The following is a 72089-nucleotide window of genomic DNA, read 5'->3' on the forward strand; positions in this document are numbered from 1 at the left end:
CTCTGGCATGCTGGATATTAGCTTCTGGGCCAAATCCTGACTGGTGGGGATTTGTTCTTGAATTTTTTGTTCTCGCAGTTGATCACAATTTGTGGGCTTCTGCTTGTCCACTCGCCTTTTGAGGACTTTACCACAGGTTCACTGTGGGATTGAGATCAGGGGAGTTGCCTGGCCACGGATCCAAAATTTCAATGTAATGATCTTTGAGCCACTTCTTTAGCACTCTTGCTTTGTGACATGGTGCTGGAAAATGCACGGATCATCACCAAATTGCTCATGGATCATTGTAAGAAGCTGCTCTTGTAGGACGTTTTGATACCATTCTTTATTCATGGCAGTGTTTTTGGGCAGAATTATATGAGAGCCCACTCCCTTGGTTGAAAAGCAACCCCACACATGAATGGTCTCAAGATGCTTCACTGTTGCCACGTCACAGGACTCTCGTTCACCTTTTCTTCTGCGAACAATCAATTTTCCAGATGCCCCAAACAGTAGGAAGGGAGCTGCATCAGAGAAAATAACTTTGCACCAGTCTTCTGCTTTCCAATCCTTGTCCATCCTGCAGAATTTCAGTCTGTCCTTGATGTTTTTCTTGGAGAAAAGTGGCTTCTTTGCTGCCCTTCTTGACACCAGGCCGTTGTCCAAATGTCTTGACCTCACTGTGCATGCAGATGCTCTCACACCAACCTGCTGCCATTCCTGAGCAAGATCTGCACTGCTGGAGACACGATTCTGTAGCTAACGCCTCAGGAAGAGATGGTCCTTGCACTTGCTGCACACTCTGGGACGTCCTGAAGACTTCTTCACTGCAGTCGAACATCTCTCCTTGAAGTTCTTGATGATATGGTAAGTGGTTCTTTCAGGAGCAATATTCTTTGTAGCAATTTCCTTGCATGTGAGGCCATTTTGATACAAAGCAATGATGGCTGCACGTGTTCCTCTGGAGGTAACCATTGCTAACAAGAACACAATGATTGGAAGCACTTCATCCCTCTTTTTATAGCAATCAGTCTGCTCTTACAACCTAATTAGTATGATAGTGATTTTACCTGACTAGTACTCATTTACATTTTCACATGTGCTGCTGATATGATTAGTCAATTAATGTTAGATGGTCATTTTGTGTCATGATCAAAAGACAGTGAAATTTGTTTTGTTTTGTTTTGTTTTTGTGAAAAGTTCATTATTTGGCCAATGAAGCTTTTAGCAATTGTTTAAAATGCATCTGATCACTCTTCAAAATAATCTAGAAACAATGTGAATGAACACCACAACAGCTGAAGCAGCAAACTTTGCAAAACACAAAATGTATGTCACTGCCACAACTTTTGGCCATGACTGTATTTGCATAAAGAATAAAAATAAATAAAATATTGCACAAAAATAAAAAATCTAGATTTTTACTGTACATATTACTGTACAGAAAATAAAAGTGGTATCAAGGAGTTTTTAGCATGTTGCTAATGCTAGGGGATTTATATGCAATTGTTCGGGTGTTCTGGATGGTTGTGGTTCATAACAGCTAATTTGTTTCATATTAATTGTTTTCATTCTTCATATGGCTGCCCATGCCTCTTTGCATTAGATGTTTCCAACTTTTGGTCTGAATCTCAAAGCTCACATTGACATTGTTATCCTGAGGGGTTCAGCATTTTAATGACACACCCTTCAGCCCCCAATGGGCCTCTCTCCCCTACTGCAAAATGCTTAAGTCGTAAGGCAGAGGAGATTGAATGGAACAGGGCAGAATCTGCTAAGAACCAGGACACAATAGATCGCGGAAATCATGAGTTCAGTTGTTTTGACTTGAAGGCTGAAAAGGTCAACCGGATAATATACAACAGGATTTTTCACCTGTGTCCCTTTGAAAAGATTGAAAAGCACTTCTATTATACACCTATATCCTATTTTAAGTCCTTTCTCAATCTTATTACTTTTCCCAAAGATCTGAAATGATAGTGTTGCAGCAGCTCCTTGTAAAATATGACAAAAGAAGAAAAAAAAGATAGAAGTCTAGGAGTGAAATCATGCACATATTTTAAGCTTTCTTGGACAGTGAACACATAAGAGTACTCTAGTAGAGTAAAGCAGGAGTTTTCAAACAGAGGGGTGCAGAGGGTTTACAGAAAATACAGTGAATTCAGAGAGTATTCAGTCTCCATTTGCTTTTCAAAATTTTGTTATGTTGCAACCTGATACTACAATTGTTTAAAAAAAAAAATCCTCATTAACCTACACTCCATACCTCAACAACAAAGTGAAAATTTAGAAATGTCTGTAAATGTATTGAAAAGAAAAAAAAAAATGAAGTATTATATTTACATAAGTATTCAGACCCTTTACTCAGTACTTAGTTGAAGCACCTTTGGCAGCAATTACAGCCTTGAGTGTTTTTGGGTAAAACGCAAAATGCTTTGGACACCTGGATTGAGGGATTTTCTGCAATTCTTCTTTGCAAATCCTCTTCAGCTTGGTCAGGCATGATGGGGATCATCGGTGGACAGCCATTTTCAAGTCAGGGCTCTGGCTGGGCCACTCTAGGACATTCACAGAGTTGTCCCTGAGCCACTCCTGTGTTGCCTTGGCTGTGTGCTTAGGGTCATTGTCATGTTGGAAGGTGAACCTTCAGCCCAGTCTGAGGTCCTGAGCACTATGGAACATGTTTTCATTAAGGACATAAATAGTATTCTTTGCTCCATTCAGCTTTACCTCAACCCTGACCAGTCTCCCTGTCCCTGCTGCTGAAAAACAGCATGATGCTGCTACCAGCACACTTTACTTTTGGGATGCTACTCTGCAGGTGATGAGCAGAGCTGGTTTCCTTCAAACATGATGCTTAGAATTGAGATTAATCAGACCAGATAATCTTGTTTTTTTTTTTTAGTCTGAGGGTCCTTTAGGTGCTGTTTTGCAAATTCCAAGTGCGTTTTCATGTGTCTTCACCAAGGAGAAGACGGAGTTTGGCCACACCACCATAAAGCCCAGATCGGTAAAGTGTTGCAGTGATGTTTGTCCTTCTGTAGGTTTCTCCTATTTGCATATATGATCATGGAGCTCAACTAGAGTGAGTCCCCCTTTTAAGTCTAGATTCATTTAGGAAAAAATGGCATTTAAATTATAATGTTGCTAAAGTTTTTGCTTGGCCATATTAAACACATCTAATCAGTTTGGGTAATACAATTTCATTTTAATTTTGCAACTTATAAAGCATTAAAATATGTTTTTAATTTACATATTAAAACTAGTGTAGGAAATGGCAAATGTAAATTATATAACTGAATTTTCATTTTCATTTTGCACTAAATGTTGCACATACGTGTAGGAAAATGTCAATTTATATACAGAAATACATTGCCATTTTTCATATTGCATCGTAATTTTGCATATTACATTTAAAAAAAGAATTTTGCTACCAATATGCTTCCATAGAATTATTCCACTAACAGCCAAAGTTTAGAATTGAATTGAACTAAACTACAGTTCAAACTTTTGGAGGCAATAAGATTTTTTTAAGTCTTTTATGCTTACCAAAGGCTGCATTTATAAGAAAAAAAACTGTAATATTACTGAAAATAGCTGTTTTCTACTTTTAAATATATTTAAAAATGTAATATAAAAATAATTTATTGTGACAAGTGCTATACAAATATATTTTAATTAATTTGAAAATACATAACTTCGGGTTTATACACCATTAATCCAACAGAGCAAAAATAAAATACACAAAACATATAACAATATAAAAGCTAATTATTTACATGTGTAAAAAACATGTTTTTCTTTATAATATTCTGCTTAATATTGTTTTTTTTGTTTTTTTCACACAGCATAAATGGGTCTTTACACCTAGCTTTTTGACTCATGGAATAGAGTCATACTGATGTTTAAAATTAAAATGTTCCAGTAAATCATTAATCTGTTAATACCTCCACTCTCATGGGTGTTGATGTCTATTAAACAAAGCCGGATCAGTTGCTAGTTACACTCACTGTTTTATTTTCGAAAGGTTCTGTTCAAAATCAACCATAACTAAAATGATTATAGAAAGCTCCATGACACACAAATAGGCTCAAAGCACAATTCTGACACAATGAAATCAATAATTTAAAGTGAAAAGAAAGCTGTGAACGTGTCTGTAATCAGGGGTGCTAGCCTCTGCTAATGAAGTGTGTTGAAGCTTGTGTGCAGTATCATACAGTAAATAAAAAGCAAATATTCAACACAACCCCTTTCTAATTTGGATGTAAATAGCAGCAGGTCTTTGGCCTGCATCTGCCATTGGCCTGTGGTTAGCTGCTCTATGCATTTTCCTGTCCATCCTGTGTCAATACATTTGATGCACACATGCACACACACACACACACACACACAAATCAATAGACTCTTCTCTGCAATGCTTTAAAGCATACTAAGCTGTGATTACATTCAAACATAACATTGCTTGCAGGGCTGTTCAATGATTCATGCATATGCTACAAATGGTTAAACAGATAAACTGTCTCTGAATAAACAAGACAAAAATGCATATGCTATGATTTGCCACATGCAATTTGTAAGAGATGTGCTATACGCCTGGTGAATAATGTGCTGACACACTCTCAGCAGGTTCCTGTTTGTCGGGCACTGCAGGAGACTGACTGTCTCAGACAATGAAACTTCCTTCTGTGTGCTACTCAAGCTACCATATATATCTCCCCTCATATCCAGTCCAAATAAAGCAGGCAGCTGACGTCTTATTCCCACTACATCATCTGCTGCAATAGAAAACAGGATATAACCCTCTCAGCAAATTAGTCTCATCTATTCCTGTGGATCTACCTTTAGACATCATCATCATCATTCTGACTGGATGTTTTCCTTTCCTCCATTCTTTCTTTCCACAAAGAAACAAAATGGAAACAGCAACGTACGTTCCAATATTTTATTCTTGGCACGTAACCTTTAAAGTTGTGTTAATAAGGTTCTGGGTGATTGCTAAAGTTTTCCAGGTTAGTGTCATCAGATCTCTGAATTTGATTGGAGGTGCTTAAAAGTAAACTAGATGAAGTAAGTAAACTAGCTGAATTGTATAATGTGGGTGCAATAATCTGTGCATATTACTTTTGGTAATGACTTTTTCAGCTAATTGCTATTTCAGGTAAAACCACTTTCTAAGCAGCTCATGAAAACAAAACGGTTCTTTTTCATGTTGGTCAAACAGATCTTTCCTGTCTAAGTGGGTGGTTCTTGGCCAGGAAGAGCTGCAAACTGGACCAGACTTTATGCCAAAAGTCTATTTAAAGACTATTCAAAGTTCCAATTCCAAGAGGTTGGAATAATACTGTAACAAAGACTGAGTCAGCAGATCCAAAGAAAAAAATACAGTACACATAAAAATAAACTATTGCACAACCTTCTCAAACAACACACAACTGTTTGCCATTAATGATGGCGACCAGGATAAGAAAATATACTGATGGTCTTTTCACATGTTTAGCTTTGAGTTACTAAGAGACAGTAAAAGAGACCATAAGAGCATGTGACAGGTAATAGACAGGGTAATAGAGATATGGACACTCTCACAGCCTAAGCTTTCATTTTTCACAGAAGGAGCTTTGAGCTTTTATTCCTGCTACAATTCCTGCCACGCTCTTCACAAAAGTACTCCACAAGCTTCTGTCATCTGTCCTAAAATGAAACAAGGAGTACAGTTGTGTACGTAATTCATGGTGATATTTGCTAACATCTGAGAACTGGTGATCTTTGACTAAGGATATAAATATAGTGACTACTACATAAATATATTTTTTTACTACAGATAAAAAAAATCTGATAATTGCAGTTGTCAATATGGTCATTTGTCTTTAACAATCATATGAGATAAAATTCACGTCATGTTAAATATCATGATTAATATGTCTACTTTTTAATTAATAGATCAATATCTCCATTCAACCTAAATGTTAATCATTAAAAAAAATGTTTTGCTACTTAGAAACCACTATTTTGTTTATGTACTAAATGTTTTAGTTAGCAGATTATATAGCAATATTGCTGGCACCAGGCCTTAAGTTGTAAAGCATGGCTTTACAGTTGATTGGGATGGTTGGTGGAAAAAATATATACACTTTTTGTACAATTCCTCTTTCAGGACATCGCTGGCCAGCAGAAGTGGCAAATGCTCTTGCCATACATTGCTTTTTTTCCCGATATACATCTGGAAGTGCAAAATTAGAATTGATCAGAACAATGAAGGGGAAGTAATTACAAAACTGTCTTGAGTCATTTGAATATAAATTAAGTACAAAATCAATGAGTAGTAATTGCAATATACTTTTTTCTGTCTGAGTCATACATGCAATGTTGCAGACTGCTATTAGTAAGTTTGCCAAGCTGCAATCAAACGCTATCTTGGTTCTTTGCATACATTGTATTGTAATTGTTTCATCATATTGTCAGACTGCTGATCTTAATATATTCATTTATATGAATGTGTTAACATATTCCAACAAATCCACTGCACACTCTTTCCAATCAAAAACAGCAGGCTGTATACAAATGGCGGTGCTTAAGAATCAATCTGTAAGGCCCTATTTAGACTGGACCACTTCATGTGTTTTCTTTGATCGGATAGCTATCAGATCCCACAAAAGACCAAGTGTAAATGCCCTCTGAAATGTAATCAAGGCAATCCGATCACAATAAAACACTTCAGGAGGTGGTTTAAGAAACAATTAGATGCCACTATGAATGTACAGCATCTGGTTGTTGAAGTCAAAATGGCAAAAAGAGCGTTCGGCAAAAAAAGGTGCGTGAGCGTGCTATTGTAGCTTTAGGCAAAGTGGTAGCCAGATACCACTGCAGTACTGCGACACACATCTCCACAGATATGGCATGAAGCATCTCTCTTCAGCAAGCCAATATGCAAATTGCCACAAATGAAACTCACTACTCAGCATTGCATCTTTATTCTTTTACAAGTGTTTTGGCATTGCTAATTTTTTTTCACCAGTGCTAATGCTGCTGTCTCTCCTATTGTGGTCTTTGATCTTGAAATCAGCTGAAAATAAATAAAATGCAGTGCATATCAATTTCCATATAGTGGGGAATTGAAAATTGTATTATATTTGTTTTACGGAGAGATTTTTGTGGCCAAGTGTAAATGGAATAGTTTTAACAAATCAAATAAATTAATAAACCGATTAAGTGACAAGTAGGCTCAAAGACATATGTGGCTACCACAAAAAAAAAACAAGAATCAAGAACATTTCATTATGCATTTATTTTTCTGTTTTTATAACCGAGATTGCAGGCATTTGTTGCTAGAGAAAAAAAAAAAGATGAAAATAATACAACACGTACAAGTTGCAGAGGTATATAATTGTGATGATACTATATGATGATATCACTCTAATTGTGACTTACAGACCTTTATAAACTTTGCAAGAGCCAACTTTATATTAGATGCTCTTAGAGTCACAATTTTCTTTGCTTTCTGTGCACAGCTGTGCCCTGGTAAGACCAATGGGTTGGCTGAGGAGATAAGAAAACAAGTGTGCAATCTCTAAGTCCTCCAGCAATGGTCTTTAAATTGTTCTTAAACGGAATCGGGTTATTTTGCTTCTTCCACTTGTTCAGCCAACCCAGACCAATCCTCCGGTTTAATTTTTGGAGTCTATATTGACGTTTTCTTGTAGATGGTATGAGCTAATTTCATGCTTCAATTGTTTCTTCTTCTTAAGATCTGCCTTGAAGCAGTAATAACAAGGAATATATCAGAAACGCATTACTTTATGTTTAAAAGGTACCAAGTAGCCATAGATTGTTTCAGGTCAGAAATTGTTACCAAAAAAGATAATTAAATAAATGAAAAATAGGCTTAGGATTTCAAGATAAGATCTTATGACAACTTTTTTTGTATTCCTTCTCATATAAAAAAAAATCTGTCAACCATGTCAGCATTCATCATCTAAACAGAATAAACACCAAAATTCTTTAGTATCTGAAGTTTTTAAAGAAAAAAAAATCTCATTAACACAAGTTTTTATAACTTATAACCTAATTTCTTGTTTGTTGTCAGACATAAATAGATTTTGTCTGTGTCCACAGAAGCATGTAAAGCCAGACATTTGTTTCATTCAACCTGCCATCTACAGTTATCACAAAAAGATCAGCAAATTTCAGACACAAGACTTACCTCTGTGCCATTTCCAAGGAAACTACTGAAGTGGATGGACAGAATCTGATTTGTGAATGCAGATATTTCTAAACATGCTCTCAGATAATGAATTGTGTGCTTTTTGATATTGGTCTAAGGCTATTATTTTCTGACAAGGTGAATGAATGAGCCTAATCATAAGTTGTCTAGAAGCCAAAAGAAAAGGGGACTCGCATGACACAATAATACGCTAGAATTAATAATGTTTAAGCTAAACTTCAGCTTGAGACCTGGCCCCAATCCCCAGGTAAATCAGTACAAGTGAACACTGCTCTCTCAAAAATCATCCACCCACAACAAACATTAATATACTGTGTACCCATAACACAGCACACATGCTGTATCCATCCAAAGTGGTTGTTAATTAATGGAGAGCAACTCCTGTAGAATGAGGACATTAAAACTAAAGCTAATATTTGGCTATCTATAATTAGCAGAGATAAGTCAGTGAGAGGCAAAGTCATTTGTCTTATTACACATCACAGGACCCCATTAGCTCAGCGTCATCAAACAGTGGCTGTGCTGGTGTCACCTGTTCTGTGAGAGACAAGCTCTTGTCAGAGTTTGGAAACTTGTTAGTTTAAAAAGAGCCTATTACATATAGTGTTTACATGATTATGTGAGAGGTTTGTGAGGATTCTCAACAGATTTTACTACTCCAGACTCCATGAGCCTGTTTTAGAAACACAAAAACACATGCAAACTAGCACATTTCAGAATAACAAATCTCTAATTTATGCAATTTGAGGCCTGCCACCAAAAAAAATTACAAAAAAAGGGCGTGTCCATGGAAATAGTTTCGATTGCTCCCATAACGTGATTTTTCAAGCATGAAAGTCATTTCATATACAGTAACTGTGTCTGCAAATTAAAACAACTGAAATACAAGTATTAATCTGATTCTTGTTGTACAACGTGGCTGCTGTCATAGAGAATGCAAAGATGTATCCAATTCTGCTGGACTGCTGACATGCAATAATGTGCTGTGAAAATGTTTCTCATGAGTATTTAGAAGATGTTGCTCTACTTAATTGGTAAACTATTTATTTAAATCAAAGCAAAGTAAAGCAAAGAAGTCCAGTCACTGTTCTCCATCTACGTTGTCTCTTTCTTGCCAGAAGTAACAGAGCTAAAAACACAGATTGTTATGATTCCCAGTTCAAACAATCAAACTGGCTATTTGAGAAAGAGAAATAAAGGACAAGCATTTGCCTTGATGTTTCAGCAAGCACACTGAATGCTGAGGAGGAAACTTGAACTAAAGCTTTTCATCATCATCACATGGTGACGCTAACTGATGCACATCTGGAAGGGTCTTTGTCTCTATATTTCATTTGGCTGTGCACTTTTCAACCATGTGATCCACATCCTGTGGGCATCATCTCACCTTGAGAAAATCAAAGGATTTATAGATGGATCCTTGAGGCCCATAAAAACAAGACATGTTCATCAAACTCCTTCAAAATAGTATTCAGACAAGATAAAGAAGTTTGCTCTTCTGAGTGAATGCCTGTGCACTCTGTGGTTTCTGTTATACGTATTACTATGACTACAACTTTGAGTAAATGAAAATCTAAATAATAATTCCATCTAACCTCCAGCTCTTCACAGCTCTTTAATGAATCCAAAGAACAGGTAAGCTTTAGTTTTGAATGCAACAGACCAAAGTGGATTACCACAGGCAAAACAAAAGTGAATGGGGGAAAAAGCATTATAAGAGACATCTGAATTGAACATGCACATAATATCCTGGCTTTGGTTCAATATGCTTCAGGGAACACAAGATACGTTTCAAAATCCTATGAAACAAGAATTAAAAAACAGTGGGATAGCGCAAATTGTGTAGGCTGCCCGCAAGGTAAGCGGCAAGAGTGAAGAGGTGCGTAATTCAAATCAATTTCCTGCTATCTGTATATAACAATGAATTTTTCTTTTACAAATGGGAATTGATGACAATATTTTACAGTACATTAAAGCTTCCCATAAAAGTTACAGTAAAAACATTATATACATCTATAGCATGCAATAAAGTATTTTTTTTATTTTATTATTTTTTTTTTATTTAAGTGCATGGTCTAAAGTGCATGGCGCAGTTGCACTCAGGGCGTGTCCGAATCCACTTTTGCTAATTTAATGATGGGAAAACGGTCGGAGCGCACGGGCGCATGGTCTAAACGGCTTGTCCCTATACTCTTAATAAGTAATGGATGTTTTTTGGGCGTAACGTGCAATAAACCAATCAGAGTCTCATCTCCCATCCCCTTTAAAAGCTAGTTGCACTCGCGCCATGGCGGGTTCGCTATTTACATGGTGGAATGCAATTTTTAATTTTTCTAAATGTTTATGTGCTGCTGCACGTCCCTGGGTGAAAGTGTACACACGTTGTGCACACACCTATAGGCGCATATTACAAAACGCGCTCTTTAAATAACAAAGAAAAAATATTGCGCCAGCCAGACTTTAGACCAGGTTTGTGTTGGTCTATGGCGCAGTCTATTTTCAGTTCCTCAAAATAGCAATGCGTCAACAATACGCCTGAACACACCTCTTTTTTAGACCAGCATTTGCTATTTAAACATCGCAGCGAACTAGCAAAAACACGCCACATTGCGCCGGGTGTATGATAGGGCCCCAAGAGTTGAAAAAGTCCCAGGTGTAATTATATTTACATAATTGCATTCTTCAAAAAATAGTGCTCTTAACAGTCACTATCGAGTGCTATCCTTTGAAGTTAGTGCTAGATGATGGCACAAGTCATCTAAAAAATGTCCAATAAAGTGATAAGTAAAAATCAGTAATATCAACCAAAAACCAATATGCAAAAACCACTAACACTGACTGCACCTTGAATGTATGTTTATGTATTTGACTCTGAGAAAACTTTACTGCATCTTTTGCTTACCACTACTCAGGGGAAGGCCATCTTTCAGGCCAGACACAGAGGCACGTCAGAGTGGAGCCTTCGATTGACCGATGTCCTGACAGTGAAACTCATCTAAAATCCTAAGTGCGTTCCCCATTCTCCTTCCCCTGAATCACAGGATCGGCTATAGGATAACAGCAAAGAGAGACATAATGTACAGCGAGTGATGGGAATACTAAGCAGACTGAACTCACAGAGACACAGAGGAGGAAACATCAAAGCTTTTAGGCGAGTACTGATTCCAGTTTTTGCCTACTATTTTTGCGGCTGATTAATTTCTCTTACTTATGATTAAAACAAGTCCTTCCTGGAACGCAATCACCAGACAAAATCCATTGATCAAAGGCTCGTTTACAATCATTTACAACAGAGAAATCTGAGATGAAGTGCCATCTGAGAAGTGCCAAGGGTAGTGAAGCGGCTGCATGTGAAATTTACTGAAAATGATGGAATGCCTCAGACCTATTGAATCCTCAAACATTTTCTCTTCACATTCAAGTCACAACTAGGAGAAGTTACGCAGCGTAATCTTGTAGCTAGTGTTACTTTGTATTCATGATTTGTAGCTGAAGCTGAATGGAGACTGAGAGAAATTCAGTATCTGTATTCAGGATAAGATTACTAATAACATATAGGCAGTGGTTTATATCTCTTTAATGCCTAAATTGTACTAAAGTATTAAACTGTAATTTTTTTTTTTTATTTCTAATGAATAATAAGTAAAAAAATACCCAGACGTGAAACACAGATCACATGGCTGCCCACTAAATAAACAAATGTGATATTAAATATTGATTTGAGTTTATTTTCTAATCTTACCTCTGTATTATGCTAAAGTTTCTGCCAAGAAAAAAACAGTCTATGTTACAATGTAAAATCTGCCTAGCAATAAGACAAACTAAGCAACATAAAAATCATATCCCCTATGGAGAAATTGAATGAGATTTTTACTTCCTAGAATCCCACTTGGCAGAATCAAGTATTCCAGAAAACCGTTAAACGAGTTTCTATAATCCAGTTTTTAAACACGTGGCTACAGTGGTTGCAGCTGTTTTTAATGGTAAATGTTTAGTTTGTGTGATATAGTGTATGTTTCTACAGCTGGAAATTCAATAAAACTCATTATCATGCACCACCACATACTTTCATTATACAGAACTAGCACCATTTTGTGATCTTCATTCATGGGTCCAAGACTGACTAATTATAAATTCTCTTAAACTGAATTATTACATGTTATGGCTGAGCCACATTGCCCGCGGTGACAAGTAGGGGGTCTCTGCCCTCCCAGAGCCTCCACTGCCTCATTTCTGCCTCTAATTATGAAGGTGGGAAGGGAGGTTATACAGACACCCTGCTGCACTACATGCTGATGCTCACATAATAACCTTCTCTCCAAGACGTGCAGGTTTCCACACAGCAACCGTATAAATAAGACGTCCTGTTTGGGAAGCACACTATGGCATTTGTATTAGCTACAGGCGGCTGGTGAGCCAAAATAATTGGAAATCATTTTTAACTTGGATCAACACATTTTTGACATGTTAATCACTGATTTTATCAGCTATCTAGACACAAACAGAGCCAGAATCCATGAATGTCACTAGTTTCAACATAATTCTATTCTGCAGCTCCTTGATATGACATCAAGGTGGAACCAGGTTCTGTAAAACCTTAAAGGGGTCCTTTAGGACTAAATTTTCCTTGATCTTTTGAAGTAGAAAGGCTGATGCACTATGAAATATACTGTAATTCTAATAACTTAAACCGTCTTTCTCTATAAACCATTCAAAAACAGCATTTATTGAAGCTGAACAGCAAAAAATGACTCATTCTGTACTATGTGATACATTTTGTCCTTCGTTTGGTTTCTATTCCTGCACTCTCTTAACCTGTAGCCGCTGTCCACATTGAAAATTCACTGGAGCAAAAGCCTGGTCTTCAAGTATGTTCAACATCAAACACGGACTGGAGAGATTGTGAACAAAAATGGACATGAAGGAAGTTGAAAAATATAGAACATTACATGAAAAGAAAAAAATATAAAAATGGTATAGTCCAGGAAAATATAAATCACAGAATTTAAAAATATGGATAGTGATTTATACGGCTGAGAAAATAGAAGAAATCAAAAAATCTAAAATAATTAAATAAATACATTTAAAAAATAATAATAATATGGGCATCAGTATCAGTATTTTTATCAAAAATAAATAAATCAATAAATTCAAATTACTGTCTTTGTGTTTTATCCACATTAATTTGAAAATTCAGTGTGAAAATCGACTCATGATAATTTTAGCTCCAATCAATTCTGATTAATTAAAAAAAAAAATCACAAAAAACAAGACCAAAAACATAAACATATATTTAAAGCCAAAGTATGATATGACCTCTTTAACATTCAATGCGTAATTCAGCTCTCTCCTCATGGTTATCACTGTTTTGCACACAAGACATCAAAGGCTGTTGATCACAAGACAAAATGAAGGAGGCATGATTTGATTATACAGAAATGAGTTCAAATGGACCACGATTGTTGAATACTGCATGAGATTAAGAGACTGAGTACAAAATACAACCCAGAGCGAGAGAGATCAGATTAAAGGTTGCTAGATAAGTTCATTACAGTCACTTTTCATGTGAGTGGGAGGACACTCAAAATGCACTTCAGCTCAACATGATGCCAGTGCAAGTAATACCGGACCATCATCCCTCATCTACAGACAGAGAGAGAGAGTCAGTGTCCTGAAGATAAAGAGGGTTTGGGAGAGAGAAATACAAGCATGCAGATGTGTGGGGGAACATTCAATTAAGTTTATTCACCACCACCAACTGCCTCGTTAATCAAGAGGAGATAAATATTACAGCACATTAGCTCCATTTATTCTACAAAATCAATTCTTCGCCAGACTATGTTTTCCTTTTCTTTCTGCTCCAAGCTAAAAGAGAAGACAAATCGCTACTTTTTAATACAAGCCCTTAATGCAGATGAATGGTAGTGTCCATCTTTACACAATTCTCCTGTCAGCCTACTTCTCCATAAACAGCTAGCTGCTCCAAAAGCTCCTATCTCTGCCAGAAATTCAATTTATCAAATACCACGGCGAAAGCACACACACTAATGACTATTCACACACACATCTACATATGGACGTTTGTCTCAGTCAGTGTTGGTGGGTAATGAACCTAAAGCAGCTTAGTAGCTAACTTAACCATATTTTTCAGTTGTGTTCCAAAAACGATGATTATTTTATATGCTACTTTGTTTTCACCCGCAGCTTTAAAATCAAACAATGAGGCAATAATCAAACTTGCTCTTCTAAAATGCTCTTTTATCTAATGTCTGGTTCATTTTAGCAGATTGGTTCCAAAGTCTCTGCAGTTTAGGTCTTATATTAATAACTGCACACTGGATTGCATGCTTGCTGTCAATGAAATCTTAAAAGCAGTAGCTTGGTTATAATCCAAAATGGCATACAGACACACAAACCACAGCAACATTAGAGAAGATGAGAGATTCAAATGATGATGGGTGAAAAAAAGAGGCTTAGCAGATACAAAACAGTTTATTCCTGCATTGTCACTGAGACTCATTTTGTCCGACATAGGTTCAGTGGAAAAACTTGCCAATGCCTACATTTTTGCAAATTCCAAAAGCGTACATATATTTACTGCAGTTTAAAAACACCAGAGGCAGGAAAACAGCAAAACTTTAATAGCTTTTTAAACAAATTGCCATGACCTCAAAATGCTCTTACCATAGTGCATGTTTTGTTTAAAAGCATGTGGTTAGTAAGATTTTTTCTTTTTTTTTCAAGAAATGAATGCAGCAAAAATGGATTAAATTTAGAAAAAGTGAAAGTAAAGACATTATAATGTAACAAAAGATTTATATTAATAAATGCTGTTCTTTTGAAATTTCAACTCATCAAAGAATTCATCATGATTTTCAGAAAACACTTAGTTTGCAACACAGATAATAATACATGCACCTACTAAAGTAATTGCTGCTGAAAATTCAGCTTTGCTATCATAAGAATACATTACATTTTAAAATATGTTAGAATAGAAAATGAGGTCCCACTTTATATTAGGTGGCCTTAACTACTATGTACTTTGTACATTTAAATTAATCATTTGATACAATGCATTCATTGTGTATATACATGTTTTTACATAGTACTTCTATTTTTAAAAATACCTGCATTTAATTACATCTGTAATTAATTTATGTAGTTACATTTATAATTACACTGTTTAACCATCCATTACACCTTAACCCACCCTTAAACCTACCCATACCACCAGACCTGTCCTTACCATTTTGCAATTTAATATTAACATAAATACATTGTACTTATTTTTTTAATGTAAGTAAATACTAGTTAAGGCCATCTAATATAAAGTGGGACCGAAAATGGTTATTTTAATTTGTAATAACAATTTCCAATATTGTTGTTGCTGTTTCTGATTGAATGTAGCCTGGGTAAGCATAAGAGACATCTTTCAAAAACACTATATTAAGTCAAAGTTCAGTTTGTATCCATCAATACTTCTTTAATCCCACCATATTTTTTTAACACTGAATTATGCATAGAGGTTTCCTCAAATGGCAGCACGCAGGGTCATATGTTGTCTTCTCATGAAGGAAGTTGGGAACAGTAAGACAAACAGCAGAAATGGTAATGACATAATAGACTTAGAGCTGATGTTTGAGTCCAATTCCCTGCCCCATTAGCCAGGTAATGGCTGATTAAAATGAAGAGGGGTTAGATCCACTGAGTCCTCCCTAGTCATCAGGGCACTGCACTCCCAAAGGTTTGCAGCAACTATTGATGGAAAATCATTACACTGGGATGTGCTGAAATCCATAGTCACCTGAAGGCTCATGAGATAATCTAACTGACTTAAGTGAAGTGCAATTTCTAATTGTCTAACTTGTGTTTCATGAAATCTAATAAAGAGTAAAGGTTTAAAATTATCATTTTTGGGTGAACAAACCCATGTTTTTCTTATGGACTTCTGCTTCTCGATGCTAGCAAACTCATTTTGTATCTTTTTTCACAACATTGGTGCACCTTCTAGAAGCTTCTCTAAGAACGTTTGAGGGTGGTCCTGGTCCCAGTGAAAACTATAAGCTCAGTTCTATCAGTCACTCACTGTCACAGAGACAGAAAAGGTTGAAACACCTAAAACATGAAACAAACTATTAAATGAAGCCCGTTTAAAGGTGGTGACAATCCACCATGACAGTTCCACATATTAATTTATAATATCAACATCAAAGATATTTCAGATTTTCTGCAACTCAAGCTTTTCATAGGAAGATTAATTTTTTTAAAAGGCTGACTGAATCAAACACAGACGGACTGAAAGTGAAAGAGCATTTTAAAATTGTTAAAAACATTATTAACAAACCAGATCTAGAATATGGTCATGCAGAATAAGGCTTATGTAGGAGGAATAAGTGTTTTATAAGAATTAATAAAAAGCCAGTATGCTAGTAATATGCATGCTAATAACTAATTAATAGTGTTTGTGTGTTTTTTTTTTTTTTTTTTTTTTGTGTTTAAAGATTTGCATTTGCACACACTTGAAGTTGAAGGTGACAGTGTATTTGTTTTTGTTTATGATTAATCAAGGACATCATAAGTCAGTATGGGCTTTTTATCTCAATAAAGCTTACTGAAATTCATCAGCGCAGAGCCTTAGAGAGTGATGATGTACAACTGCTTGAAAAAAAAAAAAAAAAATTATGACCATATTTATAAATCTGACTGCACTCTGCTTTGGTCGTTCCACAGCAATCAACAGGAGATGTCATAACTAAAAGTGACTGTGTCTGCTGTACTGAATAAACTGTTCAATGTGCAGTCACTGAAAGTTGTCATTATGCAGCTACTTTTATAATCCATCATCTTAACGAACACTGGATACAACAGTTGAATGCATTTTAAATGCTTATACTAAAGCTATATTCCATTATATATTTCAAAACCAATTCAAACTTGTTGACATTAACAGCAAAGAATTACTGTATTGCACAAATTGGAAGTTTCTTCCATTGTCACTGAATAGTTATAAGGCACGATAAGTGACATGGATACAATTCATATGGTCATGGAAAGATCATAGAAAGTAATTCACTGAAACAGATTTGGAGAAATGTAACATTGCACTGGCTCGCCAATTATCTGCAGTAAATGGAAGCTGTCCAAAAAGTCCCCTATCCATAATATCCATAATACTGAGAAATATGCACAGATCAAGCACTATTTACAAGCAAAAACCATCCAAATATTTTTGGGTGGGTTTTGAACAGGGACTTTTTCACTTGAGGAGATGCTATTATGGATTATGGACACATGATTTGGCCAGAAGCTATAGTTTAAAGATAAAATGCCTTCATGATGGATTTGTTTTTTATGAAAAAACAGCTTCTCTCGCTTCACAAGACATTAATTTATGGACTGGAGTCATGTGGATTACTTGTAAATTATTGTGATGTTTCTATCAGCTATTTGGACTCATTCTAACGGCACCCATTCACTGGGATTCAGTGGTGAGCAAGTGATGTAATGCTACATTTCAGATGTGTTTAGATCTGTTCAGATGAAGAAACAAACTCATCTACGTTTTGGATGGTCTGAGGGCAAGTACATTTTCATTTTTGGCTGAACTATTTCTTCAAATTTGACATGCAAATCATGTTTTCTTAAAACTATGCATAACAATTGTCCATTTTAATTTTATCTATGTCCATGCTTCTTAAATTCTTTGCTAGATAACAGAAGAGTGCGTGCTCAGATAATATGATATACTGACCTCCCGACCCTGTCGTAATGAAGCATGATCCTGTAGTAGTTGTGTGTTCAGCCATGACTAACAACTGCTCAGAATTCCCTTACAGGGCTCAGCTTCCATTTGCTTGTAAGATAATCTTTATCATGGTACTAATAGATGTGATGCTGATGCTATCTATTTGAAATGCTCCAAAAGATCTTACTTTTTTCATTTAAAAACTGTTACTAACCCAAAAGATTGATTTATAATATTTAAGAAAACTTTGTAAAAGTTTTAGAATGTTTTAAGAACTTGCCACTGTGCGTATGTGTACATCATTTTTCTGTCCATAATACAAAACTAATAGGAAACCAGTATAATTCATGTATTGACTAATTATGTAAAAATTACAAGGGCATGCAAATTCAAATGATAAAATAGCCAAATAACAAAAAAAAAAAAAAAAAAAAAAACATTTGTCTGGAAATATTGTTTTGTGCCTGTCAAAACGGAAGCCTGAAAGATTTACTTTTCTCATTTACTTTCCTATTCTTCTGGCTAAAATATCCCCCATTATTTCAGCAGGGTGTCTGTTGTCTTTCAGGTAAATGGAAGGTTTGTCTGTGAGACTGTAATGTGAGTCACGTTGACCGTCTTTGAGTCCCATTACGGTCATAATCACACTGCGACGGCTTCCTCTCTGTAAAAGACATTATTAAGTGTTGTGTCTAAGTGTTGTAAGAAAAGAGTCGATGTCATCCCAATTATATTATCAGGCTGTGTCAGCATTTCAATCTGTTATTCTGACTGAAACATGAGAACACAGAAAATTGCACTTGGAGCTCTCAAGCAATGAGAGGAACATCTAAACAGAAATCATGCCCAGCAGGAATTTCCAATAATGCTCTCATGCTACAAGTGGAAATAACAACAGAGGTTTGGATTTTTTTTGCTTGTCACTGTGCTGACAATATTAGAATTAGCTTTTCGTGGAGTAAAGTTTCTTTTGAGTAGCATGATCATCCGAGTGAATTTTTTTGTAAATTGATACTTTTAACTGAAGGGTCACACATCAGATAGATTCTACCCCTTTATTCTCTCAGATGGGTTCATAAATAAAATTACCGCTGACAGTCAAGATGAGAAAAGTGTCTGAACAGTGCAAAATATGCAGACTCTTAATCACAGACGTTTGTGTCCTGTTAACATAAACATTCAACCATGAATAATTAGAATGAATTGTGCAATGCTTCATCTGATAAATATCCTCCAAAATGGAGGCTCTCAAAATCTGCTATTTTACTAAATCATTGTTTTTAAATATCTAATTAAAGGTAAAACAATCATGCTTGCAACAGTCTACATAAAAAGATGTTGTGCTGGTCAGTGTGTAAATTAGCATTCAAGAGCAATCCTTTAAAATAGAAGTGTTTATTTGGGTAATTTGAGTAATGTCTGAATGTATGCCATTGGTTTATCTAGATTCCAGACATGCTTTGACTTAATGCTTTCTTCACTCGGCAATTCCATTCATCTAACTCAATATACAATTACTCCTTTTGAGAAAAAAAGAAAGACTTTGAAACTGACCCTAAGAATCACACTTACACTTAACCATTAGCATTCAAAAGTTTAGGATTGACAAACAGTGTAAATCAAAAGATTTACAATTGAAAATGAGGATCAAACTCTATCTTTACAAAAAGGGGAGTTAATTCTGAGAAAATGTCAAGTATCATTTGTTTGCATTGACATTTGGTTTGATAAGTAATTCAAGTGCCACTTAAGTGTTCAAATACCCTCAGGTTTTGTGGGCCCACTGTATAAAATACATCATAAGAGAAAGATAGAAAAGTATCATTGGTTGCTGTATTCTTGAACATTCTGTGAGCATTTCAAAGGATCAGATAGCAGAACTCTCTAAAGGTTATGAACAAGAGCTCTATTTAAGGGAGCTCATATTTGTGACTCTTTCCATTAAAGTTCCCTGTGGTTCAAAACAGCAGGTTCAGACTACAGAGTTGTACAGAAAGCCAGTTCTGCCTGAGGTCTAAAATATACCTTTCTATATGGTCACACTTCTGTCCAGCTTCCACTAGCAAATGTGCAGCCACCACAGTGGCACAGCTGGCACATAACTGCTGTTGGAAGAACACAGTGAACTACAGCCAAATGTCTGCCAGCCAACCTGGTGCTCAAACGACTGTTCTCATATTATTCTACAGTTATGCGAATGGTTAATGACTAGTCACTTGCCATGGTCTCTAAGACTGTTAAAAAAAAAGACTGTTAAATAACTAGTCATATTTGATTGCTTTAGTACTACAAGAAATATTAACATCTGTGACAAAACCAACAGGATCAACTGAAGTTTACTCACAAATTGCGAGCTACATTTCTATTTATTTTGTAAAAACAACAGCATAAAGAAAACTTTGGCAGTAAGTTTATTGATATGTATTCATTCTACATTTAAAACATACTTCTTAAAAAAAATATGCACGCAACTTTTTTTTATTTTACCATAAATACTACATAGCCAAAAGTATGTGGACAAACACCACTCTTGTATGAGCTTGTTAAAGGGATAGTTCAGCCAAAAAGGAAACTTTTGTTATTAATTACTCACCCTTATGTTCTTTCAAACCCATAAGACCTTTGTTCATCTTCAGAACACAAATTGAGATATTTTTAATTAAATCCGAGAGCTTTCTGACCCTGCATAAACAGCAATGCAACTATCGCGTTCAAGGCCAAGAAAGGTAGTAAGGGCATCGTTATATTAGTCCATGTGACATCAGTGGTTCAATCATAATGTTATGAAGCTACTAGAATTCCATTTGACTTTTTGACTATTCAACAATTTCTCCTCTTCCGTGTAAGTCTCTGACGCGCGTTCACGAGAGTACCACGACGCATGCGTGTGACGCTGCTGACGCAGGAGCCGTCGTTCTGATGCATCCATCTCCTTTAGTTCATCGTCAGTATATTCTGGTTCAAATAAGTAAAGCCCGGGACTTATTTCGCTCTGCTTGCGATTGGCTGTAGTCTGTACAGTGTGTTCAAGTGCAGCTTTTTGATCCAGACGCTGCTGTCAGCTTTTGTCGCCGCTAGTTCTTAGAAGTCAGCTTGGTGTGTTCCAGCCTTAAGGCTTGGCAAAAATTTGTCATTCTCTCTTTCGAAATCTTCAGGCAAGTTTACAAAGTTTTATGTACAGTTATTATGCATGTACAGTAAGCATCTTGGTTCTATGTCAGAATGCCGGCTCCTGCCCACGCATGCATCGCAGTACTTACATGAACCCGCAACGAAGAGTGACACAGAAGAGAAAAAACAGTAAATAAAGTCATTATTTTCATTTTCTTTGCGCACAAAATGTTTTCTCGTTGCTTTGTAAAATTACGGTTGGATCACTGATGTCACATGGACTATTTTAACGATGTCCTTACTACTTTTCTGGGCCTACATGGTAGTTGTGTTGCTGTCTATGCAGGGTCAGAAAACTCTCAGATTTCATCAAAAATATCTTCATTTGTGTTCTGAAGATGAACGAAGGTCTTACGGGTTTGGAATGACATGAGGGTGAGTAATTAATGTAATTAATGTCAGGATTTTCATTTTTGTGTGAACTAACCCTTTAAACATTTAATTCCAAAAACATGAGCATTAATGGGGTTAGATTTCCTTTTGTTGCTATCAAAGCTTTTATCCTCACAGGAAGGTTTTCCACAAGGTGCTGGAAAATGGATGTAGGGATTTGCTCCCATTCAGACACAAAAGCATCACTGAGGTCAGGCATTAGATGACGGGTTCTAGCTCACAGTCACTGTTTCAATTCATCCCAAAGGGGTTCATTGGGATTTAGGTTGGTGCTTTGTTCAGGCTACTCAAGCTTTTCTGTGCCATTTTACTTTGAAAATCACTACGCTCTTTCTGATTCTCTCAATTTTGCTAAAAAATTGTTTGTCTAAGGCAGTGATCCTCAAATCTGGCTCGCAATATCCACTTTCCTGCAGAGTTTAGCTCTAACCCTAATCAAACACACCTGAGTTTGCTAATCAGTGTCTTCAGGATCATTAGAAAATCACAGATAGGTTTGTTTGATTAGAGTTAGAGCTAAACTCTGCAGGAAAGTGGAAATCTCCAGATTTGATGATCACTGGTCTAAGGTGATGTCTGTGGCTCTGTGCTTGATTTTACGCACTTGTGAGCAGCTGAAACAGTCAAAGTTATTCATTGGAATAGACTTTTGACCAAGTATTGTACTTTTAAAGGTGGTATGTGATGTAAATAGAGTGCTAATTGTGTTCGACACATCAGTAGCCTGTTTGGGAGTTATTATGTACCCACAAGTCTTGGTGTTAAACCAAAAAAAAATAATAATAATTGTTTATTTCCATGTGGGAAAAGAAATTGTTTATCACAGTAGGAGCTCAGCTTAACAGAACTGTCCTTCTTTGTCATGTCCAAAGACTCCACCCCGAAGGACCATCTCAGGCAATTCACTGCCACTTAAAGCAAAATCCAATGAGTGAAAAACTGTGTAAGAGAGAAAAAGAGAACACCACCAACCATCTGACTTGCTGCACAATGTAGCAATACATACCCTATCAAAACCGTATGTTTAGTTCTAAATTACACTTCATGAGCAAATAAAAAGGCCATATTGTTCATAAATTATTGAACAACATCACTTTTAAAACAAAAAGCAGTTGAATAACATGGAATTAGCCACTAGCTGGAGTAGGAACCCGCCTCACTTCTGCCAAAGCAGTGAAACAGTGGCCTCTGGTGACAAACACCCTGAACTGCATAAATCACAGAACCATTTCATGGTTCAAGGTTTTATCAATCTAGACCATTGGTTCTCAATTCCAGTCCTTGCACCCCCTGCTCTGCACATTTTGTATGTTTCTCTTATGGCTTCAGACGTTTGTTCTATTCAAACGTAAGTGCCCCTGCGAAGTGGACATCACAGGATATTCCGCCATGATTCCAGTTCGAAGCGATCGTATATGTTCCATTCAAAGTGTATTGAAGTGTGCGAGACGTGAATTTAAATTGTATTAATTTACAGAGGTATATGATATCACAGTTGTCCATGTGTGAAGACGTTGCGCAGTGCAAATCCGTGAATGAATGTTCTGAAGTGAGGTAAACTTCAACAGATTACCCCTGCTCAGGGAGTAGGGAGCAATGAACACTGTGTAGGGACCATGTCAATGGGAACACAGTTCATGCACGGAGCTCACTTCTAACGAGCTGATAATCTAATCAGGAGTGTTAACAAAGAGAGACATGCAAAATATGCAGAGCTGGGGTGCGCGAGGACTGTAACTGAGAACTGCTGATCTATACCAGTGATCCTCAAATCTGGATCACGAGATCCACTTTCCATCAGAGTATAGCTCCAACCCTACTCAAACAAACCTATCTGTGATTTTCTAATGATCCTGAAGACACTGATTAGCAAACTCAGGTGTGTTTGATTAGGGTTAGAGCTAAACTCTACAGGAAAGTGGATCTCGCGAGGCAGATTTGAGGATACATCCTTTTGTTCATTTTTTAACGCTCTATCCTAGAATATACTTAAAATAATCTAGGATTACCAGGAATAAATAGCAAGAACTGATTTGTACCTCTTTTAAGATACATAGTGTTTTTATGTTTAGACTGAATCATTCAGTATATTCACTAGTTGCTGTTAATGTTGCATTTACGTTTATTTAAAAATTACTAAATCTGAAAATAATTTTGTGCCTCAGTGGGTTGCATTGAGCTGGATCTGTGAATGGAATGGGATAACATCCTTTCAATCTTCAATAGCTGTCTTCATTGGCTTTTTTTTTTTTTCTGGTCTCAAATTTTACTTTGAATAATAGTTAAAGTTAGACGAGTGGCTGGAGATGTGCAGGCTAAACAGATTCCATTTCCGTCATCCGTGGTAGCTGCTAATTGCATGAGTCATTGTGGCTGAGCCTCAAAGCATCCATTCAATTTTCTGAAATGGTCTACCCAAACAAAAAAGGACTCATTTATATAAAACCTTCAGCAAAATTAAACATGCAGTCGAATCAGAAATTAACGCGATAACTATCTGGCTTTGTTCATTTTGAAGCAGAATGTTTTCCGGCTACATTCGTTGCAAAATGCAGCATTCAGCAATCTGCCATGGTTCTATAAGCGATGCCTGAGATGTGAAGGGTAAATTTTTCCTCTCACAAAGTCACAAGAGCCCCATCCACTCCTACCACATCTCCTTGAAAATGATTGCATGCATATCTCATGTGAGGTCCAATTTATGTGTGTGAGCACAGGATCAAGGATGTGTCTTGTTATTTCTATGTTAGATATGTGAATGAAATACTCTTCCATCCTTACTATTAAATTAATAAGGCCAGAATGTGTGTTGATGAGGATTATTAATCTGTACTCTTACACTTAACAAAGAAAAAAAAATACTCTGTGGGTATAAAAAAGCGTTTACAAAACAAAAGGGAATACAAAAACATTTTTTACATTTTTTGATCATTCACTCATTCGCCATTAATTCTCCCTTTAACATTGTCCAGGCAATCTCCCCACTTACAACAGTTACACAAACAGCCTTTACCCTGGGTCACAATTACCACGCAAGCCTTTGGTTGCCAGCCAGAGAGTCATATGTCAAGCCCATTATGGAGCCGGTGATTGAGGTTTCATTTTTTGCATCAAATCCAAAAAGTGTGCCTTGGAGGAGCGCTGGCAATTTGAGTTGTAATTGTAGTCAAGATCCATTTAGTCAACGGAAAACTGCAATTACCCTTGAGATGTATCCGCCTGTGTAAATCTGTCTGCTCTTTCTGAGGCATTCTGTGACCATGGGAGGCTTGTGTCAGAGCTGATACACATGCAGTTATCGCTTTCAGTTTAGTTGCGAACATACAAATACCCGTAATGACTTAAACATTCTATTGCCAAAAGTCATCAGTCCTTCTTGTTCTTGTCCGTTTATCCAGCAGGAAAAGTAACTCTTTGTGGTAAATTTGGTTTGCTAAGCAGCGTTGTAAATGCACATATTAACAGCAAGAGTCAGTCTCTTGATTCAGAAGTGCTTCTTTTTATTCTAAAAAGACGGGGAAAATTATCTGCAAGAAGAAAGTGGTAAAAAGAGGGATGTGAGAAAGAACGAAATCTATACAAAACATAATGCATCACAAACTACCTACAGTGCCTGAGAAAAACTTTGTAAGCCTTTCTGGGACCTTGTTTTACCCTGTCTGAAAGGGTGAAAATGCAATATTCCTCCCATTGTTCCTGCTCTCACAAATCAATTTCTACTGAGGGAAGATGAAACTCGTTTCTATGATCGTTCTATTGAAAAATTCAAGGTAACAATAACAGTACTCCTTTTCCTTTTTAACATTTCATGGGTTTCATCTGACCAGCATCAATTTACTTCCTCTGATTCTTTTTTTTTCTTTGCTACATACATAATTCACAGACTCATCATAACGTAATGTGTTGGAAATCTGCTCAGCCCATTAATTAATATAGCATAACCCCATAAAAACAATAAACCATATTAAATAATTGTATACATTTACAATGTAAAGCACTAAAATAATTTAATTCATAATGAAGACATCAATGAATGCCGCCAGATGTCCACAGGAAGCTTCAGGCCTGTGTTACAAGCCAAGTACCCCTGTAATTAAAGAATGTCCTCCATACTTCATTTAAGATTTCATCATTTGCTTCACAGAAACATAGACAACCACTAATAGACATCTCGAAAGCCTTAGAGAGAGCTGTCAGAAGAAATATACCCCTTCATTACCCTCTTCCAATAATCAGTTCTACCACCTGTTAGGTGCCAGCCATGTACATTAATATTCCTTGTCTCAGTCTTACAGTTTTAGTTACTGGCTGAATTATACACCAGACATTTCATCCAGAAGGAAGTCCACCCACTGGCGGTCTGCCACACTCATGAAATCAGTGCAAGTCTGTGCAAAGTTCTTAAAAAAAAACACTTGAGGATGATGCTAGCTTGACCTCCTGAAACCTTTAATGGATTCAATCTGTTCCTTCACTCATTTTAGTAGGAACAGTCAAACCAAAATCTCTCAATTTCACAGTGTTTCTTGAACCTAAGTGGGATGCATGTCACTAAAATGTTCACTTACCATGTGTTTTGCTGAGCTGTCACTATTACAGTGATGACTTAAAGTGCTTTCTCAAAGAAAGTGATCTGCAGCCTTCTGTTCACCTCAGTGAAAGCTCCTGTGGAACCTGGAATGATGGCTTTCCACCAGGTACAGTATATGGACTACCACTCAAAAGTTTGGTGTTTGTGAGATTTTTTAATTTCTATTTTTTAAACTCTCCTACACTCACAAAGGCGACATTTATTTGACATTTATTTTAACAGTAAAAACAAATTTTTTTTTTTTCAATTTTCTTTGACGAATAAAAAGTTCAAAAGAACAGCATTTACTGCTATTTTGTATTCCAGCCTTAAATTAAAATGATTGCTGAGACAACGCTACTGTTAGTGGTGAGCATAAGTGAGCATATATATATCCAATATAAAATATCTCAAGAAGAAGAAGATAAGTAATCTGCATTACTCAGTTTATTGCAAAATTGAAGCTATGTGAGCACTGATCAATGACAAAGTGAATATGCAGATGCAGGTAAGATCCAGTATAAATGAGCACCATTATGAGCACATTATTAAGGTGCCTGTTGCAGTCAGGCTGAATAAGGATGAGCAGTGAGTGTATTTGAAAGGACAGTGGCCCTGGGGGTGACCCTATTAAAATGGCAATCATGCAGACCTGTCCTCAATTTCCCCTGCTGACTAGTCTCAGAAGGTAACACTTTTAGTTCATATCAGTCAAAGATTGAGCAGGGACTGGATCATATTAAATAATTATTCGTCTATAAGAATCAGTGTTATATAATAGCTTTTTAAAAGGAGAAAGGAGTTCCTCTCTTAGTTTAAGATGGGTGGGAATTAGGATCACCATTCTGTCATTTCTAGCTCCACTTAATTTTTTTTAATGGTTGGAAAGCTCCCTGAGGATTATGGTCAATTGCCTGTCAGAGGGGGACGTATGAGGAAATATCTCTCAAAATGACCAGAACTACGTTTATTTTCATATAGATGTTGACGACTGCCTGATCGACAACCTTCTCAAACTTGAATAAGGCTGACACAACTGTCAGTATTTTGTTCATTGACTTGTATAGTACCTTTTTTTTATCACTCTGCCTCTCCAGTTTGGGATTAAACTCAGGTTGATGTAAGTGAATCTTCCCACAGCCTAGATCACAGATTAACTTACTGATGGGTGGCAGTTCATGAAGCTCAAGACTTGTGTGCTTGAGATGATGTGGTGAATAGTACTGGAGTTCCACAGGGTTCGGTCCTGGTCCCTTTTCCATTCCCTCACTACTTGACATCATCAACTCTTGCCATTTGCAGAAGTTCTCTGGTGAAAATGACAATATCATCAGTACAGTTTAATCGAATGTCTGTCATTTCTCTCACAAAAAAAAATACCACAAAGACCATTTTTTTCTCAATGGTAGCTCATTATGTTATCAAGGACATAAAAGTGTACTACTAAAAATCTTTTTTTTTAATGTTTTTAGGCAAAGTAATAATTTGGCACAGTATAACTTCATGGAAACACAAAGATCAATATGTATGTTTAAATGTATGGAAGAAATTGATATGTCTATTTAACACTTTGGCTGGCAAAAGCTTTCTTTCTAAGTGACAGATATCTGTATTGAGCTGACTACTGATGGTCAAGATAAACTTGCCAAGCAGAGCATCCTACACAACAATTATCCCCCTGCATACTAGAGCGGCGATAACTAATATACTTGTGACTTTTAACATACTAACTCTGTGCCCCAGATGCATAATAATAACAGCTTTATATATTGATGTTGTTTATCTTTCAGCCTTTGAAACAGAGAGAACGGAGAGTGAACTATGCAGAGTTGCAGGCGTGGTCCTCTCCCTAGTGTCTATTTTGTTCATTGAGCCAAATGACAAGAAAGAAGACAATAGGCTTTGACTATTACATGTCACCTCAAGGTTTAGAAAATCCGGTAATATGGCATCCAGAGCGTTTTATGTTCAGAATTAGGGCACCTCTGTGGTTTCATTAGGGGAGGGGTCAGGATGAGCTGCTCTGGTGAGACTTCAAATAACAAAAATGAACACAAGCCCAGTCGCACTATTATGAAAGCATGTCATATCTCTGAAGTGTACTGCATTGCCATTTAAAGAAGGAATGTTTGGGATACAGCAATACACAAAGCAAATATCTGTCGTCAGAAAAACAAAGAGAGCAAATTTATATCATAAGCTATATGTTTTTAAGCCCTCATCTTCTTCATAATAAATTCAAACTTTCACACATATATTGCTCTATGTTGCATATTGTCCTTCTGGTACATCAATAATTACATAAAAAAATTATTTTAAGATATATTCAATAAAAAAGCTTGCTTGCAGCATGTGTGTGTGCGCATATATAATAGTTTTATTTTCATATGTAGTAAAATACAGAAATACATAAGAATAAGAATAATAACAATAATATGAAAAATACAGGACAGTCGTAATAGATTTTATATATTAGTCAGGATAAACTAGATTTATCTATTGTGGAGAATATCATGCATCATGCAGGATTAAACTGTATTTTACAAGATAAACTATTCAAGGCTCCAGTGTGTTTTATAAAGTTTATGAATTCTATTTTAAGCTGCACTGTTGCTGTACATTTTGAGAGGTATGCATGCCGCATGTAAACACCCACACAAATCATGAACAGTGAAAAATGTTAATCTCTGCACATTTCACTTTATTTCTCAGAGCAGCTTATAAAGTTGATTGATCTTTAATGTGTAGAAAAGTACTGATATGACAAAACAAACACATTTCTGAAACACAATATCAAAGGCACAGATTGCCATAATTGAGGAGATGCAACCTCCAGTAATCTGGCTTCTTGTACCACACAAACAGCAGGAGGAAGATTTTTTGTGAAGGGGAATTTACTTTGACTCAAATTACAGGCACCCCTGCTGTTTGGCTTGATCCTCTGAGGCTATATTTATGAACATTACATAAATGCTTATGTATATACATGCATACCCCTCACAAATACATATAATTTTATGGTGCATATGGTGTCTGCTCAGAAAGATGTTTTAGCACTTCTCCACCCAAGGCAATGCATCTCTCTGACACTCACACAAATCTTGATGTCAATCCACATGTCTCCACACTTCCACTTAAGCTTCTATAATAGAGCTATAATGCAGCATGGAAAAAGAGCGCGGAGGCGAGAAAGAGATCACACAACAGGGACACCTGTCATAACCCCAGCAAATCTATCTGGACCAGTAAAGTGTAACTCAAACAGCCAGATTGATTGCTGTCTTCCTCTCTCGCTGTGTGTTTGATCCAGTCCTTTAATTCCCTCTACTTGTTGTATCTGATCCATATAGCCTTCATCTCTCTGCCCAGTGTGCAACAGATGCGATCACTGAAGACTCTCATTGTTGTGTTAATTTATGTGCTGCTGTGCATAGCCCAAGGCAACGTGTGCATTGCAGGTGGGCTGTGCGTATCTCTAAACACAAACGAGATTGTGTCCATGAGACAGTCTGAGGGAGGATGTATTTCTGCTGCAGTTCACCATTTAGCTTTCCCACACATCTCTAATTCCTTAATTGCAAAAAAGCAGGGATTTTATTACCATCAGTTAGATAAATTAGCACTGGAAAGGAAAAAAGAATAGAAACTAAAGAAGGACGATTAAAAAGAGGCGGAAGAAAATGTGGGGGGAAAGGGGTGACGAGTCACTGGAGGGAAGAAATCAACATAAAGGAGAAAGAAGAGAGCCAGGGAGACAGAGAGAGCAAGAGAGAGCATGAATATGAGACTGGCAGACACCATTAGTCAAAACCTGACAGCAGACTGTGACCGACAGGTAGACCAGTGCCAAGCAGGCTGCGGCAGCCTTGGCTCTGATTGGTTCTTCCAGTTTAGATGCCTTGTTCTTGATTAGTGTTGTTTTGAAAGACCAAGTAATCGCAAATGGCTCACTTAACTTTAGCTCAACACTGCCCCCTGTCTGTTATCACGTCACATAACTGTAGTGTGTGCAGGCACTGTATGCATTTTTCGAAGGGATAAAAAATAGAGCTAAGGTCCAAGGGGAATAGAAAGCTGCAGGAATTATGTATTTTTGTGGGCCAAACCCTAGGAAGAAGTTAGCATTTTAGCACTTCCGGTTCCATTGCCCTGAAGTCAATGGGTTCTTTGAATGGGTTTTGGTTAAATGCCTAAAATAAAGTCTGTGGTTAACACAAGCTCAAGATATTTCTATGTTTGATATGAGATAAAACACATCAGTAATACCCCTTTGGGATTTTTTAAAGCTTTTTTTTTTACATAAAGACTGAGAGTTGTTGGAAGTTTAATGGTGGTGGTGTTTATAGCCTACATATAGCTTTCAAAATTCATGAATGTTGTATTACATGGTCTAGATCATCATGATGTCCAACTTTGGTCAGTTTAGTTTCTGCAATAATCCAAAAACCAATGGAAAAATCCTATTTTTAGTAGAGGAAACCAGAGTGATGCTATCTTTCGGGTTGGCCTACAAAAATATGTCAAGTTTATAATGGGAATGTCATGAAATCTCTGAAGAAGAAACGAGAAGGTTTAGACATAAATCCCTGAGTCCAAAGGGTCTTACTTGTACTGAGAACTTCTGGTGCCAGTGGCCCACAAGTCTAGTAGCACTTGATCAATTTCATCCACTCACGTCTGGTGATGCACACACATACACATAAACCCTACAGATGGTGTAACACACTCACCCACACATTCAGTTCTGCTAGTCCATATCTCATGTGTCATTACAGCTGAGAAAGGACCTAAAACAATCTGTCTTGATGCCTGGGGCTTAAGCTTGCTGGGAGATAAATTGACTTTTTAAGAAGTACTGAGGAGGAGAGCACTAGTGTGAGAGTGTAAACTTTTAGTTTTGCCCGCCGGAAAGTTTTGGTATTGTTTTTAAGTTCTCTGCATTTATAACATTCATAAAAATGGAAAATGTAGAGTAGGCAAATAGAAATGTCATAGTATATGAATCAAAGTTTTATGACATTTATTTATAGTTTCATAGAAATATGCTTGTACTATTATATCAATACAATTAAAATTGATTATTTAAAAATAAAAATATCAGAGCTAAATACTTGCATGAACATGCACTGCTATTTAACATTTATCAAGACTGTATGGGAAGTAAGACTGTATGGGACTGTAAGAAAGATAAGGGACAGAGAGAGAAAGAGAAAAAGAAAGAGAATTATGCACCACATGGTTGTTTATGGTGCCCAGCTGAGAACATTAAAAACACTAAGACACTATTCAAATACACCAACACACTTTCAGTCATTTCCCCAGATGTACAGATACAAGCTCAAAGTCACAAGGATTTACTTTGTTCAATCTGTGTTTAAGGCAATACTTTACACAGATGCAAAGAAAGTTTAAGGAATGAGCAACAAAGATACAAATTAATAATTCATGCCAAACAAGTCAGCAGCATATTTGCTTAAATAGCTTAAAGAATAATTCAAAGTGTCTATTGCAAAGGCATTAGCAGTGTACCGCAGGAGGACAGACTTAATGAAGACAGCAATGGGCCAAGATGAACCCTAGATAGGACAACAGAGAGGTTTCTAATTACATTAGCAGTATCTCTCTCTCTCTCTGGGTGTGTGTGCCTGTTTGCTTGCTGAGGTGAGAGAGCAAAAGAAAGCGAGCGAGAGAGATCCAGTTGCATTATAGGTTGACAACAGCCCTTATCCATTCACCTGTGGGACACTTCTGACCTTCAGTGCACGCCAGAGGCCCGTCACAACATAGATGCAACCACACAAACCCTCATCATGGATCTGATGGGACACTATACCGCACCACTGTATTCCCCGGCAATCAGCTGGCTGTGCTCAACTCTTCAATGACACAGCAAGAAGCTCCATGCTGGCAGGACACAGAGGGATCTGAAGAGTCAGAGCAGGTCAGTAAGATGAATAATGCAGAAAAAGAGTGACCTAGGAACACAGACAGCAGAGTGCTGACGAATGCTAGCTATTGATTTTCTGCGTAGAAAACAACTGTTAAGAGTTTATGAGACGTGTTTTTTTTTTCCTTCTTTTTTTGTATTTCTTCTATTCTTGTATTGTAAGATGTTGAGAAAATATTTGTATTCTGTTACTGAAAAATGAAAATGATACAGTGGAATGAACACTAAATATACCACAGTTCACAAATCTGGAATCATTAAGATATTAATGTATTTGAAGGAAACTCATATTTCTATTCACCAATGTAACATTTAATTGTAAAAAAAAAAGACAAAGACAAAAGAAAAATGTGGTAACAGTACAACACAGTTCTCTCTTAATATTAATTTTAAGTTTCTACACATTTACACAATCTGATCATTATTGAATTGAACAATGAAAACAGTTTATATTGTAAAATGCTTTAATGTATTTTAAGTTTCTACAATTATATATATATATATATATATATATATATATATATATTACAGTTAATTTTTATGAAATATCTATTTTTTATTGTATTAAATCATAAAGTGAACCTTTACAGTTATAGAAAAATAAAAAACTATAGAAGCTTATCAGTTTCTACTACCTTAAAAGAAGAAAGAAGACTGAATCTAACTAGTATGAAGTGAGAAGTGGATGGCCCAGATGTACAACAGCAAGCACATCAGAGTCCCTAGTTTGACCAACAGAGCCCTCACTGGAGCTCAGCTGGCAGACTCATTGAACGGTACTCACCAAAGACCAGCTTCATCTGCTTTAGTGGAGACTCTGCGATATTGGCCTTTTAGTGAAAATATTACATCTGACACTGGCAAATAAAAAGAAATGGGTAGAATGAGCAAAAGAACATAAAGACTGGATGGTAAATGAAAATAAAACAGTAGTATGGATGTCTGAGCTTCTCCAGTAACTGATTGAGCAGAAGGTCTGTGAGAAGTGCCCTATTATATATCATCATAAATACACCATAGATTCTGCACAACAAATATAACAAATATTCTATACACACGGTAATGAATGAAACCCCAATATTGTTTAAATAAATGTTTAATATAGTAAACGTCATCAATAACATTAAAAATGGTGTGGCTTTACTGTAAATTGGATTGATTTAAGGCATCTTTGAATAACAAAGTATCAATTTATTCAAATTTATAACGATTCCAAACTTTTGAACAGTATGTTTGTGACTTGTATTCTGATACAACCTGCAAAATGTTTTGCCACAACTACCTAAAAAAATTATTCTAAAACCAACACATAAAAGTCAATATAAATAAAGTGAGAACTATGTCTCATTTGTGCCATTTGTTGTTAAAGAATCGGATACAACTTATAGTTGTAAAACGTTGCAGGCCGTTCCAGGCAAGCATGCTGAAATGGTAGTTAACTTTTTACCTTGTTTGACTCAAAGAATTCTGCTCCAAATATATCTGGCAGTTCTCCCAGTTTGATCCTGGAGAGGAGATTCTGGAAGTCCAGAATGATGCAACAGATCTTGAGAGACATGTTTGTAGATCCAGAGCTTCTGGCTGAACTAAATGAGGAGCAGAGGCAGATTCTTTTCTACAAAATACGTCAGGAGCAGGTGCGACGATGGACAGAGTGTGAGAGCCAAGAAGGAAGCTGGGAAAGACCCCTGACCAAGGAGAGAGATGGTGAGTCTGGCAAGGCTAACTTTACTAGGCCTTCATGTAATCAGATTAAGTCTGACAAATCTCAGTCCAAGCATTCTATTACTGTAGATCCCAAGAGCGAACAACAAGCGGTGCTAATATACACTCATGGTATACTATTGTACTATTTAAAACTTTTGAAAACTTTTATATCCAAATCGAAATCTCAGTTGGCCAGACGCCAATTCACTTTTAATTAATCGTTAAAATATTGGTATGTAGAAAAATATTATTTTAATATTTGTCTGCGCAATGTATTTTTACCCTTATGAGGGTATTAGCTTAACAACATGCTAACACCAAACTCTACTGACACTCAGAGTTTATGTTGTCAAGGATTTCAAATCTGTTACTTCTGAAGTTTCATGATGGTTAGGACGGTCCCTTTGTAGGCAGTAATCAGCTCAAAACTACTGTTTAAATACTCTTTAGTTAGAGTTAGTTAATCCTGTTATCAATTCCTCACCCTCCTGTTATTTCAAAATCGATAAGGCTTTCTTTCATCTTGAGAACACAAATTAAAATATTTGTACTATTTTCTCATCATTTTTCTTCATCTATTGAAAGTCTAAACAATCAAAACTTTGACCCATCAAAAACTACAAAAACATAGTAAATGTAGTTTAATCCAAGTCATCTAAAGTAACAATTTAAGCATTTATTTAGATATAAACATGGATCACCACATTGAGCTGATCAAATACCATATGGAAACATGGATGAGTCCAACTTTTGGCTGCATGCACTGATAATAAATGGACAAAAATTATATTACATATATATTCATTTGTGTTTCAAAAATGAACATAAATCTTATGGGTTTGGAATGACATGAGGGTGTTAAACAAGTGAATGATGACCATTTTAATTTTTGGGTGGACTGTAACTTTAAAAGTATAATCTAGTCTGGTTTTCACATCTGCCTTTATGGTCTCCAGAAAACAGAAAGAGTGTTCAGTGGCTGCAGGGCAGAGATGGTGAGGTGTGGGTCTGGGTAATGGGGGACGCCCCTGGAGACAAACCATACGAGATGATTGTCAAAGAGCTGATGGAGGAGAGAGCCAGGCGACAGGCTCAGCTAGAAGCCCAGGAGCTGTGGTGAGGATTGTGAGCTGAACACCAAATCCATGATGTTTATCTGTATCAACTGACAAGATTAGAAACTCGTTTCATTTCCAAAATAAAAACATAAAATATGAAATCTATTCCTGTAGAGATTTAGCATCATGCTTCAGTGTGCCACATAGAAATATAAAATTGATTTTGTTTATACAAAAAAATCATGTAATTCTTCCAAATATGCCTATAAGGAAACAAAACAATACACAGGACGTGAAAGTTAAACTAGGTTGTTTCAGGAATTTTCCAATCCTATTTTATTAAAAGATTTTCCACCTTATTTTCTGCCATTTTCCAACGGAAGAAAGAAGAAGAAATAAAGCAAAAGTTCAGAGATGCCATCACAAAGGAAAAAGCACGCTTAGTTGCAGGAAAGTGGAAGGAAGAAGCTGAGGACAGGAAGGCAGCCAAACAGGAGGAGGAACGGATACGAGAGAAACTAAAGGTGATTGATCAACAAAACCCTCAAACTTCTAAATGTGCTGCAAAATGAGAACGCTCTAATTGGCTTCAGCAAGATAAAAACGTTTGCCAGCATTCCACAAGGATCCAAACCATCTGCTAGAAAGTTTAGCAGTGGGAGTCACAAAACAATCCAAGTGATCAATTACTTGTAGGAGACCTGCAATGATGTCCACCTTTAGGGCCTAACATTCGTTTGGTGGATGTTGTTTTCCACCAAAGTCTCTGTAAATTATTTAGGTAAGTGTGTGGAACGGCTGCAGTATATGGAGGTGAGCCCTCTGTACTTCTATTCTCTCTCTACCTTCCTTTGAAAGACAGAGAACAATGAGGAAAACAACCAGGCGATCAATACTCAATCTGAAACCAACAGGAGGGCAACTTGCTGCATCAACGACAAAAACCAGGGCCGAGTGCTTTTTTAGTTCCCCAAAACAGTCTATGTACTTTTGTTTTGTCATGTTAGTCTTAGTTGCTTCCCAGTTTGAGGCTAAATGAAACAGAAAATGTATTACACAAAGCTGAAGCTGCTTTTGGTTGATGTTGTGAAAAGTAGAAGTCATGTTAAAATGTGAAAGGGTCAATGACAAATAAGAGCGCACGGGAAAATGAATAGGAGTAATCTATGAAAAATAGATCGATTCAAGCACTTAAAAATGTACTTGTGAATTAATGTTAGTTTCAAAATCCTTTCATAGTATTTTCAAGAAACTTATATGCAAATGTAAGAAACCTATACATTATACAATAACATTTACTTACATGTGAGTTAACACATCTTGAACTTTAATAATGATTTACAAGTATTTTTTACAAATATCATGAATTCTTAATTCTTAAAGGGGTCATCAGTTGCTACTTGCACTTTTACAAGTTGTTTGAACTGAAATGTGTGTTGGCAGTGTGTGTACCCATCCACCCTATAATGATAAATATACACCCAGTTTTTTTGTTTTTTTTAATCTCATTAAATCATTTCCCCTTTCTCAAATCAAGCCGATCTCAGATGCCTGATAGACAGGCCCCTCCCACGATAGTTTGATTGGCAGTGGCATTTCAGCACAGACTGGACTGGCGTCTTACCTTAGACCCGCCCTGAGTGAGTCATCAGTCCACCATTGTTTCACCGCCGTAGCATATGTAGACAAGAATGTCTCCTAAGCAACTGAGGTGTTCTGTTGTTGGATGTAATAATGAACATAGCAGTCATCATTTACTCCTGACATCTGAGCTGCTGAAGATGCAGTGGATTACATTTGTTTCTGAAGGGAATGCGCTCCCAATCTACCTAAATGTGTCTATCTTGATGCGAATCATTCGTGATCCAGCCTCACCTCCAAGAGAAGTAAGTGTAAGGTTTTTTAATGAATCTTTGCAAATCGCCTTTCCTAATACAGTGCTAGTTAGCGAGTTTCACGATAAATGCGGCTAAAGTAAACACTCTCTCAGAGAGCAGCTCAGAAGTAAGGGGCGGGGCGAGCAGAGCTCATCTGCATTTAAAGCTACATTCAATAAAACAGCATGCTGTAGATCAGGGGTGTCAAAAACAGTTCCCGAGTTTAGTTCCAACACTGCTTCAACACACAAAACATGTTTTCAAATAAGCCTGAAGGACTTGATTAGCTGGATCAGGTGTGATTAATTAAGATTGCATCTAAACTCTGCAGGGCCCCGGACCTCCAGGAACTGAGTTTGACACCCCTGCTGTAGACAGAACTGGTTTTGAAAGGGTTGAAATGGTGTTGTTTTATACTACCACTGAGAAATTTTTACCAAACTATGTTTACAGCCTTTTCATTAAGAACCTAAAGAATCATATCAACTTGTGGAAAATGGGCATCTGATGACCCCTTTAAATATCATACGTTTTTGAGGAGTCACATGACATTTTACAAACTGAACTAAGTTGCCTTGTCATAATAAATGTCAAAATCCCTGACATGTCATGGATCTTATCTAACTTCCTGCTGACCGCATTACATAAAAAAAGATATTCAAACATCAATAGGCAGTGAAGTAGTTTTGTTGAATCACACTTTTTAAAATGCTTTTCAAAAGATATTAAACTGTACTTTGGGGGCGGGGGGGGGGGTATTCCATTGTATACATGAATTTGTATTTTAATGCATTTTTAAAATGATGTCATTGACACAAAATCAAGATGCATTGGTATTGGTATTGTGGTATTGTGGCAAGTCAGAAACATGTCAACTTTGTAAGAATGAATAAGAATGGTTGGCTGTAGGAAAGTGAGGGTAGAGTCAATTAATCTTAAAGAGGAGATAAGATCCTAAAGGCATCTTCAATGCTGCAGGATTAGTTATTCAGAATTTGCACTGATGGCATTATATTTTCAAAGAGGAAGAAAAAGAAAATGGCAGAACGTAGGAGGAGTCGGGGCAGACAAGTGTGGTGGCACGACCGTTTTTCAATATTCACACTGCAGATTCCCAAAGAGGCCTTGATGGTTAGCCATGATTTGCGGCCTCGTAATGAGACCTTCTAAAGAAACTTGTCAAATATTAAAGAGCTCATTTATCACAGCCCACATATCATCCCTCTTACTGGAAAGTGCTGAGTCATTAAACTTTGAAGTGTTTCTCTCACAATACTCCTTAAGAAATCTTTAAAAAGACTGTCGAGGCACAAAGAAGAGTGTCGTAAAGAGAAGAGTGAAAAGAAAATGGGTGAACCTCTCAAAAGTTGTTTTAGTTAGACATTCTTCAGTTTTATGAGAAGACACTTCAATAAAGAGCAACTATGTCAGCAAACTCAAAGACAAAGATCTCTATACTAAATGAACAAGAATGAACAATAATTTCCATAGCAACTGTCATGACCTAAACTGCAGTCATCTTTTTGGACTCTATGGTCTAGACAAGGAGTGTCTGTTTTCAGATAACGCCTCATTATGCCAATAATTACACGGCTTAAGTATCTCAAACAACCATGCTGCCATAGTGTCCTAGAGGATTAATTATTCAACCAAATGATTTCCATTTCAACACAGCTAATGAGCCACTGGTGCTAATTCATTAGTGCTGCAAGAGTTAGAACAACATACTGAGCCTAAGTAAGGACTGAAGTGCATTTGATTTGTCAACACTCCGTGTCAAAAAAAAAAAAAAAATTTACTCTCACACAGAAACAAGAGGAAGAGGAGAGGCAGAGGGAAGAGGAGGAGATACGACATGCCGAGGAAAAAAGGGCGAAGGAGCTATATATGTCCCTTGAGCAAGAACAAAAAAGAAGTGAACAAGGTGACAAAGAGTGGGAGGAACAATGTGAGTGAAGATGTTATTTCTTCATATACATTTTTATCTGTCAAACCCCTTCTTCTGTTTATTATGTCTCTTCTAAACATCTACAACAATCTCTTTAGCCTGTTGTGTGGATGTTAAAAAAAAAAAGGTTTAAAAATTATCATAAAAACCTGGTAACCTGATACATACCAGTTACCATGTTCATACGTATATACATAGAGAGAGAGAGAGAGAGAGAGAAATAGGGTTATAAGTTGGTCAAGTTGTTTTTTTTAAAACATGGTAACTAGTCAATCATCCAACTAAACATCAGACTAGTCAAGATGAGGGAACATGGTAAACAATGTTCAATCAATTTACCTAGTCAATGTTCTACCTGGTATACAACTGTATAGCAGCTAGTTTGTTGCTACAAAGACAGTCTAGCATAGACCAGCTAGAAACCAGCTACCATGTTCCAAAACACACTTTCCACAGCTTTTATAAGCATTATATATAAAATATATAAGCTGGATTTTCCAGCAAAGTTGCATGCAATCTATCCTTTATCAATTTTTCTCCATTTTACCATCTATTCTTTCTATTTCTTCCTTTTTAGTACGTCGCTCCAAAGAAGCTGATGAGGAGATGACAAGAAAGGCTCGCTGGGCAAGAGATGAGTATAAGCGCCAGTCACTACGGGCCATAGAGAAAGGCCACGTCGCTGGCTTGAGTGGCCATTTCCAGAAACAATCCCACCGGAGACACAGTACTTTCATTGAACCATCTGTTAGTCCTGTTTCTAGCAATGAAGTCCGTCCCAGACCCGGCCTTCAGCGTGCAGAACCCCCTCTGTACCGGCGCAGACAAAGCCGCAGGCATAGTTCAACAGCAACACAACCACTAATGGACAGGTAACCATTCTGTAGAGAAACAACAGTATGTGACACTGATTATAGATTATACTATGTTCAAGTGCTTTAAGCTAATATTTATCTGAAACACACTAACATTAGAATTCTGGCTGATATGGATAATTATTTTCATGTTATCACCAAAATCTATAGTACTATTTTATTTTGCATTCAGTAGACATTTAATTCCAAAGTGACTCACATTCAAGGTATTGCTTTTTTTTAAATTAAAAACATCCATTATAATGGATGTTTTTAATTTGCTAAAGATTACATTTACCAGTCACCCTTACATAAGTGTGCACAAAAAAATTCCCTACAGAAGAAACGCTTTAGACCACCCAAAGCTGGTTTGTCGGTCTCAGCTGGTTTAAGCTGGTCTAGCATGTCTCCCAGACTGTCCAAGCCCATGTTCAGTTGGTTCAGAGGCTCTCCCAGCCTTAAATGCTCTAATAACCAGGCCTTGTTGACCAGATTGAAAGACCATCTCAAACCCCCAAACCTTCTTAGGCTGCTCCTTTAAAAATAATTATGCATTTAATCAAGAACTATGTCATTCTGTAAATTAGCGCTTTTCTTTCCCATTAGCCCTGCATGGGTGCGAACACCACGGCCCAGTTCCAGGGAAATGGTTATTCTCTGGTTCACTGAAGAGCAGAAACCAAAACAAGTGGGATACGAACGGAATAGCAATGCTATCGCACCGTGGTTCCACGGTAAGGTTTCTTAATGACCTCTCTGGTGTCTCCTGTTATCTGATACGATGCATTAAAATCCATGATCACCTGTTAAATTGTGTGCAACATGAATAGCTTGCCAATGTCAGCATTAACTGCAGAATGTAGTTGACGACTACCATCCCGTAAGCAAGCGGAAAACATGAGTAGTTTTAGCGAAGCAGACATATGCTAGCACCTCTCAAGCAGATAACAGAACGCTGCCCTTTTACCCTCTTGTACACACTGTCCCCCAGATCCACAAGGAGAGAGAAATGGAGTGTGGAATATGCAGCCCTTGTTTTGAAACCAGAAACTAGCCGACCAACAGATGGAGAGCGGTGGTGTGTGTGTCTGCGTCTACTTGTATACACGGACAGACAGTAGAGAGAAATTGAGAGGGAGTGCTCAATAATTCAAAGGCTTTGCTAGGCTAATTACTGGCATGAGTCCTGCAGCTTTGTCATGTTAGAATGGGTTACAGTGTGTAACTCCTGGTTAAATGACAAGAGAACAGATTAATAGGCTTGTGAGTGTCGGAATGTGGGCCACACATCAGTCTGAATGTGATTCTGAATAGATGCGTCTAGATAAGAGGACAGACGCACACTCATTCCTACCCTTACTGACACACACATACACAAGCCACGGTGTCGATTTACACCAACACTGCTAGTAGAGATACATGGAAAAAACATACTATACCACTTTCTATCTGGCACCTGATGACTCCATTACAGAGATAACACGATTACAATGGAAACAATGCTGAAATACCTACACAACTACTCTTAATTTGTTACCTTAGTGGAAAAAAGAACTGTGTTGAATGTGCAGTTGTAGTGTACTTCAAATCAAAGTACAAAAAGCTACTTGCAGATGATATAATGTTAGCATGAACTCATGACTATAATTAAGTATACTTTTAAAAAGTGTACTTTGTAATAATGCCAAATAAAAGTCGCTTCGAAGAAGTACACTTATTTTGATTTTGTTGACTAGCATAGTAAAGCACATTTGAAATACTTTATTAGAATTTTAAATGTAGTGTGTTATTCAGTACATTTAAAGGAAATATATTTTTAAACATACTAAAGTACAGCTTTATCCTACAGATGTGTATATGCAAACATAATTAAACACGACATACAAGTTTCAATAAAACTAACATCACATTTTAGTTTACCATAAATTTTTGTCAGTACAGTAATTTCAAAAAATGAAATTGCATAAATTTGAACTAAATTAATACATTTTAATTTAATCGCAGATAACATCCAATGAACTGTCTGGCCTGTTCTCCCTTTTCACAAGGGTAAACAGGCCAGTGTTTGTGAGGTGCCTTAGTTAATTTCAACAAAAAAAATGAATCAGTGTACAAATAATTAACAGCATTATAAATAAAAGTTTATAATGCTGCTTCACTGACAGTTTACTGTGATGTCTATGCTGAAGGTATCATCTCCCGAGAGGACTCGGAGACACTGCTTATGAATGCTGCTGAGGGCTCTTTCTTGGTACGGGTCAGTGACAGGATATGGGGCTACACACTGTCCTATCGCACAGCCAGCGGTTTCAAGCATTTCCTTATCGATGCTTCTAGAGACTATTACAGCTTTCTGGGTGTGGACCAAAACCGTCATGCCACCCTTGCTGACCTCATCGACTTCCACAAGGTAAAAGAGTAGTAATAGTGTGTGACATATAGGTAAATGGACAAAAAACATTTCTCTATACCAACCAAAATACATTTAAAATAGTTTATATGAATCGTTCACAATAAGGCCAGTAAATTTAGAAAATAGTAAATAACGTAATTTCCTGTTCTTTTTGAGAAAAAAAAGCTTAAAGTGCTGTTATCATTTACTCACCATCATGGTGTTCCAAGGCAGTGCATGTCCAGACTGCTCTTTTCCATTCAATGCAATTGGACAGATGAGGCTCAAGGAATTAGCTTTAAAAAAACAGTAAAAGCACAACAAAAGCATGATTAAAGTACTCCATAAAAGTCTGTTAAACCCATTAGTTAAATTCATAGTGCGCTTCATTATAGTGTTTTCCATGGAGTTGATTTATCAAATCGAACATTTTAGTGAAGATCAATCTGGGGCTCGTGTGCCGTGCACAGGTCAGAAGGGACACAGTTTGTTCGACAAACGAATCAATCTTTATATAACGATACTGTCGTATACCGACCTGAGAAACATTCTCTTCATAATATTTTAAGGAATCAAGCAGTGGGTCACATTTTCCTTTCATGTAAAATGTGATGAATCGTGAATTACTTTTAGTCAGTTTTTTTTTCATGAATCGGTCAGGCTAACTTTGCAAAATAATTCACTTTTTCGAAGCTATAGCGACTCCTGCTGGTCAAAAGAGTGAAGAGAGTTACTATTAAATGTAATATAGCAATTAACCCTCATCCATCCTTCGGGTCATTTTGACCCGAAAATGATTTTCAAAAAATCGTGTTATTTTTTTAGAATGTACTTTTTTAGAATCTATTTTTAGAATCTTTACTTCTGTCACACTTGCACCGGGAATACACACAAAAAAATTAAGTGGATTCAAGGAGTTTAAATGGGTGCAATAAAAAAGTAACAAAAGTGTCCCGCGGGTCATTTTGACACGCATAGGAATGAATGGAATTTGATTTTTCTTATCGTCTGACTTTAGAGTATATCGATTCATCCACTGGGGCAGTATGGATCCCATTGTGTTCATTTTGTGTGGGGTTTTTTAAGAGTCAATTTTGAGAGTTCCTATTATATGGGGTCACAGAGACAGAATATTTTAATTTTTTAAATCTTTATGTTCATCTGAAGAAAGAAAGCATAGGCTATAAATCTAGGGCGATATGAGGGTGATTAAATGTTGAGAGAATTTACATTTTTGGATGGAGTAGCGGGAGGTAGCCTATAGCTTCTTTTAATGTATGAATAGATTCACAGTTCAGTAGGAATCATTTTAAAAGTCCAGTCACGCATGATGGGTGAAACTATCATTTGCCATGAAAAACTTAAGTTTTGGACATGTATGGTGAAGTAGATAAATGATGGCAGAATGTGCCTTTGCCAATAAACTGCCTTCAGTTGTTTGAAAATTAACAATTACTTTCCTGTGCAGCCATTCAGTGCTTGTAGCTTCAGATGTACTGTAAGTTTTCAACATTCTCCAGAACAATGTTTTTACTGTGGAGAAGCTCTGATGCCCAGATACATGACAGCATGTGCAGGATTAAAGTTTGGTCCATCTTAAAGTCTCTGGATCTCTAAAAGTGCTGTAAAATCTCAACATGTGAGGAATGGATTTGGAGTCAGGGCTGATTTGTGAGTCAAACAATGTAATGTAATCTGTACTAAAGCAACTTTCAATAACTGAGAGCTTGCCTTGGCATCTCCACAAACCTTCAGCATAGCCTGTGTAGCCATGGATACATATTTCACTTTCTGGAATGCTGTCAAAGTTGGAGTCACAAGCTGTGAGATCTCTGACATTAGTTACATGCAAATGCAGGCGACGTTGTAGAACTGTCAACAAGCGTTCCCGCTTCACGCCTCTGCAATATGGTAAAAATAAATAAAAAACACTGTAGAGAACCTGTCTACATACACATGAAAATTACAACGGGTTTAGCTCAGATAGAGACAATCACCGAATGAATAAAAAAGCAAGTCAGATTTACACAGCACAGCAGTGCTGGAAACAAGACTGCCCTCACTATTTCAGGCCACATTTGACATGAGTTTGAATATGTAAAATAGATCAAATACACATAGCATGCTCCTTTTTAGCATAAGATGATTTCCAGCCAATTGTGTATCAGAAAACAGATTTTTAATCTTGTACTCATTCTATTAGAATGCACAGTACACTGAAAAATGGCAACATCTGTCTGCTCTCAGGAGGAAGTCATCACAACTACAGGGAAAGAGCTGCTGCTGGAGGCCTGCAAGCGGACTGGGCCCTCTGTGGATTTCGGAGGGCTTTTCCCCTGACTCCTTCCATGCTAAAGACTTCAAAGGCAAATCTCTGTAGGGCAGCTAATGTAGCAGGGTGTTCACTGCATTTCAAAGAACATGGTCAAAAATAAACAAGATTTCTGACCCTCATGTTCTGCCTCTGAGTTACAGTGCCTTATGATCAGGCCTCAATGGAAGACTGTGCTAATTTTTAAGGAAAATATGTAGAATTCTGGTTTTAAACGTTATGAATGTGTTAAAGGATGCAGATTATACTAATTATGTAGAAATGTGTAGACCTTTGTGACACTGTATTTTCTGTGCTGATGTTTTTTATGAATGTGTGGAGATTTGTGGTTCTGTATTTTCTGTGCTGATGTTTTTGTGGCAGATTATATAAATTATACACAGATGCGTAAAACTTTAAGTTTGTTTTTGTTTTGTTTTTTCTGTGCTGATTTTTAAGAAAAATATGGTTACAAACTTGGTCAAATGTTAAGTGAAGCAGATTATACTAAATTATACAGTGATATGTACAACTTTGAGGCTTTTTTGCATTTCCTAGACTGATTTTTAAGGAAAGTTTGTATAATTCTGATTTTAAACATGGTAAAATATATTAAATGAAGCAGATTATACTAATTATGTGCAAATGTGTAGACACAAACTAGCCTGATGTAAAGGAACCGTGCATGGATCTTGGCTTTTTGTAGATGAAAAGCCATTAGCGATCAATTTTCTGCTCTTTTATTATTTATTTAGTCAAATGCATTCATGTAGTGCAAGCATAAATGTATCTGAAATGGAATTATTATTTTCTGTTCTTTATAATAGGATGTGATGCAAAACGCTATGTAAATAAGCACCAGTGTGGACACTGAAACAAAGCATCCAAAGAAAGTATGACTAAGGAAGGACTGATTTAACAACAACAGGAAAAGACTGTCTCCTCAGTCCATCCTTTAGTTGTATTGTAGCTTTTTCCATGAGAGAGATAGTCGCTCTGTGTCTTCCACTGAGAAAAATCAGATCTTTTATACTTCTGACCACGCAAAATATGTGCACATCACCCTACAGAGGGTTAATGGTCTATTTTATTTGTTCGCAATATGTTCCCACTCCATCTGCCCTGCCAGAAAAGGCCATAATGGGACTCTTTATTAGGATGGATTGTCAAAGGTGTTCAATCTAATGTAGAGGTGACCGTGAAATGGTGAAGTTACCAAGAACCCAGTTCTGCTTTATCACCACTGCGCAAGACACTCCAGGTTTCTCCAGCATGATTGTGCTTGTAATTAGTGTGTCTAAGTCACTTTGAACTGGAAAATGCCACTACTAAATAATAAGAGAAAAGTCACACAAGGTTTGTGGCAAATGTACCGCACTGCAGGTTTTCTAAAGAAGTGGATCTTTCTGACCTGAAAATCTGATGCTCGGATGTCATAACCCAGAGCAAAGTTTGGTTTTATGTTACATTGTTTAGGTTGTTTTTTGTCCCTGCTCCAGGCAATTTTCTAATATAGCCCTGGGGAAACGTTCCTACTTTTAATTGCTCCAGTCATTCTCCCATACTTCTACAACACTCGATTATTTTAATGAATTGTTTCTTTATGAAGAAAATGAATCCATAATATGATGCATTTCTAAAATGAAATAGGATATTTAACAATTACAAAATGTAGAACAGGACCAGATTGTGAAAGTAAGCATTACTAGAAATAAGGATCGTCAGCCACCAAGTTAAGTTGTTTCTGAAGTAGAAAGGCATTACTTTTTATTAGGATATATATATTTTCATTGATTATTTGTGCACAAAAATAACAGGAATGTGTATTTAAAAGGTATAGTACCATTCAAAGTTTGGGATCATTAAGGTGTTTTATATATATATATATATATATATATATACTATATATACTTTTATTTTATTTTATTATTTAATTGTCTGCATGTGTATTGTGTTGTGTTGTGCAAAGTGATGAACTGCTTTAAAAGAGAGTTAATTGGCAACATGTTTTACATAATTACATTTAAATATGAATGGGATATGGATTTTAAATGCAATGTCAATTTTCAGCATAATTCATATCAGCTCAAAGCTGGTATGAGCTTCATCAACCAGTATATTTCATTCAGAAGACAGATGACAGTGTGACTGATAATGTCAAACTCTTTCTTTTATTGAATATAAAAATGCTGAAAAGAATTCAGAAAATATTTACAAAGATAACAGATATCCAACAACAAATAACATCTAAATCCAACAACAACAAAAAAAAAAAACCTTCTCTTCATGAAAAAGGAGGCTCTTGCAGCAAGGTCAGGGAAACTGTACTGCATTTTAGTAAATACTCTATCAAGCTTTAACACTACACAGTGGCACAGACAGACACTCCAAAAAGGGACAAAATAGTGCACTCTGAATTAAAAAGATTAACTAAATGCTTTCTCTTTTTTTAATAATAATTTTCTTTTTGCACTGATGAGAATTTCAGAGGTCATATTATAGAAGTATACTATGATAGAACTTCAAAAAGATACGTCTTTGGACTATAGAAAGAGTGAAGACAAGCAGGTGTTTGCATTTATGTTAGAATGCATATTGTGTTTTGGCTAATTCAAGTGTGAAGACATGTTAATATTGTTAATATTTTGTTTTTTAAATAGTTTGTGATGTAATGGCAGTTACATTTTGAATTGAAAACACAAAAAGTAAATATTCTTTGAACACCCGTAAAAAAGGCCAAGCATGGGTATGATTCTATCCAGCTTAAACATGGTATACAACATATTTTATGAAATCTTCAATGCCAGAGAAAAGGCACAATCTGCATTTTTGTATAAAGTCACCAAGAGTAGAAAAAAGGAGGTAAATGTTGGTATCTCAAGGCAATGTTGACATTAGTATAAGCCATATGGTGACTACCATCAAACTTCAGTGACTCTTAAAGTTTTGCACAGATCCAGTAGAAAGTGACCATTTACAAAGATGTTCCGATAAAATGATCATTAACAGAATGACCAAAAAAGCGCATGAGTTGCTTACTGTAAAATAAAGGATACATACTAATGCATCTTACCTCCACTGTGTAGGACCAAATGGATCAGCTCACGTCTCTTTTAGACTCACTGACATTTGATTTCTACCCAGCTGCATTCTCAATATGTTCCATTTACATGTGAGTACTTCTGGTCAGATCCTGATAGTTTTCTTCTGCACTCTTTGCAGTTGACATTAAATGCAGAACTTCTGTCTGCAGAAAGATTAAGTTACAAACTCAATAAAATGTTAAAAATATGTATATGTATATGTATATGTATTTACTTTGTTCTCTTTCATTACACTTTTTACTATGAGATGATAATTTTTTTGCCTCTTAATTTTTGCATGTTTTATCTAAGGAAAAATAAACATGCTTCTTAAAAACATCCTAAATTTGTTCCAGATTGTTCTAACTGCTAATTTAGTTCCCCACCCCCACCAAGATTTTGAAATGTATGCAACATGACCATATAGATACATTTCAGTAATCAAAGCTTGGTTGACTTCTTCACATCATAACAATTACATTTCAGGTTAGTTTACAGGTTATGGTCCCATCATATTGCCACTATGTATGCCCAGCTTGGTTAATCGTGGTCCCAAAAATACAAATGTTTGGTTAATGGTAGTCCTATAAAAAATAAAAAATAAAGATTAAAAAAACAAAATGATTCAAATAAAACTAGGTAGTGGGCTGGAGGTAAACTTGAAGGAGAGACAAGGCACACATGTGAAAGTTTCCAAGTGAGCTTAGGCAGCTGTGTATTCAAGAGGTGGTCTATAGAAATGCTGAAAAGGTGGTCCAGTGAATGGTCCAGGGTTCTCTTCTCCACAAAAAGAGATGCAAAAAAATAAAAGTAGGTCCACGTCTTTTTCCATACATTGCCCTTAGCTCTCTTTCAGTTACGTCAGAACTCAGTAATAATTAAACTTGACTTTTTCAATGTCTCCAATCAGCGTCCTTGCCAAGAAGATTCCCACCATCTAGAAGCAAAATCACAAGAAACAACATTACATTGAGATTAACTTCAAAACTAAGTTTTAAAGACACATACAGTAGAAATGCCGACAGATACTTTCTTTCCAGGACCTACAACTTCATTCTAATGTTTATATCATAATTAGTGTGATTTACTTTAACCCAGCCCTTCTCAAAGTCCAGACTCTGGTCTGGATCCGGACCGGGAGGGAATTCAATCCGGACCCGCCTCCAATTCCACTTCGTATTCCACTCGTATCACTCAGACTTCCATGGCATACACACACACACACACACAGGGGTGCACAAACCGGTGTTGCAGTGTTTACCAACTTTTTTGTAAGACAAAGTGCATAGCAACTAGCAACGTTTTGGATAAACCTTAGCTTTCATTCAGTAGAATAATGTCACCGGTTTCACCCCACAAGCAGCTCGTCTTTCTCGACCGGCAGAGTTAGCAGCACATTCAACGAACCGAACCGCAGCAGACTTGTGAATGAATGAGTACAAAACAGCGTTTCCAAAAACCTATCTGTAAATACGCACATAGTTTGTAACAGACGGACGTTTGTGCTGCATGATATATAATATAAAGTAATATAATTCACTGCTGTATAACAGCATATTGCAGTTATAATTCAAGATTTTAGCAATTCAGTTGACTGCAAGTGACTGCAGGTTACATTGAAGTACTATTTCAGAAACAGAAAATATGTAAATGAGATCAGCTTTATAGGGCATTTAGTTAAAAATGCAGTACTGTATTTAACAGTTCAGAGAGTAAACGCAAGTACGACTCGATGACATCATGAATATGATAATTAGCATACATAAAGTTAAATTCTTATATAAAGTTATAAGCATGTTTATTAAAAAAAAAAGTTTTGTTATAATTATTTTGGACCTTTTGACATTGATGAGAATTCAGATTCGGACCTTTGAATGTAAACTTTGAGAACCCCTGCTTTAACCATTTGAATAGTGGTTTTGCTTTTTTAAACTTTTGGTTGCTCTCTGAAAATAAAAGTGGTGAGAGTGACATCTAGCTGTAAAATATTTTCCATGCAGTATTTTTTTCTTTAGTACATCCCATACCTGTAGCAATGATATGACTATGAAGACTCCAGCCACAATGTAGAGATTGCGTGGAAGCCACTCCTCTAAAGCCATCATGCATCCTTTGACATAAATGGTGTTGCCCCATTGAGCCTTAAAAATAAACACAGCGTGTTTTGTTTCAGAAAATAAATGTTATGCAATTAATGAAAGAGCATTTAACTGCGCTGTGCAACATATTAAAATATCCAAGTTTATTCTCTGCAGGTATTCTGCTCTCCCAATTGCAATTTCCCTACTACCAACAGAGCACAAAAAAGAATGATTATGAGAGGAGAGCAGAAGAACAAAACAACTATACACATGCCCCATTCGTGAAAATGCTATTTCCATACTGACAGATATTAGTGCTGCCATCAGAGAAACTGAACCTTGGAAACTTGACTTTAATTTCAAAAACTTCCAACTACATTTTCTGGTGCGCAGAAGCTGACAAGTGTTTTCATTTATTCAACTTTCTGAAGCATGAACTCGCTCTACATCATTCACATTTGGAAAGGAATGTGTACTGAAGCAGAACTTTTGCCAACAATGGCAATGAATGAAATACCTGTCTTTTTAGTACAACTGTTCAAAATGCACTCACCGGTGTGCCAGATCTTCTAACATCATACCCACACTGTGTGTTCACCACTGTATCCTGTAAAGAAAAGTCATAGGTTCATTCAAATTAGGCCTATATTCACTGTAAAGTAATTAATAATTGGGGAAAAAAATCCATGCATTAAAAAATTTAAACCAAAACAAGTCTTAACCTGTGCACAAGAGAAAGTTTTATGGTCAATATTAAATATTTTAGTTTCCAGTAAAAAGAAAAAAACAAACTGTATCAGCATGTTAAAAGGGATTCACGGGAAAATCTAAATTATGTCATCACTTCCTCACTCTCATGTTGTTACAAAACTATGCTCCGTGGAAGACAAAAAATAATAGTTTTTAATGATATATATGCTGTTTAATAGTATGATGGCAGTTAATTTTTTGATTGAAAATACAAGTTCAAATTCTTTGAACATCTGTAAATACACCTGGCATACAGCTTTGGAATGCCATAAAGGTGAATTATTCCTTAAGGTATTACATACATGCAGTGAGCAAAGGCCACCACAAGCAGAGGAAGTCTTCCACATACTTGGCCTTCGAGTGTAAAGCACAACGGGTTCTTTTAAACAGTACTTTTATGACAGTGCAGCATGCTGAAACGATCTCTTTATTCTGTGGAGGGCTGCTGTGAATAAGAGAAGAACCTACAGCAGGATCGCTGATGCAGCAGGAAAAGGGCACTCCACATTTCTCTCTGCTGGGGTTTTCGTTTGAGCAGTTAAAATACACATTTAGATTCCAGTCGTTGGGTTCTTTAGCTCCACAGCAATGATTCTGCGGGAGGAAAAAACATGTACTTTCAGAACCTGCAACCATTTAGCCACAATTGTGCATATGTATTAGTGATGAAATTTCTTATGGCCACCTTTTTATCAGAGTTTCACAAGCATTAAGCTTCATATGCTTCATCAAAATCCCCCAAATTAAACCAATAATAATTTACATTTTGGAAAATATAAAATATTTATTTGAGCAAACATAAAAGCGATGTGTCCACTACTAGCTATCTATGGCTTTTTCATTCTCTATTCAGGTTAAATAATACTTAATTAAACATTAATTATTTAAGCAAGTACTTGTGACAAGACGTAAAAAGCGAGTAGTGAAGCCAAAGACTATAGAATACCCAAGACATGTCACTCGTATAATTCTGAATGGGGAAAAATGCAACACTCAATATGGCCGCTCAATTGCAGGAAGCCCCGCCTTCTGAATGAAGGAGCCAATCACTATTTGGTAAAGTCAGCGCATCACTGCAGCTGCTGTTAGAAGCATCCTGTTTGCTATAGAAACAGTCAGCGGTCTGAGGTCCCGTTTACACTAGTGCATTTTCATTTTAAAACACATAACTTTTGCTACGGTTATGCCTATCGTTTACACTACTCCGGCGTTTTCGGAGACTTTTGAAAACGCTGCACACCCCGTTTTAGTTTGAAAACTCCGGGGCTGCTTTTCAATGTAAACGGACCAAAACAGAGACTTTTGAAAACCATGGCGTGGCTGCCCACATTCGCGTATCCTTGACGACCGTGTAAACACTAACATCATGCGCATTGTTGTACCCATAGATGTATAGGTAGCTTCCCCATTCGATCACTCCAAGCACATAGACGCATCCGCGATCTAAATAATAGGGAATCTACCTATTCATATCTATGGCTGTACCTGCATGAATGGTCATGTGACATGCGTTTTAGGTTGTGTAGTTTAAACTGAGGTCGTTTCTGAAATGCACAAAGATCGCTTTCATTCTAAAACGCCGTTTTAAAACGAAAACGCACTAGTGTAAACGGGGCATGCGCACTGCATGATCTAGCCTAAATAATCAGCTTTTTATAATGCTATTTGAGCAAAATATACAATATTTATAACACAGTTGTTATCAGATTTCTTTGGTGATTTCAAATATGAAATTTAATCGGAAGCCTAGTGAACAGTTTTGTAGAATTTGATGTTTCCCCATTCTAAGAGATTGGAGTTGCACTTGGATGCCGAGAGGCGTTTCAAAGATGGCCGCCGAGTGATATGACTTGTCTTAAAGGGACTTTGGTGAAGCTTGTTTTTTTATGGAAACCATTTAATGTATAATATGTATTTGGTGGTTGGCAAGTTGCGTAAATAGAAAGCATTCATTTTATTTAATGAAAATTAGCTTACACTTAAAAACTCTCTCAGACTTACCAGTTTCTGGAGGGAGTCAATCAGATTCTGCAGGTCAATGTCTTCCCTGTAGGCCTTTACATTGGCCAAGAAGAAATCATTGATCCACTCCCTAACTTGGCCCTGGAACACAAACGCCAACACCGCAGCCGTCAACTCCAGGAAGAAGATGAAGCCGATGACTCCAGAGAACTGCAAGACAAGGTCAAGAAGCAAGTTAAAATATCCAAAAGCAGCATTTGACAATATAATAGAATTCATTTTTATGTCTGGAAACTGTTTGCATTAACACATTATCGAGTTCTTATTTTGTACAGATCTGGCACTGCAAGGCATGCAAACATTTTCTTTGGAGACTTCTTTATTTAGAATTTACCAGCAACATATGTGACGGCTTCAGTATCACATCGAAAGTATGAGTACTTACAAACTTAAGGAGGCAGATGTTTTCTCTGAGAGCTCCAACACACCCAGCAAATCCCAAAATGAAAGTGACTGTGCCCACTACAAGCACCCCCCAAACTGGGTCAAAACCATGTAGACGTGTAACTTGTGTCAGATCTGATAAAACACCCTGTGGGCAAATCAATGAACAAACAATTTACACTGGTTTTTCTCTGAGCCACTAAAACACATTCACAGTTACATAACTCACAGTGTTTTTTTTGCAGATTAATAGCAGACTACCATTTAAAAGTTTGAAGTTGATAAGGTTTTTTTAATGATTTTGAATTTTGAAGTTTCACAAGTGTCTACTTACCTTTTCACTCCAGGCCCAGAAGCCAATTGCAATGAATGCTGTTCCAGCTAGCTGAGAACCAGAAGAGGTTTAGGAGAAATTAAATGATTAAATGTTGCATCAGAATAGTCAAGTTCAGACAAAACAACTGATTGTGGGGTTAAAGCCGACGATGCAGATGTGACCAATGTCTAGACAAAAGCAACACTGTTTGCAATAATAAATTTTAAATACACTACCATTCAAAGGTTTGAAGTTTGTTAGATTAATATCAATCAAATCTTAACAACCCGAAAAATTTTTGAACATACTAAAGATAAAAAGCTTTAAATGTATGAAAAAAATAAAATAAATCATATTTAAAACAGGTCATGAAATCATAACACACTGTGCAGTAATAACATTGCTTGTTTCACAGGAGGAGCCATGTTCAGTATTGAAAACAGGAAAATAGGTTTGAAGCTGTTAACTCAGAATCCTCCCATGCTTCCCATAGAAGACACCACAAACTACTGCAGCAATACGCTAGTGTTAATCTGTTTCCTGTTGATGTTAATATGAAACACCTGAACGTCATCAGGCTGACTTTTTCTCTTGATATATAAAAGTTTCAACTGTGGGTGTTCACTTGCTGTGAAATGACCCACCCAGTAATGAAAACACGGAAAGTATGAACCATCTGTGCGCACACAGCGTGAAACTAAGTGGAACAAATAATCATGAAATGTGGGGCCGGTCTACAGATCATGTCATCTGTGCAAGAGTGGCAGAAAAGACATTATCTAATGATAGAACTGGAAGGGTGGCCATTTAAACATGATTTGCAGTGAAAAACCTATCAAATGTCAACTTACCCAAAAGATTATGTTGTAGCTGAACATGAGGTATTTGTAGCAACAGCTGACCTCTGCATTTTCATATCTGTAATAGTGCATCTTCTTCTGTAACATAAAGAGAAAGAACACTTGAGAACACCATAGTAAAACATCTAGAGACCTTTATCACGTATTGTAATATCTAATAATAATTATGTTTTATTTTTTAATTATAAAAACATAAAACATAATTATAAAACATAATTTCATTTTAATTGTTTTATTTATTTTCTTATGTCTTATTGCTTTCTTTCTTATTTGTATCTTAGTTTTATATTCTGTAAAGCACTGTGGTCAACTTCTGTTGTGTTTATTTGTGCTATATAAATAAATGAAATGAATTAATGAAATGGGTACTAACAGAAGTTGAAATGCATTCAGATATGCAGATGTGTCACACGTCAACCAAATAACGTCACATCCTCAGGATTAGTCAATTGCACAAGTGTTTAATTACAAAATTAACAGTTTACCACATGTCAAGTCGATGCCAGTAATACAGGCCAAAGTCTTTATTTCACATCCTGTGTGCGTTTATAGAAAGAAAAAAAACACTTCCCTAAAAGTTGTTAAAGGTTTTTAAGCAAAGACTCCCTCCTTGCTGACTTAAACACACACACACACATACACACACACACACACACACACACACACACTTATATATATATTTTAGGTGTTTTCAGTTATGAATTTTTATGTTGTGTTTAAGATACCGATTATTACAGATCAAGGAGACCGATAACCGATATTTTGAACCGATATGTGTCTAGTGTAAAAAATGAAAATTAATGTCAAAATTAAGAATAAAAAGGCCTCTGACAAAGACTCTCTTTAAATTATTTTAACACATCTTTAATTCTGAGAACTGTTCATAATAACAACATTAATATTAATAATAACAACAAACATAAAAAGTGCTGGGAGCATCCATCAGCAGCATTCTGTAAACTAAGTAAAACTTAAAGCAAATTTAAACAGCAGCAAATGAACAAATAATGGAAAATAAATGCAATCTATATATATATATATATATATATATATATATATATATATATATATATATATATATATATATATATATATATTTTTGTTTGTTTTTGTGTGTGTGTGTGTGTGTGTGTGTGTGTGCTGATGTTGGTTAATGGTCACATGACATGCAGTGTGTGTCTGTGTGTTATATTTAGCATTTTATTTGCAACCCAGAATTGCATTAAAATCACACACAACCCATATTGTAATAGTGTTTTTTTTTTTTTTTTAGACTGTTTATCACGGCGATACAAACTAGGAAGTATACAGGACAGCGTCATCCAGAAACGTGCAATGTGAGATTATTGACAATTTACGTTATTAGCATAGGGTTATTAGCAGGGTGCGATTTTGTGAAATAAACAGAGGGGGGGATGCTTTTGAAAAATGTTATGAAATGTTTTTAATACGACGGAAATTGTATTTAGTGTGATCTCAGTTTAATAAAAAACATTGTAAGCCTACGTTAGGCCTATTAATTGTAATGATTTAATGTCCACGGTTATTCAATCAACAAATTACATCGAGAAAGCGAGCAAAGAACACAACGGAGCTTTTTGAAACTCCGAATCAGTTTAAACCATTGCGTCGCAAAATGATTCACTGTTTCGATGCGCTTCAATCGGATCGCGTATCGCGAATCATTTGATTCAGATCTGGACGTCAGAGCGGGTTTGCATGAAGTTATTCAGCAGAGGCAGGGATGCATAGACCAGAAGGGGGGAAATCCCCCCCATCCCGTCCGGCAAATCGCACCCTGGTTGTTAGTCAAATGAGAGAGCGCGGCCGCGGAGATAACTAAATCAGGAATAGGGAGCTCGCGTCGCGTCAGGGCGACAGAGCTCGCGCTTGATGCCCTTTCAGCTCTTCAAAATTGCATAATGGTAATTCTGAATCTGTATGATAAATTATTTTGCAATCATGTTAGAAAAAAGCAATATTTCTCCAAATATGCGCATTTTTTTTGACTAAGAGCCCTAACGGAACGGACGCTGTTCAGTGAAGCTATGTGAACAACACACAAAAAAAACCGCAGCAGACGTGAGTGAATTCATTCGTGTTGATAATCTATTCACAATACAACGTTAAGTTGCTCCGAATGGTGAGAGAAGTAGGTTTTTTAGTTTCACTATCTCAGCACTGATGTGATGATCCGTTGGTTTAAAGCATATCACTGCAATGACGGACATTGACCGGGAATTCACAGTATAATAAACTACTGAACGGGGCTTGTCATCATAAATCGATTATATTTAGGTGTTTTGCAACTTCAGTGTAGTGATTTATTGCAACTTCAGTAACGTTTACTGCATTCTTACCTTCGAGAGATAACTTATTGATGTGTGATGATGATCACTGAAGCAGCTCCTGTGCTTTTTTCGGTGTGTGAGAGCGGGAACATTTTCCAGCCGCGCCAGCCGTATTGATTGGCCAGGCTCGTGACTCCCAACAAATCAGACGGACGATGGGCGGGGCTTAGTCTAGGCCACAAGAGCGGTGTGCGCTCTGACTGAGGTGGCTGGATCAGTGCCAGATCGCGCATTTCAAAATAAAATGGTTTTATCGGCAAATCGGTTTTGAAAATGGCCGATGCCGATAACAATAAAAAATGCTTAATATCGGCGCCGATAATCGGCCACGCCGATAATCGGTCGACCCCTAATATATATATATATATATATATATATATATATATATATATATATATATATATATATATATATATATATTTATACAGGTGCTGGTCATATAATTAGAATATCATCAAAAAGTTGATTTATTTCACTAATTCCATTCAAAAAGTGAAACTGTATATTATATTCATTCATTACACAGAGACTGATATATTTTAAATGTTTATTTCTTTTAATTTTGATGATTATAACTGACAATTAAGGAAAATCCCAAATTCAGTATCTCATATAGGTTCAATATTGAAGACACCTCGTGCCACATTCTAATCAGCTAATTAACTCAAAACACCTGCAAAGGCCTTTAAATGGTCTCTCAGTCTAGTTCTGTAGGTTACACAATCATGGGGAAGACTGCTGAATTGACAGTTGTCCAAAAGACGACCATTGACACCTTGCACAAGGAGGGCAAGACACAAAGGTCATTGCAAAAGAGGCTGGCTGTTCACAGAGCTCTGTGTCCAAGCACATTAATAGAGAGGCAGGCGAAGGGAAGGAAAAGATGTGATAGAAAAAAGGTGTACAAGCAATAAGGATAACCGCACCCTGGAGAGGATTGTGAAACAAAACCCATTCAAAAATGTGGGGGAGATTCACAAAGAGTGGACTGCAGCTGGAGTCAGTGCTTCAAGAACCACTATGCACAGACGTATGCAAGACATTGGTTTCAGCTGTCGCATTCCTTGTGTCAAGCCACTCTTGAACAACAGACAGCGTCAGAAGCATCTCGCCTGGGCTAAAGACAAAAAGGACTGGACTGCTGCTGAGTGGTCCAAAGTTATGTTCTCTGATGAAAGTAAATTTTGCATTTCCTTTGGAAATCAGGGTCCCAGAGTCTGGAGGAAGAGAGGAGAGGCACACAATCCACATTTCTTGAGGTCCAGTGTAAATTTTCCACAGTCAGTGATGGTTTGCGGTGCCATGTCATCAGCTGGTGTTGGTCCACTGTGTTTTCTGAGGTCCAAGGTCAACGCAGCCGTATACTAGGAAGTTTTAGAGCACTTCATGCTTCCTGCTGCTGACCAACTTTATGGAGAAGCAGATTTTATTTTCTAACATGACTTGGCACCTGCACACAGTGCCAAAGCTACCAGTACCTGGTTTAAGGACCATGGTATCCCTGTACTTAATTGGCCAGCAAACTCGCCTGACCTTAACCCCATTGAAAATCTATGGGGTATTATGAAGAGGAAGATGCGATATGCCAGACCCAAGAATGCAGAAGAGCTGAAGGCCACTATCAGAGCAACCTGGGCTCTCATAACACCTGAGCAGTGCCACAGACTGATCGACTCCATGCCACGCCGCATTGCTGCAGTAATTCAGGCAAAAGGAGCCTCAACTAAGTATTGAGTGCTGTACATGCTCATACTTTTCATGTTCATACTTTTCAGTTGGCCAAGATTTCTAAAAATCCTTTTTTTGTATTGGTCTTAAGTAATATTCTGATTTGCTGAGATACTGAATTTGGGATTTTCCTTAGTTGTCAGTTATAATCTCCTGTATAAAAAGTTCTTTTTATAAAAAATATAAAGAGGAGTGTGAGAGTATAAATATAAAGAGACAAGTTTCTTTTTGAATGGAATTAGTGAAATAAATCAACTTTTTGATGATATTCTTATTATATGACCAGCACCCGTATATATATATATATATATATATATATATATATATATATATATATATATATATACAATAATATTTTCATACACACACACACAAAGACACACACATATATATATATATATATATATGTATGTGTGTTTGTGTGTGTGTGTGTGTGTGTGTGTGTGTGTGTGTGTATGTTTTAAGATAATATTAACTTTTCACAAGCAAAGGTTTACATACTTTTATGTAGACCCCAAACTGGGGGTTCATGAGGGAACTGCAAGTAGTTCACAAGTCGATAAAAAAATGTAGAAATTAATGTGTATAATTAATAAAATAATGTGTATAAATGTAAAATAAATATAAATTGTTTAAAAAAAAGTAAAATGTGTAAAAAAAAAAAAAAAGTTAATATTTTATGTTTACTGGCATGTCATGTGACCATTAACTGATACCAGAGAACCACAAAAATGTTGTTCATTTATTAAAATAAACTTATATAAATATCAGGGAGTACCAGCAACAGGTCAAAGTGGTCCTGCTGCCAAAAACGTTTGGGAATGCCTGCTTTACTTCATGTACGTTAAAGCTACTGCACTTATACATTCACAACCTAAAATTTGGATGATTAAAAAAGTGCTACATAATTAATAAATCCGTTCCTTATTAATTATATTAAATGCCCTATCACTAACCTGCAGCATACAGAAAACTATATAGGTTTGTTGAGATTCTGCTTCAGTTATTTGAAAACGACTCGCAAAAAAAAAAAAAAAAATAAAAATGTATCTCAAATTAATTATATAAATCAGATTTTTAAATTACCAATAAAAACAGCTGTTTAAACATCCCGGTTTAGTGTTATGTAATCATAATAATTCCTATTTGCATTACCTACCAAGCGGTACCCAACAGCTGCAAACCACCGAAGATGATTCAGTTCTGTTATTCTGGGGCACGAATGCCGTGTCTACGATTGTTTTCTTTTTATTATCAAAAAGGAATATTTTAGTGCCCCACATACAACTTACAATGAAATATATCCATCCAGTAATGATAAATCGTAAGCGAATACACACACAAGATGGCTCACAAGCTCTGCCCACACTGCTTCTTCCTCCTACTAGTAAGCTAAGTGGCTAGTTGATTAGCAAAGTTGTCAGCTCACTTTGTAAAACCAGCTGCAAAGGCAACTCTCAGTCTTCCACACCATTTAATATTCTCGTTTAGGATATTTTGGAAAGTCAATGCAGGGAACACCGTCACTACTATGATAATATCAATTATCTTTCTTTGATAAAAGCAAGAACAATGCCAACAGCTAGATATCACAATATGGCTAACCAACAAACTTTACCACCTCATGACTTGTCAAAACGTGTAATTTAGTCACAATTACCTACTTATTACAAATATACAATATCGTAATATATAAAATCTTTACAACAACAAGTTAAACTAAGCCGCAGTTTAATTTATTTACGAGGGAGGAGAGTGCGCGAGCGCGCCGTATCTCTGCGTGAAACGCAACGCTCGACAATTCACGTCCGTTTACGTATTTACAATTCAAAAGCACAAAGTAGTCTATTGGCGATTTTGGCAAAATATTTTATTCCGTGTTAGGAAATATAAATAAATAACCAGTTATAATATGCAATCTAAAAATGCTTACCTCTTTGTTTATGTCACACAATGCCTCCGCCTAGTACTTACAGTTTGAAAAAACTAACCCACCACACACACACACGAATTTAAGACTTGGCGTGTGGGTGTGAGAAGGAAGCACACACCCTGTCCCAGCATTTATCTTATGAGAGTAATGATCACTCACTTCAGAACATAACCGAATCTCTTTCACGATTATTTACTGGGGAATCGCTCATCAAAATCATTTTATTAGACGAGCAAATATTGAGTAAAGAAGACAAGCAGTATTTTATAAATATCTAGTGTTTTATTTGAATCACTTACTTTTTAAAATATATTACTATATTTTATTTTTAATCTACTGTTTAAACAATAAATTAAACAGAAACAACAATATTAATAGGCTAATAGTAATAATAATAATAGGGTAATAATAATAATAAATTTTGTAATATCTCCTATAAATATATAACTACTTTATGCATGCAGTTCAGGCTGAGGTTAATCCTGCCACATCAGCTGCTGTGCGATAAATCAGAATGTATAAATAGGAAAAGATATAAGATAATGGTACTGCTCCTCCTACTCTCTCTTTATCACCTTTTATCATCTTTCCATAACACACACGTCTTTCCTTGCTGTAATACACAGTGTAACAACTGTAGCAGTATGAGACACATCAAATGAAGTCTCTCCAAGAGGAAAAGAAAACCACAAGAACCATTTCCTCCTTCTTGTTTATTGTTTTGAAGTGTTGTTTGAATTTCTATGTTGAAAAAAAGACAAACATCCCCAAAAATCACACATCCTGCTGTAGGAAACCAAAGCACTGTGACACAAAACAGAAACAAAACTGGGATCACAGAACACACAATGGAAGAAAAACAGATCAGCACATCTTTTATTCCTTACGCTTTACACTTTTTTCTGTAAATGATTACGGGTTTAATATGTACACACACACATTTTAAAAACAGAGAATGTGCAATTGTCCATATGGTTGTGTAAATTACAACCATATTGTGTAAGGAGTGGAGACGTGAAGTTTCTGGTTTGTTGACCATGCTTTTGGCGAATATTTCTACTGTCCAAAAGCTCCACCTGGCTTTCAGCTGGTTGCATTATGACTTATTTTGTTCTGAGATAGACAGGAATGTTTTTAAAGAAGGGAGTAGAGATATGAAGAGCTATGGGGAGAGAAAGTGCTGTTGGCAGGACTGTAGATGAAAAAAGAGTGTGGAGACATCTCCAGCAGATAATGGAGACATATTTCTGTTACCAGGGAATTGCGAAACCACATCAAAAGCCCTTGTTCATACTCCTACAATCCAGATGTGAAACTATAGAGTTCACTGTGCACCATATGACCTTATATTGTTACTGGGTTCATTCTAATGTTGTTTTTTCTAATTCCAGAGGTTTTTTATTTGTACATTAACAATCCAAAAGTACAATAAATATATCTTCATCATGCAAGTCTTTCTTCTACAGCACAAAACCCAATTAGTGCTAATTTCACCCTTCTTCAAACCAATCGCCCTTGTTGGTTGATCAAAGAGCTACAAACAGGTCTTGCCCATTTTATGCAAATCACTTATCTCCTTTTCCTGTTACATTACTCTTTCTAAAAACACGCCCAGAGCTTGCCAGAGCTATTGATAAGAGATTCATATTTATTAGTTTATTTTGTATCTTTTGAATGCTTTATTCTATAACGACTTTCGACGTTTGTACAATGTTACTTGTGAAGAGTCTGCCTGAAGGGACTAATATCTCACATCTTTTATGGATGACAGGTCCATTTCACCCCTCATTAATCAAACACACCACTTTGAGTCAGAGTATCATTCTGCTGTAATCTGAAATTAATACTTGTATTTTGAAGGAAAACATTAAATCGATTAAAAGTAACAGTAAAGACATTTATGATGTTATAAACAATTTCTAATTAAAAAAAAAAAAATGCTAAACTTATTAATTAAAAAATCTTGACAAAAAAAAATTAACTGTTTCCAGAAAAATATCAAGCAGAGCAATCGTTTCTTGAGCAGCATATCAGCATATTAAAATGATTTCTGAAGGATCGTGTGACATTGAAGAATGAAATAATAACTGCTGAAAATTCTCAGCTTTGCCATCACAGGAATAAACTGCATATTAAAATATATACATTAAAATTAATACAAATAATAATGTGTGTAATAATATTTCACAACATTACTATTAGTGTATTTTTAATCAAATAAATAAATAAAAATTAAGACACCTTACCAACCTCAATTTCTTGAATGGTAGTGTATACATTTGATTTAGATCAGAAAACGATAATATCAAGCAGAAATGTTTCACCTCATGGATGACAGAAACTTTTGAGTTGTGCAACATTACTCAGAATAGTTTGATGATTATCAGTGTTTCCATTGAATGCACTGAGGTCATTTAAAGTTACAAAAAAAAAAAAAACGGAAATAAAAGCAACATATACAGAACAGTTGCATACAAATCTGACATTTGAAAGAACATGAAAGGAAAAACATCTTTATTTAAATGCAAGTGCAGCAATTAAATGAAGTCAATAAAGATGTCTATAAACAATATACACAAAGCTGCATAATCATACTTTTACAATGATCACTAAATAAATAGCAAGAACAAAGCCCATTTAATTTAGTCTGAAAACATCTGAAATCTCTTATGTTGTTACCTTCAGATCAGATAAATAATACATAATTGTTCATCCATGTCCTTAGTCAATAAATACATTGAATAAATAGTCATAAATAGATTGTACACTGCAAAATTCAGCCGTGCACATGGTTGTCCTCAGACGAGTGGCTGTTTAGTCCTTCACCCTGCCTCCAGTCTCCTTGCAGCTCTCCCAGGATCTCCTGTAGGGACAAGGCCGGCAGCTCAGGCAGAGGCCCGTGGTGAATCCTGCCTTCCTGTTGGCTCTCCATCCTCTGAACTTCTAGGTTATCTACACAAAAAGAGCTGGAAGCTGTAGGAGTGCCCTCCAAACCACCCTCCCAGCAGCCCGAGTCTGGGGTAACAGGGGTCAGCGGCTGAAGACTGTTGTGTTCTTCAGATGGAGAGTAAAAAAAGCCTTGGATGGAGCTGGGATTGCAGCCATAGGCATCAAGATGATACTGACCCCACATGGAACTCATAGGTGATCTCCTGTCATACCTCGCAGCCCAGTTTGGAGGCATCTGATGCTCTGGACTTAGCAGAGGAGGGCTGCACTGAGCGTTCATGGCTCTGGCCTGATGGTGTCCATATGAAGGAGTGCAGTAGCCGGAATCATCCCCGATCGACATGGAAGATGGAGTGTCACATCCATAAAGTCCATCCCTTTCCATTTCTTGCTTAATATGATTGGGGTAAGCTGGTGGTGGAGTGCATAAAGGCCCAGTACCTGCACCAGACTCACTGTTGTTGCTGTTAGAAGAGTGTAGCTGAACTGGTGAATTCTGCATTGCACTAAACGGTGATTCGGACTGCCACAGCGGCTTCTTTCCTCCCTTGCATTTCAACGTACGAGCTCTCCTATTCTGGAACCATACCTATTGCGAGCGGAGACATCAAGATAAAGAGGGTCAGACTCATAAGAATACAGTTGATAGATTAGACTCAACCATCTAGTGCATACAGATAAGAGCTTTCCTGTCAAAAGATTCAGGTTAATCATTTTGAGATGACATTCAGCTATGGTGGCATAGTCAGGATTGTTATCTGTGCTGGTATCTCTATTGTTTACAGGCTGTACGGTTTCTAAACTAAACAACAGATAAACACAAGAACGCTTACGTCATATCAGATATTGACAGTGGTATCAGTGACAGCAAACAGTATGTTTTCACATAAGGCCTTATTAGCATATCACTTCACCTCTTTTATGTGTATCTGCTGATTTTGTAAATGCATAAGAGATACAAACAAGGAGAAAAGGGGTTATTTCCTTATGTGCATAGTTGAAAAAAAAAAAAATTCCCTCTATGGAACACAAAAGATCTTTTTTTAAATGTCTCCTTTGTATAATAAAAACTAACAGCATCCAAAGTTGTTTTAGTCCACACTGACTTTCATTATATGGATAAAAGTAACTTAATCTTCAAAAATACTTTATATCCCTTTAAATTCTAGTAAATTGAGTGTGTTTTTAACGTTAGCCACCTGTATGCGAGACTCTGGCAGGCCTGTAGTTTGGGAGAGACTCTCTCTGAGGCTGATTCCTGGGTAAGGGTCTGTCTCAAATGTGGCTCGAAGAAGCTCAACATGTTCCTTTGAGAAACTTGTTCTCTTCCTGCGACTTGCACTTCTTGCTACAGTACCGCTTCCAGATATTTTAACAGATGCATCTGAAAAAGACGATAAAAATGAGTGTGAAGCTGAACATAGTCATCATATTTCTCATCTTTCAGTTATAGTGAAAACTAAACTGCACAAACTTAATATATATTAGACACACAACATCAATTCAGTGTAGGAATATTTCTTTAAAATGATAATATATGCAGCAGAAAAACTGCAACAGTGCCTGATGTTTGGTTTGAGATGGAGAAGCGTGGAAAAACAAGCTTCATTTTCTTATGAGATCATGCATATTAAATCCATCAAAATTATCACCATTCAGTAACGCTTACCAATACTGTTGTCTTTCCACATCCTGGAGGCCAAAGGGCTTATAGGATTCTCAGGCTGCCAGTGAAGGTCTGTTGTGTTTGATGCTCCTCAAGGATATGATTTCTGACCCCTTAAGCTCTGTTTTATACCTGTGCCCTCTAGTCCCTATCCCATGACCCCCCTTTCACCCCCACCTCCCCCATTTAGAAGTACTTATTATGTATGAAATGGGAATGGCCCAAGACATTAAGCATTCAAACACATCTTTGTCAAAAAAAAAAAACAAGTAATATTTTTGTCTTTCTAAGCACAATAGAACATTAAAAACTTTATTATCAAATATCTTTTCAAAATCAAAAACCTTGAGAGAAAAAATTTGTGAGCTTTATTAGTTATTAACATGCTATTTATATATCTTACTGTAAAAAAAAAGAAAGAAAAGAAAATAAATCTACCTATTTCGACTTAAAACCTTAAAAGTTCAGTTGCTGCCTTAAATTGTTTAGTATAACTAGCTTGGTTTTACAAGTCATTTCAACTTAAATTACATTAAACCAACTTAAAAGTCAAGTTGAATTTCATATAACTTTATGTTTAAATTTAACATAAGTTGCCATCATGTCACTCATCGTTTCATATCACATCATCATGTCATATTTTACAGTGTATTTATTTTATTGTTTGTTTGGTTATGCATTGCATTTACCATTTTAAACATAATATGAATAATATATTTATATTATTCTTACATAAAAAAGTAATAAAGACTTCAACTTCATGATATTTTTTTATAAAAGTAAGTGACTGAAAAAGTTAAAAATAATTTGAAAGTGAAATGTTAATTTGTTTGTTTCAAAACTATATATTTTATTTTATATTTTAATATATTAAGGCTAAAAATAAACAGACTGTACAGAAATATTGTTTTGGCACAGAATTACACTTATTGGAAAAGTGTGTAAATGGATGGTGTCTTTCCCTGTAATTGCTCTCCATTCAAGCATTGTAATCGATGAAACAATAGACTCAAGAAAATATTAACTAATAAAGACATTAACAATGTGCTTAACATAAGTTTGAGCAAAAGGCTTTGAATGGATATCTCTTTGTGTCATCTGATCTCTTTTCAGAAGGAACATAAAAGTAACATGTTTGGAGGCCAAGGAAAACAAGGAGAGTGATCTGTGGAATGATTAATAGGACAGTTTGCACGTGTGAGTTTTGTCAGTCCCTCTCTCTGCTCCAGAGGATAACCAAGCTTGTCAATGCAGATGAGCTGTTTAGATGTGCTGTTGCTGTTGAATTAAGCCAGACTTAAGCAAACTGAACTCATACAATCACAAAGGGACCTTTCAGTCCAACATGAAATATAATAGATGACTAGTTAATTTTACCAGAATGACTCAATACATATAGTCCATATCTGACAAGATAAATATATCCATCAATTATGGCATCTGGTTAGCTACCAGAATTTAAGTGAAGTCCAGGTTTATCTTATCTTTTTTATTTTGTATTCTTATATCATTTAGTAATGGTTACTGAATGTAAAAGATGCAAGATCATAAAGGTTTTGGCAAGACTGCATTGAATGTATATCATGTCTGAAGGTCTTTGCGGTTGTTGTGTTTTTTTTATTTTTTTATCAGAAAACAAAAAGTAGCATTACATCCCCCCATTAATCAAACACACCCTCTCAGCTGATACTGCATTCTGCTAAAGTCTAAATCCAATCAGCTTTTGTTATTTTAAGATTAATGTGCAAATCTTAAGAGTTTTCGTTTATTTGTTCTGTATACAATTACATGGCAACTTTATTTTTGTACACACTACTCTGTTTAAAGGTTCTTAACTGGCATCTAGAATCTTTAACATTCATGGAATCCTTGCATTGTACAAAAGGTTCTTTATAGTGGAAAAAAAAATCCAAAAATTTGGGGGGTAATGGTTCTTTTAAAGGTTCTCCGTGGAGCCCAGAGTGTTTTTTCTGTGGCATTGTTGCTAAAACACTCTTTTGGAACATTTATTTTAATATAAGTGCATAAGCAAATATATTCCCATATTTGAAACCATTCCTTTTTGTTCTCATGTAAACTCCCCTGTGTAGTTGTTCTATATGTAGAACAGTAGGTGGCAGCATTGAGCTTTAATAACATTACGATATTGTGGCATTATTTTTCACTGATACTGAGTTCTAAAATCAGATGCATTCAAACATTACAGATGACATTTTCACTGCATTTTATAGCAGTTGATTTTGGGGGAATAAAATAATTGCTGACTTTTTACCTGTAGAAGGTGGATGTCTCTCGAAAAATAAAAAAAATTAACTATGATGTAAATAGCCTAAATAACTCAAGTGAACATATACATTAAGTCCATAGAGTACTGCAGGGATTTAGGGTTTTTGTAGTCCAAAACGTTTTATAGGTTTTTGGTTACATGCTGAAAAAGTCTGTGGTTAAAAACAAGCTCAAGGCATATTCATGTTTTATTCTATAACATAAAACAGCTACATCAGCGATACTTGGGTATTAGAAGCTTTTATAATCGTGGTGACGAAGTCATTTATAGCTATATTTAGCTTTTTACTTCCCTTACGAAAACTTTGCGTGGTTTTATTATAGTAAAACTGCAGTAGGTCTAACCGTTTTATTTTTATTTATTTATTTTTGGCATATTGATTACCATTTGTATATCTATCGTTTTACAAATACCATGGTTAAACTATGGTTAGTGTTGCAAAACATGGTTTATCTATTAATAGTAACCGTTTTTTGTTGTTGTTAGTTTTTTAGTAAAAACCATAGTCAATTTTCGTAAGGGTTCTGATTGTATTAAGGCTTCTAAAGATGTTTTAATTTGTGTATATTGTCATAATGAACGAAACGTGTAAGAATGATAAACTTTGGTTTGTCACAGAGTTTATTGAGTTTATTTTTTGAAATTATGTTAGGTTCTGTGGTTTGTGTGAACCAGGGTAATGCTAACGTCCTGGTTGGTCTACAAAAATGTCATCACAACAAAACATTGCTGGCTATACATGTGTGTGGTGTGTTATAGAAGAACCAGGCACTAAAGAGTTAATAAGATTTCAATTTCACAGCATCTCCACTGCTGTACCCTCCAGCAAGTCACTTAACCTATGATTCCTGTGGGGTAATGAGAAGTGTCACCTAATGGCAAGTTACTGACTGGTTAGTCATGAAGAATACTGGGGTCAATGTACGGCTGTTTAGTGCCTAACCACATTTTTGTCTGCTAGTGGAAAAATGGGCCCAGAATACTCCCAGTTCCAGAGTGTTTCTGTCTCAGAGACTAAAGAATGTGATAAAGGAATCATTTCTGAAGAAGCTTCCAGAGTCATATTCAACTAGAGCAGCTCTTTCTTCTACTGGCCCAATTGAAATGAAAGAATGAAAAAGATTCCAACCTGCATCTAGGTTTACATCTATCACAGAGCTTCCTGTTAACAACAAAGTATGTACAGTATGTGTTAATGCGTAAAATATGCCAGCTTAGCCCAGGAAACCGGTCAGTTGATAAAAAAAAAAAAAAAAAAAAAAAATAACACTGAACAGATTGATACACACACACACACACAAACTACAGAAACAGTTTTATTTAATGACAAAAATAAATAATCATAATTTCTAAGAACTTGTACAGGTGTTCAGGTAGGAAAGATAAATATTTACATTCGGCACCTTTATTGCATTACATTCTTCTTTTTTAAAATACAGAAGTTGTATACTATGCCTTGTAATGTAGGCTAGTACCACTACATTCAACTTTGCTGTTAATAAAACAAAGTAATTATTTGGCCTCCATCTCCAACATATTTTAAGACAAAGTCATAAAATCTCTTAATCAAAATATCCTTACGCAAACGTAGACAAAGTTTTTCACAGTCTTGAACAGGAACAGATAGGTGAGACCAGAGGACAGACAACAACAAAAATCTTGGACGGTAGCAGCAACATTTCAGATGATACCAAGTTAGAGTGTATAATTCCACTGAATATTCTCAAAGGACTTCTCCACTATCACACAGGCTAATACAACATTTATTAAAAGATCAAGATGGAAACCTTATCATAGTCATTTCAGTGGAAAAATAAATATCCCCACAACCAGAAAATGAATTGTCACAAAAATGTGACTGTGTGATATACAAGATAAATATGAACACAACTGTGCATTTTACTAATGACTCGAGTAACAGGAATATAGTATACAGGGAAAGGTTAACTGTTCTGTCAAGGAACCATTTCAGTCCAACTCTACCCATGTGTTATTTAAAGGTGAAGGAGAGAATATCAATCGTTCCTCAGCAGGTTTTATAATCTAATTTCAGAGCTGCAGTGAACTCATGACAAAAACATGTAAGGAATGAGAGCGAGAACATGGGTGTCATTCTTCTAGAGAATTCCAGCCAAAAATGGCCCATTTAAATGTCTGGGAACCTGTCCAACCAGTCAGCACAGATAATTCAAGTTTCTGTGACATCATGAGGTTAAAACACTGAACAAGTATCCAGCAATAAAAACACACCCAGAAGAGCATGTACAGAATGGATGAATTTTAGAAAGGGTGGCCAAATTAAAACATGTCAAGTTGTACATTTAGATTAGAAAGCTTTTCACAAATTGCTCACTTGTTCTTTGACTACAAGCACAGACTACAAGGATCTTGGCTCTCGCTACAACATACACCATATGTTTCAGCTGGGTTCAGGCCATGTTATCAAGTCTGCAAAGAGTAAACAAACATGGACTTTTCAAGATTAGAAACTGTGGCCCGTAAAACTGTTTAAATTCTCAACAGCAAGCTCAAGAGTTGTATTTGATGCACTTTGCTCAGCTACTACCAACTACAAAATAATATACGAATAACTGCCCTAGTCTATTGTCCTTTTCACATAGCTTTTACAGTCTGGCTGTTGTTTGAAAATATATACATCTTCATTGTTCACCTTGCTTTAAAACATGAAATGAATAATATGTATTTTAATAAAGGTAAACATCAGAAATAAGATCTCATATTCAAACCTCAGGGCTGCATATCACTCAGTTTTGATGCCTGTGGGTTTCGAACCCTTCACGTAAGACTTATAAAAGAAAGAAGAGAAGAGGAGCAGATAGCTGAGATACATGAGTGAAGCCCACACTATGTTATCTATGTAAGAAGGGCAATCCCCATCCTGCATCCATTGGTACACTAGCGCACTTACTGCCAGTCCCATGGCCATCTGAGCAATCTGAGAGGAAGTGATGATGATGGCACAGGGTTTCGGCACACGGAGTCCAGCAGCTCGAGCCGTGTAGTAGCTGTACATGAGAGCGTGCACTGTGTAATTCATGGTCATGAACCAGCCACCACCAGCGACCTGGTCTTTGTAGGAATACCAGGAGTATACCAGCACAGTAATGTGATGATACCAATGCAGAAAGATCAGCCGCTGCTTGCGCAAGACGATGAACATGGTGTCCCCTGAAAAAGTGAGGATTTGTAAAAACGGTTAAAATACAAGTGCAAAAATATTTGGCAGAATTACAAACAATTAAAGAGAATTTTCCCTAAAAATTAAAATTGTGTCAATATTTTTTTTTTTTTTTTTGGTCCTTACATTAGAAGTCAGTGAGGTCCAATGTTGTTTTGAACCCCACTGACTTTCATTATAACATTCAAAGTATCTTCTTTTCCATTTCACAAAAGAATGTCATACAGGTTTGGAACATCATGAGAGTGAGTAAATGACAACAGAATGGTAATTTTTGGCAATTTATCCCAAAATAAACGAATAAGAAAAGGCTCACCTAGCTCAGGGGCCTTGCTTAGCACAAAGGCACAAGCCCAGAACTTGCTTATCGGCCCATAGTAGAAGCTCTGATCACAAACAGACTGTTTAAAACCACTGGTTCTGAGAACGTACAACATGTAGCACCCGGTTCTCACCGCTCCAATGATACTGAAAGAGAAAAAGCAAGATTTGTATATGATTATTGTCTATCATGGCTGTAAAACCATAGTATTCATGATAAACAATTCAGACCTCTAGTGAACTCTGGGGCGGGGGAGGGAAAAAAGACTTGTATGTTGGGCATGTCAAATAGAAACTTTGCTATGGTCAATATCAATATCAAAACATTCACTAAGTGGTGAAAGTCCAGAGGTCACTGCTGCCATCCAATCACAGTATTCTATTGTTCTTTTCACAAGCATGCAAACAGTTATTTTGTGCTTGCTGTCATCTCTGTCCTCTTGAGATGGGACTAAGACACCTTCCCCCACCCGAATGAAACCAAACCCAACTTGAAAACAATAACCACTGAAGATTTAAAAACCTCATGAAGTGGTAAATCTCACAAACGTGTCAGTGGCACGCTCATGTTTCAAACAGCATTTTTGCAGTTAACAATAGATATTGTTTTCTATTGGTACAACCATATGTTATGTAACCTAATATCCAACAGCAAAGTAAAACTACAAGGTGGTGTGAAACCTCCATGACGCCACAAGATGCAAAGGAGCATCTTGAGATTTAAGACTTCAACACACCACTTTGATCATAAAACTTGTTTTCTTTTTTTGAGTATTGTCACTGTCTGGAAAATGAAACTCGGTCAGTCTCACTAAATTAAGAGACAAAATATGCAGTTTCATTTTAAATGTCAAAAGTTCAGATCAAAGATTAGTCCTAAGAAAACTTATTTGTGTGTGTGTGTGTGTACTTAGTATCATATTAGTATAGAGATTTTTATTTTATTTTCCCTTTCATTTAAATTTTAGTAGTATTTTTTTGTCTATAGTTCTTATTCATTTTTATTTAGTTATTGTAGTACATCAAAAAATGAAAAAGAACCAAGTTTAATGTTTTTATATATTTTATTTGATTTAACTTTTTATTTTAAAGTAATAAAAATGTTTTTGTTTTAGCTAACTGTAATAACCATTATACATAACCACATCTAGGGGACAAATTTGTATCCAGAAGTGGGCTAAATCTGTCAAAACCTCCTTTTGTGAGCATCTTTAGGTTGCAATTGTAAAAATGTAGTTTTCTGTCAGGGTTAGGTCATAATATTTAACTATATAGAAACAAAGAAGTCTATGGAATGTCCCTGTTTTAGATTGTAAATGCTTGGTACACAAATAAAAGAAGGGGGGCTGATGCTCTATAAAGCAAAGACTAGTTTTTACTCACCTGAAGATGGCCAAACTGAGGGACCACAGCATTAACACTCTACGTAGATCAAGTTTTTGTCTTTCCTTCATGAAGTGCTGCCCACCAAACACCAGAACTACATACACAGCACCAAACAAAAACGACGTTTTCCTGAAAGAGACAAACCATAATACCAGAAAAAATATTTTTTATGTTGGACTTCCAAGCACCAGTGGCAAGTGTATCGACACAGATGAATTTACAATTCAATCAAATACAGTTCTTACCAGTTGTCCTGCATCCATTCAATAGCAAACCTCTCATCAAAGTGACGCTCGAAATCATACTCAGTCAGAGGCAGATGAAATTCAGTCGCATTCATGTTTGAATCACCTACAACAAACCGCGATATAAAAGCAAAGATGATTTAGTAAAACAAAAAAAGTTGCTGTCCGTTCTGGTTAGTGTCCGCTCGGCAGGGCGACCAGCAGTTAACTAGTGCACCTCAAACACACACCTGTGCACACACCTGTCGTATGTAAATCAGGGTGGAGTCTATAGTGACGTTAAGGGAGTGACTCTCAGCCAAAAAATAGTTTTGTAGTTCCTGAATGAAATACTAGTTTTCGCGATGCGGACAAAAGA

At 36.3% G+C, this 72089-nt stretch overlaps 4 protein-coding genes across 6 annotated transcripts; 1 reads left to right on the forward strand and 3 right to left on the reverse strand.

Moving 5' to 3' along the window:
- Nucleotides 1-33463: 33463 nt before the first annotated feature.
- sh2d4ba (SH2 domain containing 4Ba) lies at nt 33464-44485 on the forward strand. The gene is made up of 8 exons (XM_042736739.1): nt 33464-33730; nt 34687-34847; nt 35166-35312; nt 38475-38613; nt 39191-39485; nt 40074-40201; nt 41657-41877; nt 44107-44485. Exons 1-8 carry the CDS (start codon nt 33556-33558, stop codon nt 44197-44199), a joined length of 1359 nt encoding a protein of 452 aa, XP_042592673.1. The 5' UTR covers nt 33464-33555; the 3' UTR covers nt 44200-44485.
- A 1837-nt stretch (nt 44486-46322) lies between these two features.
- tspan14 (tetraspanin 14) lies at nt 46323-59825 on the reverse strand. 3 transcript variants are annotated; one of them, XM_019076174.2, is made up of 9 exons: nt 59679-59824; nt 53658-53744; nt 52825-52875; nt 52492-52638; nt 52086-52256; nt 50553-50678; nt 49888-49941; nt 49281-49394; nt 46323-48190 (listed from the first exon to the last, which is right to left on the reverse strand). In XM_019076174.2, exons 2-9 carry the CDS (start codon nt 53736-53738, stop codon nt 48122-48124), a joined length of 813 nt encoding a protein of 270 aa, XP_018931719.1. In that variant the 5' UTR covers nt 53739-53744; nt 59679-59824; the 3' UTR covers nt 46323-48121. The 3 variants fall into 3 exon arrangements, with proteins under 3 accessions (XP_018931719.1, XP_042592674.1, XP_042592675.1); XM_042736740.1 differs by lacking the exon at nt 59679-59824 and adding an exon at nt 58905-59527; XM_042736741.1 differs by lacking the exon at nt 49281-49394 and having other exon boundaries at nt 59679-59825.
- A 2353-nt stretch (nt 59826-62178) lies between these two features.
- On the reverse strand, nt 62179-64419 carry mxtx1 (mix-type homeobox gene 1). The gene is made up of 3 exons (XM_042736153.1): nt 64297-64419; nt 63827-64011; nt 62179-63216 (listed from the first exon to the last, which is right to left on the reverse strand). Exons 1-3 carry the CDS (start codon nt 64316-64318, stop codon nt 62455-62457), a joined length of 969 nt encoding a protein of 322 aa, XP_042592087.1. The 5' UTR covers nt 64319-64419; the 3' UTR covers nt 62179-62454.
- Nucleotides 64420-67875: 3456 nt separating this feature from the next.
- On the reverse strand, nt 67876-71978 carry elovl6l (ELOVL family member 6, elongation of long chain fatty acids like). Its single transcript, XM_019076172.2, has 4 exons — nt 71732-71978; nt 71484-71615; nt 70096-70247; nt 67876-69769 (listed from the first exon to the last, which is right to left on the reverse strand). The coding sequence occupies exons 1-4, from the start codon at nt 71824-71826 to the stop codon at nt 69342-69344; spliced, it is 807 nt and encodes a 268-aa protein (XP_018931717.1). The 5' UTR covers nt 71827-71978; the 3' UTR covers nt 67876-69341.
- Between the last annotated feature and the right edge of the window lie 111 nt (nt 71979-72089).

This window comes from Cyprinus carpio, chromosome B13 (assembly GCF_018340385.1).
Source record: "Cyprinus carpio isolate SPL01 chromosome B13, ASM1834038v1, whole genome shotgun sequence".
In the NCBI taxonomy this organism is placed as follows: Eukaryota; Metazoa; Chordata; class Actinopteri; order Cypriniformes; family Cyprinidae; genus Cyprinus; species Cyprinus carpio.

Excerpts from the sequence above, each read along its gene's own strand:
- sh2d4ba (XM_042736739.1), top strand. The coding sequence starts at position 33,556 with ATGATGCAACAGATCTTGAGAGACATGTTTGTAGATCCAGAGCTTCTG. Across the intron at positions 38,614-39,190 it reads CAAAGAGTGGGAGGAACAAT|TACGTCGCTCCAAAGAAGCT; the intron begins GTGAGTGAAGAT and ends CTTCCTTTTTAG. Across the intron at positions 39,486-40,073 it reads ACACAACCACTAATGGACAG|CCCTGCATGGGTGCGAACAC; the intron begins GTAACCATTCTG and ends CTTTCCCATTAG.
- tspan14 (XM_019076174.2), bottom strand. The coding sequence starts at position 53,738 with ATGCACTATTACAGATATGAAAATGCAGAGGTCAGCTGTTGCTACAAA. Across the intron at positions 50,679-52,085 it reads TTGACTCCCTCCAGAAACTG|AATCATTGCTGTGGAGCTAA; the intron begins GTAAGTCTGAGA and ends TTCCTCCCGCAG. Across the intron at positions 49,395-49,887 it reads TTAGAAGATCTGGCACACCG|GCTCAATGGGGCAACACCAT; the intron begins GTGAGTGCATTT and ends TTTATTTTTAAG.
- mxtx1 (XM_042736153.1), bottom strand. The coding sequence starts at position 64,318 with ATGTGGAAAGACAACAGTATTG. Across the intron at positions 64,012-64,296 it reads GTGGAAAGACAACAGTATTG|ATGCATCTGTTAAAATATCT; the intron begins GTAAGCGTTACT and ends CGTCTTTTTCAG. Across the intron at positions 63,217-63,826 it reads TGCCAGAGTCTCGCATACAG|GTATGGTTCCAGAATAGGAG; the intron begins GTGGCTAACGTT and ends CGCTCGCAATAG.
- elovl6l (XM_019076172.2), bottom strand. The coding sequence starts at position 71,826 with ATGAATGCGACTGAATTTCATCTGCCTCTGACTGAGTATGATTTCGAG. Across the intron at positions 71,616-71,731 it reads GAATGGATGCAGGACAACTG|GAAAACGTCGTTTTTGTTTG; the intron begins GTAAGAACTGTA and ends TGTCTCTTTCAG. Across the intron at positions 70,248-71,483 it reads CTCAGTTTGGCCATCTTCAG|TATCATTGGAGCGGTGAGAA; the intron begins GTGAGTAAAAAC and ends TTTCTCTTTCAG.